Source organism: Ailuropoda melanoleuca, chromosome 1 (genome assembly GCF_002007445.2).
Source record: "Ailuropoda melanoleuca isolate Jingjing chromosome 1, ASM200744v2, whole genome shotgun sequence".
Classification (NCBI taxonomy): domain Eukaryota; kingdom Metazoa; phylum Chordata; class Mammalia; order Carnivora; family Ursidae; genus Ailuropoda; species Ailuropoda melanoleuca.
In genome coordinates this window covers 191,780,133-191,850,741 of record NC_048218.1, presented here as the reverse complement: position 1 = coordinate 191,850,741, position 70,609 = coordinate 191,780,133, and the positions used below count along the sequence as shown (strand labels likewise).

Here is a 70,609-nt window from a genome sequence, read left to right as displayed (position 1 = left end):
GGCAAGTTATTCAGGTTGTTTGCTTATCTACAGAATATGAAGACAATAGATCCTTCCTCAAAGGTTTATGGAGAAAAGAAAATAAGATAATGCTTCAGACCTGGCACAAAGTAAGTACTCAGCAAACCTTAGCTACGACCTGAGACGGATTTGATGCACGAAGAAAATGTCTCTAAGGACTGAGTCTCAGATAGAAATCTGGAAAGTTCCAGGCTCGCTGACTTTCCGTGGACCGAGGAGTCCCACGTTGTTTTTGCACCTCAGTTCCCAAGTAACACCTTGCCACCTTGGTGGATTTTCGTTTCAAAAGCAGAGNTTTTTTTTTTTTTTTTGAGGTGTTTTTTTTTTTTTTTGAAGTTATCTCTGCGCCCCATGTGGGGCTTGAACTCATGACCTCGAGATCAAGAGTGGCAGGTTCCACTGACTTAGCCGGTCAGGAGCCCCACAGTCTGGTCTTCTGACCGTGTAGGTGGAGTTTGCTGTTAAAAAGGCCGCGTGAGGGGCGCCTGGGTGGCTCAGTCAGTTGAGCGTGGCCTCAGGGTCCTGGGATGGAGCCTGGTGTCCGGCTGCCTGCTCAGTGGGAATTCTGCTTGTCCCTCTGCCTCTTCCCTTCTCCCTGCTTGCACGCTCTCTCCTCTCTCTCTCAAATAAATAAATAAAATCTTAAAAAACAAAAAAATACAAAACAGAACAAAAAAGTCCCCTTGAGTCATCAGAAAGGGAAGGGGGGTGTTCTTTGTGAGGGATGGTTCCCAGGGACACTTCCTCACTACTTTTCGGCCCAAGCCCTCTTCTACAGAGTCTGGCCAGTTTTACCCAGGACGCTCAGGTTCTGGGTAGACTCGGAGGCAAGAACTCAGTGGATACAGGGACTGCTGGACCCTCCCTGAGGGCTGAAGGAATCTGTGAGAGTCCCTCTCGGGTGTCTCCGTAGGAGGGAGGGAAGGAAGGGAGCTGTCTCATTCAGAATGGACTAGGTGCCTCCCCGCCTTAGGTCTTGACCCTCATGTCCTCCTACATCCTTCACTATCTCTGGGGTGAGGGGGCGGTTACAGGACTTCTCAAAAAGCAGTATGGGGAAGATGTCCATAAATTATCTCTCAAGATTTGGAGGTTTAAAAAAGCAATGACCTTGAGGTGCTTCATGAGATAACACAGAGTGTTCATTCCTGGGGTTCAAAGGATTTGCCACAGCCAGTATGAGATACCAACCTGTCCAAAGGCTAGGAGAGACTGAGAAAATAACTCAGAAGAAGGGAGCAGGAGAAATAACTACAGAGAGGATTATATTTTTCTTTTTTCTTTTTTTAAGATTTTATTTTTAAGTAATCTCCACACCCAACATGGGGCTTGAACCCACAGCCCTGAGACCAAAGGCACATGCTTTACTGACTGAGCCAGCCAGGCACCCCAGAGTGTTATATTTTTTAAAGCTCATCAAAAATTTTTGCCTCCAAGCTAGTCTTTTTCTTCTTTTTTTCTTTTTCTTCCTTATTATTATTATTTTTTTAAGTAAGCTCTCTACCCCACATGGGGCTTGAACTTACAACCCTGAGATCAAGAGTCACATGCTCCACCAACTGAGCCAGCCAGATGCCCTTTGCTTCCAGGGTTTTGAATTATGTCTGAAAAGGAGTTAGGGTAGATATATATATATATTTTAAGATTTTATGTATTTATTTGACAGAGAGAGACAGCCAGCAAGAGAGGGAACACAAGCAGGGGGAGTGGGAGAGGAAGAAGCAGGCTCCCAGCAGAGCAAGGAGCCTGATGCGGGGCTCGATCCCAGCACCCTGGGATCATGACCTGAGCTAAAGGCAGACACTTAACAACTGAGCCACCCAGGCACCCCTAGGGTAGATATTTTTTACCCCATTTAGCAGATTAGGAAACTAACACTTGGAGAGTTTCCTGACATCATAAGCTAGTTGATGGTAGAACAAAGAATAGAAATACAATTCCTAGGCCCTGGGGATGTAAAAGTGAGCACAGAGGAAAGGCCGGTGGCCTCATGGAGCTCTGAGTGCGGCGGGAAGGCCAGAACTGCATACACAGAGGGAAAAAAAAAAATCTAGAAATGCACCAACCATCCCTGCGATGAAGGAACAGAAGGAGTCAGGAGAGAACCCCTTCCTTACACTCTAAGGCTTTCTGAACCTGGGATTTTATTCAAGCCTCTTGGCTCCATGATTTTCAGGATTCCTTCCAATCTGAGCATTCAGGAATTCCCAGGTGGCCTCCATGAGAATCTGTGATTGTGGGAGGCAGGGAGGTTCCATTCTGTCTTCGGTGCCCATAGCCAGCCCTGTGTAGACTTGCCCTCTCTGGGCTCTGGGCTCTCCACTGTCTCCCTACTTCCCAGAGGCAGATCACCGAGTGTGTAAATGTTATCAACAAGCCCTGGTGACAGGGGAAGGACAATGCCCCAGAGGTGAATGAAGTCATGGGAACCTCCGGCACTGCTTCCAGCCCTGTCCCGTGTCCATCTTTCACCCATATCTGGGCCAGCTTGTTTACCTTCACGGGTCTGCAGCCCTGTGCCTGTGGGTCCTCGCGGGGTCACAGTGTGTATTACTCATTCCGTGGCAAGAAGGACGCTTGGACTAGCTACTTTTCTTGGAGACCTAAGGCCAAGAAGCAGAAGTAATATCCACTGGGTATAAACCTGGGTTTTGTGAATCAAGTGACCAGAGAGAGTGACTAAAAACCATTAGAAATCCCAGCCAAGATCCTTGAGCATGAAAGGGAGGAACCGGGCACAGCAGTTTAAAACACTGTGGGGGGCAGGGGTGTGTGTGCAGTAATTCTGATTTTTGCAGATGGAGTGAGTAGCCCTGAGATGTGATTCAGTGAAAAGTTCTTGCTGTATTTCACTTAAATGCGAGCAAGGTCTACAGCTCTGGGAATAATGAAGTCTCAGTGACTGAAATCTGTAGTCAGTCCATGTCAATTTTTGAGTGGGGTGGCCTTCTTTGGGGGTGCGGGGAAGTACGGGTTTTGAAAAGCGTAGGAGGGGTTGTGTGGGTGAACAATCATCTCCCGAATTGAGAGACACTGGTACTCTGCTGCATGTGCATTGTATATTCTAGATTGCCCCGGGGGTAGACATTTCATCTTAACCATGTTTATGAAACACAGCAGGCAAAATTATAGTAAAGTGAATATCACCATTCATTCATGCATTTATTCACTCTCTGAATAGTAAAGGTTCAGTGTGGTTTTAGGAGTCAGGCTGCCAGATTGGAATCCTGACTCCACTACTTAATAACTGGGTGATCTTAGGCCAGTTACTTAATTTCCATAAACACCTCGGTTTCCTAATCAGTTAAAAACAAATGAGGCTCATGGACTTAAAACACCTCGCTCGGCCCTAGCACTTGGGGTAAGATCAGCTGTCTCCAGGCGCTCTTCACATCGTTTTTATTATTAAGCGCCACTATTCAACCATGCTAACTATGGAAGGGACATACAAATAAATAAAGTGAGGTTCTTGCCCTCAAAGGACTTGTGGTTCGCAAGTGTCTATAACTCAAAAAAAAACATTCAAAGTCAGTGAATGAAGGCATCAACTCAAGGCAATGGGAACCCAGAGGAGGTGTGATCATGACCTCAGAGGTGGAGGTCAGACCAGAATAGGGCTGCAGGACATGGGAGCCTTCCCACCTGGGACACATAGAAATTCCAGGCACAAGGAGAAACAAAGGCAAAGACTGGAAGGTGAAAATGAGCGTCACAGTTGAATCTGAAGAGCCTTGTCCCTCTCAGTGGGAGAAGAAGGTGGCAAGTTTCGTTGGGACCGGACTGTGGACAACTTGAATGCTGTGTCTGGGATTTTGTTCACCAGGAAGCAGACAGGAGTGTGGGCAGGTGAGGGACAGGATCCCACCTGATTCTGAGGATAACACCCTGGTGGCAGATGGAGGGAAGACAGGAGAGGAAGGAGGGGAAGGTGCAAGATGCAGAGCTGGGAGATGCAGAGCTGGGAGCTGCCGAGGGTGCCCAGGGTCCAAAGGACACAGCTCTTTCTTCAAGGAGCTCAGGGCTCACCAGGAAAACTAGACATGTGCAGGTCAATACCCAGAGAGGAAGGCCACATAGCAGAGCTCCATCTGCCTTCAGGTGGATGCCAGGGGAATAAAGATTTTGATTTCTCATCTGCAAAATGGGGTGATGGTAATATATTTCCTTCTCCAGGTTGTATGAGGATTATATCATTTTATTATTTATTTATTTATTTATTTATTTTTAAAGATTTTATTGATTTATTTGAGAGAGAGAGAGAATGTGTGAGCAAGAGAGAGCACACGTGGGGTAGGGGGAGAGGCAGAGGCAGAGGGAGAAGCAGGCTCCCCCCTGAGCAGGCAGATTAAGTCATTTTAGGAGAGTAAAGTGTTTAGCACTTGCCCAGAATACAGGCATGGCTCCACCATACTATTCAAGCCCTGCTCTGGCCCTGGTCAGCCTCCAGGGCGGAAGAAGCTGGCTGCATGCTGTTTTTATCCCGCAGGGGAAGAGGCAGGAGGGGATGGTCAGAAGCTCCACGGGGGATGAGATTGGAAAGCAGATTGGGGCCAACGGGAACATGTCACGAGTCAGGAAGACAGCTGAAGCTGATGATGCCTTGGGCTTCTTTTAGTCCAGCTTAATTGGGAATTGACTCCGATCTCCCTCCCTGGTTCCACCTCCCCAGCTCATCCTCTTTTGTTCCTGCCATAGGACCTGAGGCTTTTTGAGTTGAGAGAGCAACAGCCCAGGACACAGATGCATGAATGCAGATAATCTTGACAGGGTCGCAGGAGGCCAGGTTACAGTAGTGGCCCAAGTGCTACTCTGATCCTGGAGCCAGCCCTGCTTACTAGNGTCTATGTCCATAATGAAGATCTAGATAGCATTTTTTGCCCTTGCTGCTGTGTCCTCATAAAGCCTTAGGCTAGGTATTTCAAGGGTTTACGTGTAACTTCCCAGTTAAATCATAAAAAATTTTTTTAAATTTATTTAAGTAATCTCTGCACCCAATGTGCGGCTTGAACTCACCCCCCGAGATCAAGAGTCATGCACTTCAGACTGAGCCAGTCAGGCGCCCCTAGATCATAAATCCCTAGAAGTCTGAGATCATCTCTTTCACGCAGTCTCGATCCTCCAGGACCTGAACTAAGCCCGCTGCTCACCCTGGCCCTCAGAATCGCTTGTGAGAGAATCCACCACCTTGGCGTGACCGTTTTTTTCTTTCAGGAAACTTCTTTAGGAGCTGGGAGCCAGCAGTGGATGTAAGGTAATACCCTCTCTCTAAAGCAAGGGCAGGGCTGGGGGGACAGGCTCAGGTGCCACCATTTTCTTAAAATTAATTTATTATTTCTTTAGTGATCTCTACACCCAGTGCAGGGCCAGAACTCACCACGCCGACATCACAAGTCGCCTGCCGTCCTGACCTAGCCAGCCAGGTGCCCCTCAGGCGCCCCCATTTATCGTGGTTTGGCAAGAGTTCCAATGTCATGTGAATCGAGTTCCACAGGGGAGAAAACCTCAATATATAGGCTTGCAGATGGGGTGTCTCTGAGCCAGCCTTGAAGAAGAGTGGGAAAGGTTTTCACTTGAAGCGTGCATTTCTAGACAGCTCCAGCCAAATGGTCTGCCCCGAAATAGGTGGATGCCTCTGGGCAAGTTATTCAGGTTGTTTGCTTATCTACAGAATATGAAGACAATAGATCCTTCCTCAAAGGTTTATGGAGAAAAGAAAATAAGATAATGCTTCAGACCTGGCACAAAGTAAGTACTCAGCAAACCTTAGCTACGACCTGAGACGGATTTGATGCACGAAGAAAATGTCTCTAAGGACTGAGTCTCAGATAGAAATCTGGAAAGTTCCAGGCTCGCTGACTTTCCGTGGACCGAGGAGTCCCACGTTGTTTTTGCACCTCAGTTCCCAAGTAACACCTTGCCACCTTGGTGGATTTTCGTTTCAAAAGCAGAGACAAAAACACTGAGAGCCCCTGGAGGAAAATGAGGAGGCTGAGCTTGGGGCTTGGGGGTGTGGGGGCACCGGGCAGAAAAGCAGGCCGCGGAGGAGCCTAGGTCTATGTACATGGCAGCAGGGGAACGCAGATGCAACAGCTTACAGAGACAATCTGGTCTTTTTTTTTTTTTTTGAGGTGTTTTTTTTTTTTTTTGAAGTTATCTCTGCGCCCCATGTGGGGCTTGAACTCATGACCTCGAGATCAAGAGTGGCAGGTTCCACTGACTTAGCCGGTCAGGAGCCCCACAGTCTGGTCTTCTGACCGTGTAGGTGGAGTTTGCTGTTAAAAAGGCCGCGTGAGGGGCGCCTGGGTGGCTCAGTCAGTTGAGCGTGGCCTCAGGGTCCTGGGATGGAGCCTGGTGTCCGGCTGCCTGCTCAGTGGGAATTCTGCTTGTCCCTCTGCCTCTTCCCTTCTCCCTGCTTGCACGCTCTCTCCTCTCTCTCTCAAATAAATAAATAAAATCTTAAAAAACAAAAAAATACAAAACAGAACAAAAAAGTCCCCTTGAGTCATCAGAAAGGGAAGGGGGGTGTTCTTTGTGAGGGATGGTTCCCAGGGACACTTCCTCACTACTTTTCGGCCCAAGCCCTCTTCTACAGAGTCTGGCCAGTTTTACCCAGGACGCTCAGGTTCTGGGTAGACTCGGAGGCAAGAACTCAGTGGATACAGGGACTGCTGGACCCTCCCTGAGGGCTGAAGGAATCTGTGAGAGTCCCTCTCGGGTGTCTCCGTAGGAGGGAGGGAAGGAAGGGAGCTGTCTCATTCAGAATGGACTAGGTGCCTCCCCGCCTTAGGTCTTGACCCTCATGTCCTCCTACATCCTTCACTATCTCTGGGGTGAGGGGGCGGTTACAGGACTTCTCAAAAAGCAGTATGGGGAAGATGTCCATAAATTATCTCTCAAGATTTGGAGGTTTAAAAAAGCAATGACCTTGAGGTGCTTCATGAGATAACACAGAGTGTTCATTCCTGGGGTTCAAAGGATTTGCCACAGCCAGTATGAGATACCAACCTGTCCAAAGGCTAGGAGAGACTGAGAAAATAACTCAGAAGAAGGGAGCAGGAGAAATAACTACAGAGAGGATTATATTTTTCTTTTTTCTTTTTTTAAGATTTTATTTTTAAGTAATCTCCACACCCAACATGGGGCTTGAACCCACAGCCCTGAGACCAAAGGCACATGCTTTACTGACTGAGCCAGCCAGGCACCCCAGAGTGTTATATTTTTTAAAGCTCATCAAAAATTTTTGCCTCCAAGCTAGTCTTTTTCTTCTTTTTTTCTTTTTCTTCCTTATTATTATTATTTTTTTAAGTAAGCTCTCTACCCCACATGGGGCTTGAACTTACAACCCTGAGATCAAGAGTCACATGCTCCACCAACTGAGCCAGCCAGATGCCCTTTGCTTCCAGGGTTTTGAATTATGTCTGAAAAGGAGTTAGGGTAGATATATATATATATTTTAAGATTTTATGTATTTATTTGACAGAGAGAGACAGCCAGCAAGAGAGGGAACACAAGCAGGGGGAGTGGGAGAGGAAGAAGCAGGCTCCCAGCAGAGCAAGGAGCCTGATGCGGGGCTCGATCCCAGCACCCTGGGATCATGACCTGAGCTAAAGGCAGACACTTAACAACTGAGCCACCCAGGCACCCCTAGGGTAGATATTTTTTACCCCATTTAGCAGATTAGGAAACTAACACTTGGAGAGTTTCCTGACATCATAAGCTAGTTGATGGTAGAACAAAGAATAGAAATACAATTCCTAGGCCCTGGGGATGTAAAAGTGAGCACAGAGGAAAGGCCGGTGGCCTCATGGAGCTCTGAGTGCGGCGGGAAGGCCAGAACTGCATACACAGAGGGAAAAAAAAAAATCTAGAAATGCACCAACCATCCCTGCGATGAAGGAACAGAAGGAGTCAGGAGAGAACCCCTTCCTTACACTCTAAGGCTTTCTGAACCTGGGATTTTATTCAAGCCTCTTGGCTCCATGATTTTCAGGATTCCTTCCAATCTGAGCATTCAGGAATTCCCAGGTGGCCTCCATGAGAATCTGTGATTGTGGGAGGCAGGGAGGTTCCATTCTGTCTTCGGTGCCCATAGCCAGCCCTGTGTAGACTTGCCCTCTCTGGGCTCTGGGCTCTCCACTGTCTCCCTACTTCCCAGAGGCAGATCACCGAGTGTGTAAATGTTATCAACAAGCCCTGGTGACAGGGGAAGGACAATGCCCCAGAGGTGAATGAAGTCATGGGAACCTCCGGCACTGCTTCCAGCCCTGTCCCGTGTCCATCTTTCACCCATATCTGGGCCAGCTTGTTTACCTTCACGGGTCTGCAGCCCTGTGCCTGTGGGTCCTCGCGGGGTCACAGTGTGTATTACTCATTCCGTGGCAAGAAGGACGCTTGGACTAGCTACTTTTCTTGGAGACCTAAGGCCAAGAAGCAGAAGTAATATCCACTGGGTATAAACCTGGGTTTTGTGAATCAAGTGACCAGAGAGAGTGACTAAAAACCATTAGAAATCCCAGCCAAGATCCTTGAGCATGAAAGGGAGGAACCGGGCACAGCAGTTTAAAACACTGTGGGGGGCAGGGGTGTGTGTGCAGTAATTCTGATTTTTGCAGATGGAGTGAGTAGCCCTGAGATGTGATTCAGTGAAAAGTTCTTGCTGTATTTCACTTAAATGCGAGCAAGGTCTACAGCTCTGGGAATAATGAAGTCTCAGTGACTGAAATCTGTAGTCAGTCCATGTCAATTTTTGAGTGGGGTGGCCTTCTTTGGGGGTGCGGGGAAGTACGGGTTTTGAAAAGCGTAGGAGGGGTTGTGTGGGTGAACAATCATCTCCCGAATTGAGAGACACTGGTACTCTGCTGCATGTGCATTGTATATTCTAGATTGCCCCGGGGGTAGACATTTCATCTTAACCATGTTTATGAAACACAGCAGGCAAAATTATAGTAAAGTGAATATCACCATTCATTCATGCATTTATTCACTCTCTGAATAGTAAAGGTTCAGTGTGGTTTTAGGAGTCAGGCTGCCAGATTGGAATCCTGACTCCACTACTTAATAACTGGGTGATCTTAGGCCAGTTACTTAATTTCCATAAACACCTCGGTTTCCTAATCAGTTAAAAACAAATGAGGCTCATGGACTTAAAACACCTCGCTCGGCCCTAGCACTTGGGGTAAGATCAGCTGTCTCCAGGCGCTCTTCACATCGTTTTTATTATTAAGCGCCACTATTCAACCATGCTAACTATGGAAGGGACATACAAATAAATAAAGTGAGGTTCTTGCCCTCAAAGGACTTGTGGTTCGCAAGTGTCTATAACTCAAAAAAAAACATTCAAAGTCAGTGAATGAAGGCATCAACTCAAGGCAATGGGAACCCAGAGGAGGTGTGATCATGACCTCAGAGGTGGAGGTCAGACCAGAATAGGGCTGCAGGACATGGGAGCCTTCCCACCTGGGACACATAGAAATTCCAGGCACAAGGAGAAACAAAGGCAAAGACTGGAAGGTGAAAATGAGCGTCACAGTTGAATCTGAAGAGCCTTGTCCCTCTCAGTGGGAGAAGAAGGTGGCAAGTTTCGTTGGGACCGGACTGTGGACAACTTGAATGCTGTGTCTGGGATTTTGTTCACCAGGAAGCAGACAGGAGTGTGGGCAGGTGAGGGACAGGATCCCACCTGATTCTGAGGATAACACCCTGGTGGCAGATGGAGGGAAGACAGGAGAGGAAGGAGGGGAAGGTGCAAGATGCAGAGCTGGGAGATGCAGAGCTGGGAGCTGCCGAGGGTGCCCAGGGTCCAAAGGACACAGCTCTTTCTTCAAGGAGCTCAGGGCTCACCAGGAAAACTAGACATGTGCAGGTCAATACCCAGAGAGGAAGGCCACATAGCAGAGCTCCATCTGCCTTCAGGTGGATGCCAGGGGAATAAAGATTTTGATTTCTCATCTGCAAAATGGGGTGATGGTAATATATTTCCTTCTCCAGGTTGTATGAGGATTATATCATTTTATTATTTATTTATTTATTTATTTATTTTTAAAGATTTTATTGATTTATTTGAGAGAGAGAGAGAATGTGTGAGCAAGAGAGAGCACACGTGGGGTAGGGGGAGAGGCAGAGGCAGAGGGAGAAGCAGGCTCCCCCCTGAGCAGGCAGATTAAGTCATTTTAGGAGAGTAAAGTGTTTAGCACTTGCCCAGAATACAGGCATGGCTCCACCATACTATTCAAGCCCTGCTCTGGCCCTGGTCAGCCTCCAGGGCGGAAGAAGCTGGCTGCATGCTGTTTTTATCCCGCAGGGGAAGAGGCAGGAGGGGATGGTCAGAAGCTCCACGGGGGATGAGATTGGAAAGCAGATTGGGGCCAACGGGAACATGTCACGAGTCAGGAAGACAGCTGAAGCTGATGATGCCTTGGGCTTCTTTTAGTCCAGCTTAATTGGGAATTGACTCCGATCTCCCTCCCTGGTTCCACCTCCCCAGCTCATCCTCTTTTGTTCCTGCCATAGGACCTGAGGCTTTTTGAGTTGAGAGAGCAACAGCCCAGGACACAGATGCATGAATGCAGATAATCTTGACAGGGTCGCAGGAGGCCAGGTTACAGTAGTGGCCCAAGTGCTACTCTGATCCTGGAGCCAGCCCTGCTTACTAGCTGTGCGAGTGGGGACAGGTCAGCCCAACTCTCCTGGCCTTTTCTTCCCGTGTGATGCGGCTGCTGGTGGGCTTGAACACCCACTGGGCCCCAGGCTCTCTCTGAATCTGAGGTGTTTGGGAATTCAGGGGATCACAGTTAGGTGCATGGCTACAACTCCTGCCTGCACCTCAGTGGCTCTTCAATCTCGATTTCTAGTCCTTTCTCAGGTCTGAGCTTCAGCGTCAGATGTAACTTCTAGACGTGGCCCTTGAGTGCCCCATGGGTATTCACAGTCCACATGGGTCGCCAACACCTATCTGTTCTGCCTCCCAAGTCCCTCTATAGCGTCGGATCCCTCCTTGTCCCTCCCACCACCTCTGAGCTCAGGCCCTTTGGGGCAGGGACAGATGCACTGGCCTCTCCCAGTGCTGTGACCACCTGCAGTCTTGTGTCTATACTCTGCTTAAGGCAAAATACCTGCAGTTCTCAGCTCCTTTCTCCACCAGCCTGAAATACCTGTCCTTTTGCTCTTCCCCTGGTGAAGTCTCACTCTTCCTGTGAGACCTTCTCTCCTCCTCAGGAGCCTTCCCTGACCTCCCCAGGCCACGCGGAGCCTGTCCTGCTCTGTGCTTCTTCCGTGGCTGCTCATAAACTTACTATAACCTCTATGGCACGTTAGCTGTGCTTGTGTTGAGAGGGCAGGGGCTGGACGGTCATGTTCGCCTGCTCAGCACTGTGCACAGAGCCCTGCATGCTACGCACGTTTGAGCACATGTTGATGAATAATCATATTTATGTGCATGACTTTGGCGAGAGGTGCCCAGCTTGAACCCCAGCTGATATTCACAGAATCATACAATTTGGTAGATACAATCCAATCACTTCTTTATTTAGCCTCCTTCGCGGAGTCAGGTGCCCCTGTACCAGGCACTGAGATTCCAAGATGAATGAAATACAACTCTGGGCCCCCGAGGAACTTGGAGGTCAGGGGTTAGAAAACCAAAGTAAGGGCATCCTTGGCACCTGTGAACAGGTGCTATGGCCTCAGGATGGTAAATGTATGCATTTGTCTCTTACTGGGGGTGTGGTGGCTGAGGTTCCGTCCCATCCCTCAACTGAGATGCTGTGACTGGGGATTAAAGTTATTTCATATGAGGACAAGGAGGGCTTTACCAAACCTGCACTTAAGAATGTGGTCAACAACATCACTGAATTGCAGGTGGAGCCCATAATCATGCCCCCTGACTTTAACAGGAACTATGGGAAAAAGCATTTTAAACTTTGTGCCATAGGCCCCTGTGTAATATCTCCCAGGTGGCATTCATGTTTGCATTCAATATCTCTATCTATATCTGGATCTATATCTGCGATGTGCTAGGCTGTTCTGGGTGGTCTGAAAAAAGTGTCAGTTGAATAAGAAAGACCCCGCATTAAGAAGTTTAAAATCTTCTAGGGGAGCTAACTCACGCATAATATAACCAACGTGTAATAAATCCCAGGAGGATTGTGGAATAGCATTTATAAAGTGCTTTGAGTTTCCACTCTAAGCTCAGGTGATCTGGGCCAGTGAGCTTGCTAGTGGGAACAAGCGCTAAATAGGACCAAGGACACAGGCCAGTTACCTGGGGACAGATCTGCTCACTGACCATAGGTGACCCCCATAAGCCCAGCCAGCTTTGGGGCTTATTCCTGAAAGTCCCATTGTGCATGTGTGTGTGTGGGGGGGGCAGGATGTTGGATACTTGGGAGGGTCCAGAGCATTCTTATTTTGCTAAGTGTTCAGTTATAAAGAACAGGTCCTGTTTCCTAAACCCGGATGTCTGCTCTAATTTTAAATTTTGCATGATCTGGTAATTGGACTGATCCCAAATCCTGGGAATTTAAAACGCCCCAAGTTTTGAAATATACATTCTCCCTTTACAAAACTAACATGTTCCTTTCCAGGTTTCCAGAGAAATTGATTCATCAGAGTGCAAAGCACTGTTTAAATCAGAGAGCATATAATGCAAAGTTTTTAATTCCCAGTTTTTACACTGTACTGCTTGGTTTCAGACAGAGAAACAAGCTTTTGTTGACATGGATATTAGGGGAACAGTACTAAAATACATCAATGATAGTCACACACATCCCACGGTATTTACAGGGAACACCCTCTGTCTTTCCCATATGCGGCATGGAAAACAGGGTCAGAACGATCCTGCAGAAACTTCCCGATGAAAACAGCGTGGTCAGCCGTTCCCAAGGTTGAGCCCAGTTCCGGCAGGAACCCCAGCCAGGGCTCCAGAGCTTCCTTCGCTGCTCCAGAGACGTTGAGCCAATCGGACAGCGCCTGCGTGCAGCCGACATGAGGGGCTCAAGGAGTCCAAGGTCCCTATAACCGGGCTAGGTCCCAGGCACCGTCCTTCTCTCCCCGACGCATCTGAAAGACACTCCAGATTATCACCCCAGGAGTCTCGTGAGCCAGATGCATGCTGCTCCTCCCCTCCCCCGCACCCCCAGCCTCTAGGGTGAATCACCCCTCCCCTTCTAGAGCAGCTTCACCCCACTTCCCCCCGCCCAGGCGCCGCCGCTGCGTCTCCTCTGCAGGGGCTCCGGGAACTTCGTTTTCCTCCCCACATCCCCACCGACAGCTTTTGCAAAAACAAAACAACATAAAACAACAACAAAAAAGGGGATTCTTCTTTGTTCTTTCACGGGGTTAACTCGGTTTGTGGAATTCAACTCCCACCCCCATCCTAAGTAGGCAGATTTCTCTCACTGTCACATCAAGTGCCAGCCGCTTCATCCTGTGTTCTGGTCCTGGGTTAAGTGCTCGTCGCGTACTGTTTTAGTTAAATCTCATAGCAAGCCCCTGAGATCGGTGATGTGGTCCTTATATTACAGATGCGAAAAACTGAGGTACCGAGAGTAACTTGCCAGAGTCTTAGCTACTACTTAGGTGGGCACAAACGAATTTGGAACCCAAACGGGTTTGCCCCCAGAGCCCTAAATCTTTATTGTTCTTTATACAGCAAGAATAAGGATAGTAGCTGACACTTGTTGAGCAATTAGTATTTGCCAGGCACTGGGTGCAAACTATTTCTCCAAACTACTCTCGGAGACAGGTATGCCACTTACCAGTTCCTGGGTCTTGAGCGAATTTCTTAACCTCTTTTTGACTCAATTCCCTGTCTGCAAAATGAGGCTAAAAATAGAGCTGTTGTGAAGAGTAAATGAAATAATATCGGTAAAGCCCTGAGAACACAGACGGGCACGTATTCTTCCCTCAAAAAGTCCTATTCTTTTTTTAAACCATCACCTGCATTTCACAGGTGAGGAACCTAGGCTTGGAAAGATGAAGCAACGAATTAGTCCAGACTGCCCAGCGCACACTCTGCAGCGCAGACCTGCTCGCAAGGGGTGCGGAAGGCTGGCCCGCCGGCAGGTGAGTTGCACCTGGCAGTCGGGGGACGTGCTTCTCTGGAGTTGCAGCACAACGCGCCGCAGCCCGGAGGCCTCGAAAGATCCTTAGCGAACACAGAAGGCTGGGGGTCGCCTTGCTCCGGATTTGGGCGTGCGAGGGCCCTGGCGGGGTCGGGGGTGCCTCCGGATCCCTACCGAAGCACTGCGGGCGACACCTGTGCGCTGGGGCGGGCTCACCAGCGGGCCGGGGAGCGGTCCGGCGTCGGGAGCCCCCCGGCCGCCCCGCGCGCACACACACACACTCACCACCCCGCCCGCCCGGGGGCTGCTCGCCCGGATCCCGCGGCCAGCCCGCGTTCCCCCGCCCGCTGCGCTCCAGGGCGGAGTTTCCTCCTCTGCTCATTGTTCCCGGCCCAGTGCCCGCCCCGCCCCGCCCGGCCCCTCAACAGCCTCCCGCGCGCTCCTGGGGGAGGAGGAGGGGGCGGGGGCCCGGGCTGGGCCCAGCCGCGCAGACACCGCCCGCGCCGCAGCCACCCGCCGCTCCTCCGCCGACTGGCGCCGCGCCTCAGCCCAGCTCTGCCGCAGCGGCCGCGAGGAAGGGCCGCCGGAGCGCGACTCGGGAACCCCGGGTCACCGCCCGGCCGCCGGAGCCACAGCCAGGCCTCCCTGAGCGGCGCCCACGCTCTCGCCGTTCAGACGCTCGGACCCGCAGCCACCTGCTCCAGGCCCGAGGCCAGGACACGATGCGCTCCGCGCTGGCGCTCTCCGCGCTGCTGCTGCTGCTGCTGCCGCCGAGGTCGCTCTCCGATGGAGGTGAGTGGTGGCCCGGGCTCCGCTGCGACCCCACCGTGCCGGTGCGCCCCCGGCCGGGCCGCACCTCGTGGCGGGACCCCGAGCAGCTCCTGCGCGCGCCTCCGGTTGGGGCCACACGCGGAGCCCTGACCTTGAACCGTACGCTCCGTTTCCAAACCAGAGAACACTGCAGGTGCCGGGCCCGCGCGCGAGTTGTCCCCGGTCTCCATGCCGATGGAGCGGGAGGTTGATTGTGGTGGGGCAAACAGTGGCGCGCCGGCCATGAATGGGTTTGCGGCCAAAGCGAGCGGGGAGCTGGGGCACCGCGAGGCTCCACGCTTTTCCGGGACCCCCCAAGTCTGGTCACTCTTTTTCTTGGTGTCGGAGGGAATGAGCATCGGTACTACGTAGTCGTTGATTCCAGCAGCACCGCAGGCTGGAAGCTCCGAGGAAGTCCCTGAAGCAGGTGACAAGCCTCTGGTTACGGCTCACGCGGGCGATGTGCTCCACATTTGCAGAGAGGTTTTTCCAAGCAGTGTGTGCGGTTCGGCTCACCTGAGCCTGTGCTGGGGCAGGTAAAAGGGTAGTAAGTGGACCTTCCGCAGTCTCCGAGTCACCTGGCTGTGTTGGAAACCTGTCTCCCATGCTACCAAAGAAACAGTTCCCTTTTCGCACATGGCCTGGAAGGTGAGACCCAGCGCCTCTTGTATAAACTGGAACTTGTCTCATGAAACAAGCTTGGTTGCGCCTTGGAAACAACCCCCATATTTTCTCTGAAGGTGAAATGTTACCCTTTTAGGGGGACAAAGGGGTGACCACAAACGCAGCCAAGCAGGTGTCCCAAGACCTTAAGAACAGCAGGTCAGCCCCGGGAAAGAGATGCATTTCTTTGTGGCCCACCTGAGCACATGTCTGCAAGGAGAAAGAGTGGAGGTGGTGCTCCTACCCTGGGGCCAGGAGGACTTTGGTGACAGCTCAGAGAGGGAAGGGACCCTGCTGGTGGCAGGCCCTGGCATCTGGGGCTGAACTCTTAGGGGCAGGGTAGGATAAAATGGCTGCACAGCCTCTTCTCTGCACCGCATGGAACCTTTGGTGGGAAGGGGCTGGTTCTCCGGGGGCAAGCAGGTGTGAGCATCCCACCGTGGGAGGCCCTGACACTCCAGCAGCTCAGCCTAAAAAGAAAGGGCACTTTCACTGGGCAAAGGTGTGTGGTCCCAGAGGGTATGTTATGGTGTGAAGACTGGTCTGAATGGCTCTGAGGATGACAGTCACCTCGCATTTGCACAACCTGCAGGACTGAGAAGATGCTGGAGTCTAACCCTGCTCTCAGAGCAGCCAGACTTCAGCGTGGGCCTTGACATGCACCTTTTTGGAGAGGGCCTCTTAGCACCACCCAGAAGGGAGGTGGGCTGTGTTGGGAATGATAGGCTAGTTCCCCAGGAAAGCTAGGAGACTAGCTGCCCATGTGCCAGAGCCTAAAGAGACTGAGCTTTGAGGAGAGGCCAGGGGCTGTTCTGCACTAAGAGGTACTCCGGAGCCACCCATGGGAAAAGCTCCAAGCCCAACTCACTGCCGTCTTCAAGGCTGGGACTGCCTTCCCTAGCATCTGGGCATTGCCCAGAAACCACGCCACTTCCAGGAAGCCCTCCTCAAGCCTAGCACGGGGCATGGCATGTGGAAGGAGCTTGAGACATGGGAAATAAGTAAACAACAATGACCAGCACCGCATTTCCATCCCCACCAGCAAGTCTCTTGGCCTTTGCAAGCCCCTAGTGCCCAATCCCTAAAATGCTGTTGTGATATATAATAAGGGGATAAAGGTTAAAGCACAAGGGAGTCTCATTATTATTATTATTATTTGTATACCTTGAGGCAGAAAAGGCTGGAGGGGTGCAGGCGTGATATTCAGTGGCTGAGCTGATTTAAGACCTTTCTATAGGGGTCAGTAAGGATGGTGTAATCCCCCCAAACTGGTGGAATCCTGTGATTCAATTCTAAACAATAAGGGGTTATAGTGGAGTCTCCTTAACAAAGGAAGTACCCCACCCAGGTCTCCTACGGAGCTTACCTTTTAATATAGGCGGATCAGCCTAAAGCACGAGCAGCCTTAAACCCAGGGGCCCGACCGTCCATTAGACAGACCTCTTTTCAGTACTTTTGGTTTGATATTCGTTTGGTTGAACCATGTGGCCAATTGTACCTGTGAGCTCAGTTTCCTTATCTGTAAGAATAAAAGAGAAGAGAGCACCTCTAGTTTCTCGTTATGTAACATGTCTGGGGTTTTCTGCCCTGTGAGCTGCTGGAAGGATGGGCTGACTTGGACTATCGGGCCGATCAAGGCATTCCGTGGGTGAATCCCAGGAAGGGAAAGGTGGCTCGGTGTGGTGGAAAGCACTCAGACCTAGGGCCAGACACACCCGCGAGACTGTAGACAAAATAGCGAACCTCTTGAGCCTGGGTTTCTTCGTCCATAAAATAATGACAAAGCTTCGTCGGAGGTTGCTCTGAGCTGTGGGAGAACGTAGGGAATGAGCGCGACAGTGCGCCGGACTCACGGTCAGAGCCCCGCCAGTCCTCGCTGTGACGATGAATAAAGCATGTGTACTGAGAACTTGCTGGGGCTAAGGCGGCGGAGCAGCAGGGCTGCTGGTGGTTGTGGGTAGCAGTTGATACGTAGTAGCGAAGGCTGAAGCTTTTGAGCCACAGGGTGGGGGTGAAGGAGGCTTGTGCAAAAGAAGTGGTGAGATGTGGGTAGTGGTGAACTAGGCAAAGCTGCCTGAAGGAGGTGGGGGTTTTTACAGGGATTTTAAGATAAAAAGGGTCAGTGTGGGGCACCTGGGCGGCTCAGTCGGTTGAGCATCCAGCTCTTGGTTTGGGCTCAGATCATGATCTCGGGGTCGTGGGATCAAGCCCCGTGTTTGGCTCTGTGCTCCGTGGGGACGGTGCTTGGGATTCTCCCTGTCCCTCTGACCCTCCCTCCTGTGTGCTCTCGCTCTCTCTCTCTCTCAAGTAAATAAATAAATAAATAAAAACAAATAAATAAAGCTTATAAAAGGGTAAGTGTGGGGTGGTGAGACCATTTCATAGGCTGCCTGGGGCTGAATGAATTGCAGGGTGGAGGGGAGACACAGGCTGGGGGTCATGTTGCGGGTTCTTGAGATGGATTGAGCTGTGGGAAGGCTTGGGGAGGAGGTGAGCTTTCAGAGCCTGGAGAGAAAGTTCCATGGGATGAGGTCAGGGGATGGTGGCTATTCCTAGCATGGTGCTGCTTGGGCATGGCTCTGAGGCAAGAGTGAGCAAGCTGTGAGGGTTTAGGGGCAGAGTGGTCTTAGCTGCTGGGAGAAGAGGAGGGGTAGGGGTCACAGAGCTCCCAGGTGGCATCTCAGCCAGAACTTTGGGGTGTGGACCCCCAAGGAGGGGCAGAAGAGGGGGGCTTGGCACTTGTTGGAAGGGGTGTCCTCCGGCAGCCACTAGGGCACAGGCGTGGGGACAGAGGCACCACACCTACCTTTTCCTGAGGCATCCGTGTTTGAAGGGAAAGGAGGGGCTCCTGCTGGGTGGGGTTTGAGACCTCTGCCCTCTGGAAGCTGAGAGAGGAAGCCCCCCCCCCCACCTGGTTGGAATCCCTCTGCAGGGAAGATTAGAGATTTAGTCCTGTCTGTGCTCAGGTATCATCTCTGCTGAGAAGCCTTCTCTGGTTTCTAGATAGAAGCAGATTACGTTTGGGTGTCTCTTCTGGCTGGGAGTCCCTCCAGGGCAGGGGCGGCAGCTGTCTCTACCTCCAGGGCCCCTTGCAGCAATGGACACTGAGCAGTGGCTGGACATTTTATCTGCACTATTCACCTGAGGGGAATCAGCCTAGGCCCTGGTTTCGGGCTTGGGATCCCAGACCAGACCAGTGGCTGTTGTGACAACAGCTCGGCACTTAGCTCAAGGCCCTCCACTCCCCAGGAAAGTGGGAGGAACCCTCTGGACAGCTTACTGCACTTCTTGGGAAGGGGGTCGGGATTTAGGTGGTTCTCTCCTCATAAGAGCTTGCTTCTTCACATCATCCGTGTAGAGGCCCCAGGAGCCCTCTGCAAGCTTGCTGAATGGAAGCTGCATATTGGAGACAGAGGATGGCCCTCTTCTGCCCATCCCCTGCCCATCAGCCCCAGCATGAGCCCCAGCCCCAGCCCGCCTGGAAACTTCCCCACACCTAGAGGCCAGGGAGCTCTATCCTCAGCTCTGGGCTTGCTTCCCATTTGCGCCTGAGGGTATGACGCAGGGCTGGGAGCTCAGTTGGCGGTGTTTCCTGTCCGGTCCCATTCCCAGGAACACAGGTGAAGTTGCTCAGGGTCTCTCCTTGTCATGGGGATGTTAGAAGATCAAGGAGGTTGTGACTCTGGGCCACACAAGCCTCATGACGGTAGGTATTCCCTTGCGGAAAGCCTTCGAGAGAATCTCCACAGAGGATACAAATGCTGTTCCTATTTGCAGTAGTATTTACCGTTAGACCCCTTCAAGTAGACTGTTCAGAATAGAAATCAGTTGGCCAAGGGTGATTTCCACACTGCTTCTAAATAACCCAGAAGGTCATAGAACACAGACTTCTAGAGCTGGGAAGCCTCCTGAAACTCTTTTACACCCACTCATTTTGCAGATGAGAGAATGCAGACCGGGGAGTGGGGTTGCTTGCCCAAGTCCTAGTGACTCCCAGTGACGGCGCCCCAGGACATGTGTGTGCGTGGGTCTGCGGCCGTAGAACTAGACGGCGCCTTTCTGTGCTAATTCTCTCCTGGGCACTGGGGAAATTCATTAAGACCCTTTTAAGAAAGGGTTTCATGATGGTGACAATGCTATACTGTGCCCAGACTCTCCCCATCCCTCCATCTTCAGGGTAAGTTGAGGCTTGGAGCTACTTTATCTCTCGGAGTGAGGCTCTCCAAAGGCTGTCCCTACCATGTCCCAGTGCTGGCTACCATGCTGGTTACTCTATACTTGTCTATCTCCCATTGCCTGGGAGCCCCAGCCGTGACTACAGCCTCCAGCCAGAATCTGGAACACACGGTTGGTAGCAATGCTTGTTGGATGCCTGGTGCACACATTCGGCCCATCCCCATGCCCCCCGCCCCAAGCCCTTGTACTGGCCCTGGGCTGTGGTCCCACCCTGTACCACTCTAGTGATGGCCAGCGCAGACCCCCAGCTTTGCTCAGCCTCCTGGCCACCCATCCTCCCTCTGTCCCCACCCCTTTCCCTGACAAACCACCACCACCCTCTCTTCCTTTGTAGCCTTATCCCCCTCGGGTCAGCCACCTCAAACTTCCCTATGGCCAGGGCACTGGGTGGCACCCTGTCCGCCAATTGTCGTGGCCGGAAGGCTGTGTGCCTCGGCCCAGGGGGAAGAGAATTTTGAGGAATGGCTGACTGAGGCTTGCCAGGCAGCCCCAGGTTGGGATGCTGGGGGCCCTCCCAGAGCCAGGCCCTCAGAGACACATGGGCTGACCAGGAGCCCACAACCATCTCACCTGTACCTTTCAGCATAGAAAGGACAGTGGGGAAGCTAGGCCTGGTGAGGAGGGCACTTTGGACACCTCGGCCCCTTACGTACCTGAAATTCACAGAGCTCTTTCCATGGGGCCCCTTGGTCCCCATCCAGGCTGATTCCCATACTAACTTGCTTTGAACATGCTCGCTGAACCATAGTCTCCAGCCAAGATAGCACGAGGTTGTCTTGGGATAGCTTTTATCTCACAGACCATTCCAGAGAGGGGAAACTGAGGCACAGCACCAAACACTCGTAGTAGGTGACACAACTAGCTTTTCTCCCAAATACCCCCATGCCTCACTCCCTCGTTTCTGTTCCCTGTTTGCTGGAAGGCCACCATCTCAGAGAGGGCATCTGGGCTGCCTCGTATAACACACCCTCACTGCCTTATTCTGCATATTTTCCCCAAAGCACTCATCCCCCGGTATGTACTCATTTCTTTCTTCGTGTGTCTCTCCCCTGAGTAGACAAGTTCCATGAGGGTGAGGTCCTCTGTCCAGTGCCATTGCTGCAACACCTGGAACAGGACCTAGGATATAGTAGATACTTTGTAACTGCTGAATGAATGAATGAAGGAAGAAATGAAGGAACGAATGAATGAATGAACGAATGAGTCAATGGTGGGGCTGGTTTAGAACCCAGAGTCTTACATGCCAGTTCCGTTCTGTCCACGTCCAGAAGAAGAGAGGTAGGTGGCTGGCAGGGCTGGCCCTGGGCCCAGGAGGGATGGATCCCCGGGCATGAAGGGGAGCAGGACTCCTGGAGGCAGGAGTGCCATGGGATGGTGGCTTCTGGGCCTCCCCTACCCAGAGGACCGTCCGTTGAAGGTTAGGGCTGCTGGTGGTTAGAACTTGATTTGGCTGCTCTTAGCCATTACAAAATAGTGGACTGACCAAGACAGAAGTGTTCTCTCTCACATGACAGTCAGAGGGCTGGTACTGTGCGTCTGCCATCTTGAGCATGATGCCTCATGGTCCAAGATGGCTACTGGGGCTTCAGCTGTCAGGAGAAAGAACAAGAGGGCTGTGGCTCCTCTTTTGAGGGTACCTGCCAGAAACCACCCACCTCACTTCCAGTGACATTTGTTGAACAGAACTTGGTCCTGTGGCCACACCTAGCTGCAAGGGAAGCAGGGAAGCATACTTCCCTCTGGGAAGAGTAATTTTTATTTCAGACACCCATATGGCTAGCCCAAAATCAGTGGTTCAGTTATGGAGAAGTCATGGGGGGCATCTGGCAGCTCAGTGGGTTGGGCGTCCAACTCCTGGTTTCGGCTCGGGTCATGATCTCTCGGGGTCGCGGGATCGAGCCCCACATGGGGCTCCATGCTCAGCATGGAGTCTGCTTCTTCCTCTCCTTCCCCTTTTTCCTCCTCCCTGCCGCTCCTCCTCTCCCCTGCTCGTTTTCTCTCTCTTTCTAATAAATAAATAAAATCTTAAAAAAAAAAAGTCACAAAGAATGGATGTTGGAGTAGGTCACTGGCAAATACTACCATAGACTCAGTCCCAGCAAACCGGGGATTTCTCTGCAGCTGCGCCCAGTCCTCATCTTGCCAATCAGATCAACTGCTTCTGCACAAGGGGAACACAAGCACTTGTCCTTCATGGCCTATGGCTGTGCCCCCCTTTGGCTAAGCCAGTTTCAGCTTATCCCTTGTTTGCGGTGGCTCCAGCCTTTTGCTCTGCTGATGGAAGAGTTCCCTGTCACGCACAAGGAAACCTGGCCACCTCCCACTCAGGCCCCTGAGCCTGGAGTTGCACCCGTGAGCCGAGGTGCCCTGGGGACCACCCATGAGCCGGGCCTCCTCCGGGGTTGGCCCTGGGGGACCTGCTTCCCCTCAATGTCCTTGGAATTGGAAAGGAGTATTTATTTCTACACTGGATCCTCCCCTTTCTAGCTCAGCGGGGGCAAGTACAGGGTGGAGGGAGGCACCATCTTAAGAGTTTGGTCCACGGAATCTCATGAGAGCCGCAGCTGGAGGCCAGTGACTTTCAAACCCTGGGGAGGTCCTCTGTGGTGCTGCCTTGGGGGGCCACCGAGAGGTTGGGGTACCCCGAGAGGGGAAATCTAAGAGGAGGTCAATTTAGGGGGGACTCTTCATTCCCCCCCACTTCGGGCAGCTCTGCTTTTATCTGTTCTGAATGGTAGGTCTCCGCAGAATTCCTTTGAGAAAAATTCTGCTGTCAAAGAGAAGAAAAACTGAAATCCTTGGCAGAAGGCCCCAGGCTTTGAAGTTAGAAGCCTGGATTTTAGTCTGAGCTTCGGGCCTCGCCAGCCTTGTGGTTTCACACTCATTCCCAGGCCTCTGTTTCCCTAGCTGTAAACTAGGTTTAATGCCTTCCTCCACGAGTGAGGGGTAAAGACAATCGCATCGGTGTGCCGGACACAGAGGAAGCATCAGGACCTTTCGGTTTTCTTTTCTTTTATTGTCTTTAGCTCTCGCCCCGTGTGAGGCTGATGAAAGGGAGCCAGCCGCCACCCCCTCCCCAGCTGGAGCATCCGGGCCAAACCTTTGCCCGTTTATTCACTGGCCCACGGCCGGGTTGCTCAGGGTGAGCGTGTTGTAGACCACGCTCACAGAGGAGAGTGGGCTCAGCTAAGAGGGGCTGCGGTGGCCGGCACCACCCGCCACACGCACTCCTGGCTCCCACCAGGTGCCTTCTCTCCACGTCTCAGACGCACGGCCCTTCCCTCGAGGCTGCAAGGCAAGGCTTTTCTGAAGCCACCGAGACCCTGATGCTGCCAGCCCCCGGGTCCTGCCCGTCACACTGTGAAGGTGGAGTGTCACATCCTACCACTCTTTTTCTGCTGAGGTCAGTACTCCTCCGGCCGCTCCGGCTCCTCTGCCGCCGCGCAGGCCACAGATCTGAGTATCACCCTGTAAGTAGCTTCCTTCCTCCTACTCCAGACCTACCAGACTCCAGGGCCAGACTCACGGTGGCACCATCCAAGCCAGGCAACAAAGCATGAGGGCATCTCTACACTTTCCCTTCTTCGGGAGGTTGCAAGCCAGCAGCAAGTATAAACCAGGGAACCGAGTATCTCCTCCCAAAGACGAGAAGTGGGAAGAAGATAGGAACCACTCGCAGAGCTGCATTTGGCTTTCTGCACAATCATCCCCCTGGGGGGGGCATTGCCTCAGTTTACCCATATGGTAAATCAGGGCTAGCACCCTATTTTTTTTTGTTTGGTTTTGTTTTTTTACCTTTTTTTTTTTTTTTTTTAAAGATTTTATTTATCTATTCGACAGAGATAGAGAGCCAGCGAGAGAGGGAACACGAGCAGGGGGAATGGGAGAGGAAGAAGCAGGCTCATAGCAGAAGAGCCTGATGTGGGGGCTCGATCCCATAACACCGGGATCACGCCCTGAGCCGAAGGCAGACGCCCAACCGCTGTGCCACCCAGGCGCCCCGATTGTTTTTTTACCTTTTTTTTGGAGGGTGGGGAGGGCTCCACGTTGGAGCCCAACACAGGGCTTGAAGTCATGACCTTGAGATCAAGACCTGAGCTGAGATCAAGAGTTGGACACTTAACTGACTGAGCCCCTCAGGCGCCTTTGTTTTTTTTACTTTTATAACTCGTTAAAATGAGGTGTGTTTCAAACTGTGCCTGAAGAGAACACCAGTAGTCCTTAAGGTATTAACAGGTACGCTCTAAGTAAATGTTTGATAATGAATAGGAAGTTTTTCATGAATAAAACAGAAGCGTGATCCAAAAAGTTTGGAAAAGGCTGCCTGCTCTTCCCTCACTTCTTGGAAAGTCAGTACCTATTATGATCTTAAGTGCTTCCAGATCTTAAAGGCCCCTTACTGCTTTTGCTTACCTCAGCATTCCCCAAACGCAGTCGAATCATGGAAACTTTACTTTTTCTCCTCCATGAACATCTGGTGGGAAATACAGATGTAAAAGTAGAGGGACCACCTGTCCCGGTTTGTCCAGGACAGAGAGGTACCCAGGGGTGTGGGACTCTGTGCTGGAAGCCCCCAGTCCTGCATAAGGAGCTGCACCAGGCACGCAGGACCGGGCGCAGGAGCTCCCTGAAGTGGAAATGTGGCCTTACAGCGCCCTCCTTCCTGCGGGGATCTGCAGGAAGCCACACGGAAGCTTGTGGCCAACAGAAAGGCCACCTGTGCCAGTCTGTAGGGACAGGTTTCTCTCCAGGCCCGCGGCCCCGCGTGGGTACTTAACAACGCTGTTGCTTCTCAGACGGAGGGTGAAGGCATTATTAAGCAACCGGTGGGTGTGCGTGGTTTTGGCATTTGATCTTTCCACTCCGATGGGGGCACACGTGGCTTGCCGGGTGATTCTGGCGGCTCTTTCCCTGTGGTGCTCCGTCCTGCCCCTGCTGCTCTGAGTCCCTGTTCCTGACAGCATTGCGACTTCTGTTGTAAATTCAGTCTGAGGTTGTCATCCTGCCCGCCCCCCACCCCCGGGGGCTTGGAGAAGGGGGCCCCAGAGGATGTTCCCTCAGCTCACGTGAGATGGTGGTGCTTGGGGCTTTGCCCTCAGCCCTGGTTACACGCAGATCTCATCCACCTTCAGGCTGTCGTTCTTCTGGGCGTCAGGAAGCCGAAGGGTGGAAAGGGGGTGCCTCTTGTTTGGTGGAGTCACAAGCTTGCCCGTGCTCTCCAACGGTCACAGAGGGCATCCCCGCAGGGGCGGGGCGGGGAGCACCGGGTCCCCTTGCTCAGGCGGATGTAGCCCCGCACCCCAGCCCTAGGGGGCGCTGCTGAGCAGCCTGCGCTTGCACGCAGCAGCCCTGTGCGGTCAGCGCAGTCCCCAGCACACGCCTTCTCCCGGCCAGGAAGGAGGGGTCCCCACACAGAGCTGCTTCTCACCCCGAGGTTCTCCTGGCTCCCGTTGCTCAGCGCCCACAGGGGGCCGAGGCACTAGAGAGCTCGTGGCGTCGACAGCTGGCTCCCGGGGAGAGGCAGGGTGGGAGCCTGTCCACTGGCTCTCAGTCTCCCCACGGCATCCCCGGGGAGGTTGCACTTGGCTGGAAAAACACTGTGGCTTTACTCCCAGGCCCCGGGGAGAATCTGGAAGTCTGGTCCTGACCACACACTATCACATCTCTGAGTTGCCTGGGTACTCTGGGGCAGTCACGTCAGCACACCAGCTCCGGCGGCCCTTGGGACCTCCTGTGAGGCCCTGGTGTGCATAAGCACTTACGTGTGCATCTGTGTGTGGGGCTGACGGCAGGCGTGGCGCACGTACCAGGAGGGTCCTGTGTGGTGGGTGCTGAATAAAGAGCAGGCAAAATAAGAAAACGGGTTTGCAAGAGGAAGGGGCTCCATCCACCTGGGGCCGGAGTCCTTGTGGGCCTCAGTGTTCTCATCTGTGGATGAGGGGCTGGCCCAGGAGGTCTTGAGGACCCTCCTGTTTAGTATTTCCCAGTGATCTGAAAGGCCTGACTTGCCTGATGATTTTGGTCCCAGAACTGGGAAAATAGCACTGGGTGCAAGCGTGTGGATGTATTCAGGAGGGCCGGAGGAGGGAGAGCTGCGGGGAGCTCCCTGGGGATGGCTGGAGGTGGGTGAGCAAGGGTGTGTGCACAGGTTCATGGCGTCCCGGCAGTGGGGGAGCTGTCAGGGTCTTGCTGGCCTAGGCCCTCCTTCCTCTTCATCTCAGCTGTCTCCGTCCTTATCCAGGGGCAGGAGGGGAAGCAGGGGCTGGAACCAGGAGCATATGTGCCCCGCCAGATACAGAGCCTGTTTTAGGAGCTGGACCACAACCTTCTAGAAACCGAAGAAGGTGGGACCCGTGCCCAGAAGTCTGCCTCTTTCTCCCTCGCTGGGGTGGGATAAAGTGATGTCTCGGTCCCTCAGTTCTGATGTCATGAGTCAGGGGTGTGGAGGACAGTGAGGTCCGCATGGCTTCGAGAGCAGGGGATGTGCTCAGCCGCCAGCCATGGAGGGCTGTGGACGCAGCCACATGGTGGCCCCCACTGCTCAGCAGCTCACTGCCTCTCGGGCCCCTGCTTCCCCGGCTGCTTCCCCAACTGCGGGGTGCACATCAGCTCCTTGCCCGGCAGCATGTTCAGCATGTTATCGTCACTGCAAAAGCGAAGACCAGGCTGTCAGGGAAGATGAGAAAGCAACAGTCTCTGGGGCCAGTGTCTCCGAAGTCCTGGGGCCTTGCGTTAGGCCACACTCCAGAGGACTGCACCCACTTTCCAGGTGGGACATTTGAGGTGAGAGGACGGTGGTAAATTACCCAGTGTTGAGGTAAATCTGGGAGTCTTGAGGTTCCAACTAGCCTCTTTGGTTTGTTGTTGTTATTTTTATTTATTTATTTACTCTTTTGAGGCACGGAGTGAGAGAGTGGAGGAGGCAGAGGGGCAGAGAGAGAGGGAGAGAGAGAATCTTAAGCAGGCTCCACGCCCAGCACAGAGCCCGAAGCAGGGCTCGATCTCACGACCCTGAGCCGAAATCAAGAGTTGGATGCTTAACTGACCGAGCCACCCAGGCGCCCCAGCCCCTTCCATTTTAGGTACGCCTTAGTGCTCTGGGCCCAGGAGTGGCCAGACAAACTTGGCCTTGCCATCTGTACCCACCTTGCATGGTAGCCCGACTGGTAACACAATAGAGGGGAGAAAGAAAGGGGGCATGGGAGCGCGTGAGGCCATGGGATAGGAGGTGCTGCCTCCCCTGCTTCCACCCCTTTTGAAGCCCCAGGTCTGACTTTGGTATCAATCCTGTGTGACCTAAACAAACCCTGATCCCCTTTCGTGACCTCAAAAAGCTTCAGAGGGAAACATGCCATTTTTCTGGAAGTTTCTTCCGAACAGAAGAGCCCTGAAATTCCTCTGTGTGTGTGTGTGTGTGTGTTTGCGCACCCCCACCTTCTGTTCTCCCTCTGATGTCATTAAGCCTCTTCGACTACTTTTTAGGGATGAATTTGCAGCTGTTTGGACACCTGGCTCCAACCAGCCTGGCTTGGGATTCTTGATTCACTTCCCTAGGCGGAGCCCATAGGAAACCAAGCTTCCTTGACTAGCTCTAACATCTCAAACACAGGGGGACAACTTGGCTTTGTTTAAAAGGAACGTGGCTTTTAACTTTCCCCCCACTGCAGGCCTTGGGGGGGGGCAAGAGAGCTAGCCCTCAATTGTTTAGCTATATTCATTTATGTGGTTTGTTTGTTTCTTTTTAAGCAGTACCCCCACCAGACCCCCTACTTTCCACAGGCAAGCAGACCTTCTCTGTCCTTAAACACCAAAGAAGTCTAGATTTTGTGCTTGACAGGGGAGTCATCATGCTTCTTCCCTACTTCTTAGGGCCACGCAGTGAGTCTTGGGTGATGGAGTTTTGGCTTTATTTTCAACTTGCTTTGCAGAGTACGTGGGGTTTCCAATAGGGAGCCAGCTTACTGAACCTTGGCTTAGCTCCCCCGGCGCCAGCACACACGCATTTAGTATGGGGAACATGTACTAACGTGGATTATTCTGCAGCGAGAAGGATGCAGGTGTTATTCCTGGAAGGGGAGAATTCTCTCCAGGGCAGAAAAAAAAAAAGTTTGGAAATTTGAAAGGCTCTGCTTGCTGCCTTAACCTTCAGCTTCCAGCAGGCAGAAACCGGTCATTCCCAGGGAAATTCACAAGCCTCGTAGCACAGAACTTTCTCATTCCGCTCCCAGAGGCAACTGTCCCACCTTCTATGCGGGACTTCCCTCTGGCTTCTGGCCCTTGTTTGTTTTCAGCCCAGAGCGCTACTGGTCCCTGGCGGAGGTCTCCAAGGGCAGTGGAGAAAACCGTACACATCTGGTTATTTTCACGGCTTCGGGACAGGGAAGGTGGCGTGGGAATGACAATGCGCTCCCTCGGAAAAATATTTACCAAGGTTGTTTTCGAACTGACCACTAAGGGAAGAGCTGGATGCCAAGTGTGTGCGTGCTTTGGCGGGAAGCCTGTGTGTGCCCCGGGTTTAGAGAACAGTAGGTGTCCCGGGGGAAGCGATGGGGTCAGTTGCAAAGTTGTGCGGGTGCGTGTGAGCCCTGTGCAGTAGTTCGTTGTCATGGGAGCCCTGACTGATTCTGCTCCTGTCCGCGCCCCCCCAGCCCGTCCCACCTGCTCTGCATGGAGCATGATGATGGGGCTGCCCCAGAGGGTGTGGGAGACACCAGCGGGATCACTCAGAAAGCTCTCAGTTCAGTGTCTGGCCTGTACGATAAGGCCTCCGTAAGTGCTAGATAAAAGCGCGAGTGATGTGATAAGCGGGTTCTGATGGGTGGGTTTGCAGAAAATGCCACTGTGTAAGGAGAGAGGAAGCCCATACTTGTGCCCCATGGTCTCAGGCCTGACGAAGCCCAGCGGGCCCCACAGCACTCTGCCCTGCTTTCCTGGCCTCTCCAGCGCACAGTAGGGTGTCAGCAAGGTTGCCAGCCTGGCTTCCCATCCCACCAGACCTGCCCCTCTGCAGACTTGGAGTATTTCGACATTTCCCCCCAAAGCTTACACATTTTTTTAAGTGTTCATTTTGTTCCAAGATAACTACTTCTCTCTCCCTGGAGTGACAAGGAGACCAAGGCCCCAGAGGCCTCAGACTCAACACAGTATCTGGGTCTCATAGCAGAGCTCACTCTTCCTGTTGTGGGGTTTCATGTACATCGCACATGGGGTCCCATGAAAGACAGGCCAAAGGGCACTCTGTCTCGTCCCCAGGGTGCTGTCCTGTCATCCTGACCTTTGCACGGGAGCCCTTCCTGGCACTGGCGGGCGGGGTGAGCTCCACCGGCTGGGCATCAGCCCTGCCCGCTCGCACTTGGCTAGCAGCTCCCGGGCACGCTGCCTGGTCACACAGATCGGGATTCACATGGTCTGCAGCGGCTGAAGGGATTAGGAGGCCCTGGGAAGGGTATTGTTTTAAGGAGGTTAGACTGTCTTTCCTGTTCAGGAAGAGCCCCATCCCCTCTCCTGGCCTGGCTGGCTGCCCGCACATGAAGCGTGAAACACCTGCCCCAGACCCACAGGGGTCAGCATGTGCGTGCTCCTCTCATGAGGAACAGCCACGGCAGGTGGCTCAGAGGCCAGCTGCAGGCCCAGGACTGGGACCTCTGTGTGGGCAGGGAGAGGAACCAGGCGGGGGCAGCTGGGCCTTGGGCAGAGGCAGGGCTGCAGTCTCTGGTGGCACAGTTGACTGAATTCCAGGCTCTCCTCTTACCTCTCTGCCTTCAGCCACAGAATTAGAATAATGAGTAATCCAAAGAATGTATTTAGAAGCTTCCTGCTGAGGATCTCGGTCCTGTGCAGGGTGGGGGTGGGGGCCTGTGCAGGGTGGGGGTGGGGTTCCACCTTCTGACCCCCACTTGGAGAGCTTCTGATGAGGGTGGGGTGCGGGTGTGCCGTCATTAGGAGAGACTGCCGAGGTCATTGGAGCCACCCCTCTGTGAATCGTATGCAGACTAAGGCCTCCTGAGGCCGGTCTTCTAGGGAAGGAGAGAGCAGAACTGCCCTAGAGCCCCTGAAAGCCAGATAGGAGTGATGGCTAGCCAGCGCGGGCGTGAGACTGGGATGCCCAAGCTGAGTGGAGTGGCCCACACGGGGAGGGCCGGAGAGTCCGTCTGGGCGGGGCATGTGGGCATGGGATGGGGAGGCTCAGGACCCGGGGCACGGGGCCAGCCCTGCTGGTGCCTCTCCTTCCCCACACATGGTGGGACTTGCGGCAACAGCCCTGTCCACGTGGCCCCATCTCCGCACGCTGCTGCTTGAGTGCAGACAGATGTTGCCGAAGGCATGAACTGCAGCGAGCTCGTGCCAAGCGGCCCTGTGCTGTGAGCCACCCTAATGCCCACCAGCAGTGGAGTGGGTGAGTACATCGTGGGATGTCCCCGCGCCGGAGCAGTCCACGGCTGCAGGCCACGAGAAGGAGGAATCGTGCAAATAAATTGCCCAGGGCAAGAAGCCGGACGCAGACGTCCATTGATAGTGACACAAAACTGGTCCATGATATTTAAGTCAGAAGAGGGCTTACCCTTGGGGATGGACAGTGGCTGGAAGGGAACAAGCCGGCTTCCAGGATTGGGCATCCCGTTCTGCGATCTGGGGCCAGGGAGGGGGTGCTCCATCAACACCTGTGATGTGTGCAGTTCTCTGAATGTATATAATTCTTCACTGAAACACTGTTAAGATAAAGGAGGAGGAGCTGTTCTCTGAGGGGCTCCTGACCCAACTCAGCAGCCCAAACCCCAGGCCCCAGACAGTGCAGGGGGGCGGCCCAGGGAGAGAGGCTCTGCGGACCAGGAGCAGCCAGCCCCGAGGAGAAGAGGAAGGGAACCAAGTTAGGTGCCCTGACCTGTGTGTCTGCTGGCTGCCTTCTGCCCTGGCCATTCCTGTGGGGCTCAGAGGGAGCCCAGCGCTAGGTGGCCAGGAACACAGCAAGCACCTGCTGGGGGTGGGTGCTGTGCGGGCTCCGGGTGCGAGGGAACCCTGCCAGGGCAGGGCTTGCTCTTAGATCTTTTTCATTTATTCTTTCTCTTTTGTTTTTTTTTTTTTTTTTTTTTAAAGATCCTATTTATTCATTCGACAGAGATACAGCCAGCGAGAGAGGGAAACACAAGCAGGGGGAGTGGGAGAGGAAGAAGCAGGCTCATAGCGGAGGAGCCTGATGTGGGGCTCGATCCCACAACGCCGGGATCACGCCCTGAGCCGAAGGCAGATGCTTAACCGCTGTGCCACCCAGGCGCCCCTCTCTTTTGTTTTTTGAGTAGGCAGCAATTTAGGGGTTTCTCTTGGTAGCATGAGTTGCAAATGCTTTTTGCCAGCCTGCCATCATGTGGTTTGGGTTCTAATAGTCGGCTGGTACAAGTGGCTCTTATCGGCTTCTTTCGGGAAATCACAGCCTTGTGTCCACAGCTGGAAAAAATCCTCGGCGCCCAACGTCAGACCCAGGAGGCTCCCGTATGTCAGGGGTCCGCAAAGTGCAGCTCAGCGCCGGTGTGTGTGACTGCAGTTGTCCTGGGACACAGCCACACCCGTGTGCTCACAGGCAGCCCGTGCTTGCCTTTCCGGCCACAGTGAGCTTGAGTAGCTGTGGAGAGAAAGCCTGCTAATAACCCGTTACACATTACTGTGTCACAGTGTCATTACTCTGCAAGCGGAGAGCGAGGCCCAAGAGATTTAAGTGTGGCCCCTGGTCTTCCTTGGTGCCACAGCGGGCCCTGGAAGGAAAGCTGGTCCTCGGTCTGACTGTGCACCAAGCCCCCCGACCCCTTACTTTCTGTGGCGTCGAACAGGTTACCTCTTCTCACCTCGGTTTATTCACAGAAACCGCTGGAGTTTTTCAGCATTAGGTGTCGATGCCGCATAAAAGGCCCCGGCCCACAGTGGGTGGCCAGTACATTTTAATGCATGAGTTCCCCCCTTCTTCCAGGGGCAGACCCCCCACCAGACTCTTTCCATCTGTGCCCACACCCCTCAGGGCGGGATGGGGAAGGAGGCAGAAGGGATGTAGCTTTGGTTCACTGAGGAGGAGACCCAGGCCTGGGAGAGATGGGCACACCCTGCATCTCCCCGCTGGTCCCCTGCCCACTGGTGCCAGAGCCCAGCTGGCCCAAAGGGAGTCTTAGGCTGCCTGGCCTTTCCCTGTCTGTCTGTCTGGGGTTGCTGTCAGAGCAGAACTGGAGGCTGCCAGCAGAAAAGCCCCTTCCTCCCTCGCCCCTGCTCGCACTCTCCCCCGTGCTTGTCTGAGGAGGTGAGGAAACACCTCCCAGAGCTGGGCCCCTTCCAGGCCTCAGGCTCTTCTTCCTTCCGCAGGAAGATTCCAGGTACCCTTTCCTCTTGTCCAGGCCACCCTGATGCTGTCACCTAAGGGCGCAGGCAGCACTGGGAAGCCTAGGAAGAGACCCGGTGGGTCTGAGGACGCCTTGTGTCCACCCTCCCCTGTGTCGAGGCCTTAGAGGGGTGAGCACCCCCAGAGGGTAACAGCGTGGCTCTGTAACAGGGAGTTGTGGCACGGGCATGACTCCAGGCTCCCTTGCTAAAGGGCACTTTCTATGTGCGCTCGCTGCTCTAAGTACTTAAAGGGATTTAGTTACTATTATTATGCTCTTCTTCACTTTGGACAGATGGAAAAACCGAGCAGCAGAGTTAGACACTTGCCTGGTGCACAACCAGTGTGTGGGGGAAACGGGGGCTTGGATCCAGGTGGTCGGGCTCCTAAGTGCGTGCTCTCAAGCACCCTGTACTGTTTTCGTGGGGGGGAAGGGAGAGGGGTCACAGTGGGACTGAGCCGGGCTGTGTGTAGGCAGGAGCTGGATACCTTCGAGCTCTGGACCGCACTCCTGGTGTAGGGGACGGGAAAGAAGGGAGAACTGCTAGCTTGGGGAAGAAGAGGTGGGATGAAGTCCTCTGGCCGTGGTGCCTTCCCCTGCAGGGAGGAGTATACCCAAGTGAAGCCTGCCTTTCTCCATTGCGGAGAGACACCCACGCTGGACAGTGGCAGCCCTCTCCTGCCCAGGGAAACAGCCAGACAGGGCCCCACCCTGAGAGCGAGTGTCGGGCAGCCCAGCTGAAACAAGCTGATAAGGGCAGAACAATTCTAGATTTGAAGAATGCCCGGAATTATCTCCCCTGAGGGGGCAGCCCTGGGCCCCTCTGGGAGAGCCAGTGCCGAGGAGCCAGGCCTGATAACCCTTTGGGGTACTGTCCTGTTGTCTAGAGGCACCAAGAAGACAGGCTCATAGTGGGGCCGACAGAACCATGGGGACCCTGGGGGAGGGGCAGGGAGGGTGGACCAGGACCTATGGCCGCACGTCTGCCTGACCACTCAGCCACAGTGAGCTGGTGAGGGCAGCCGGGACCCTGCCCTTCCCTAGACAGTTGGAGCAGCCCTTCCTGCCATTTCTAGTCTCATTACTAACTTCCACCCCCAGCCCCTTGTCTTAGTGTGGGCTGCTACAAGTGAGCTCAGGAGGCCTCAGCAACAGACATTTATTCCTCTCAGTTCTGGAGGCTGGGAAGTCCAAGATCAGGGTGGCAGCAGGGCTGGGTTGTGGTAAGGGCCCTTTTCCTGGCTTCTAGATGGCCACCTTTTATGTCCTTCCATGGCAAAGAGAGGCGAAGCTCTGGTCTTCCTCTCGCAAGGACACTCTTCCCACCCTCATGACCTCATCTAACCCTAATTGCCTCCCAGAGGCCTCCCAATACCATCCCATTGGGAGGTAGGGCTTCAACCGATGACTTTGGTTGGGGGAAACAGCCAGTCAGGCCATAGCACCCCTTATGCCAGGGAAGCTGACCAGATGCATTTTGGGGGCCCTCAGCCCAAGCAGCAGGCTGTTTGGAGGGGTATAGAGAACAGCCACAGAGGTCACTATCCCGGTTTTTCAGATGGGGACCTGTGGCAGGCCAAAAAATACCATCCTACCTGCTCCCACCCCTCCAACCCCTGCAAAGAAAAAAAAAAAAAAAAGACACTTAGGATCCTCAAACCTGTGATTATCACCTTATTTGGACAAAGGGTCTCTGCAGCTGTAATTAAGCTTAGGATCTCGAGGTGAGATGACCTGGTGGGCCCTAAATCCAATGGCAGTTTTCCTTGTAAGAGACACAGAGGAGAGGCGACAGGAGTGTGACCAGGAGGCAGAGATCGGCCCTAGAGGCTCAAGAGGCAGGGAAGGGTCTCCCTTGGAGCCTCCAGAGGGAGGGCAGGCCTGCCATACCTTGGCCTCTAGAACTGTGAAAGAATACATTTCACTTGTTTTAAGCCACCCAATTTGTGGGGATTTGCTATGGCAGCCAGAGGAAACTAACACAGGATCCAAGGCACAGAGAGGGTCTGGGCTTCCCTAGTGCCCAGTGCAGACCTGGGGAGAAGGCTGAAGCTGGTTGGTACCGGGCGAGAGGAGTCAGCCTCCCTCTTCCCCTCCCCGGGCTCCCAGCTCAGAGCTCTGACCTTCCCCAGCTGCTGTCCTCCGCCCACAAGCCCCTTGCTGATGCTCTTCACACAGGTCAGGCTTCCACACCTTCCCCACCCTCACCAACTCTTGTTTGGGACCTTCAGGTGGAGGGGGTGGTGTCGGGACCGGCTTTCTTAAACCCACAGGGACAAGCATTTATAAGGGATGGGTATAGGACAGATGAGCAGAACATCAGAGCAAACAGCATCCAACGATAGGACCCACGTTGGGGCAGAGGGCAGAATCCAGAAGGACCTCTTGGGGAAAGTCAGTGAGTGCCGAGCTAAGTAGCAGGCAGGGAGGTGGCAGGGAAGGATGACCAGACAAGGCTGAGGAAGGGGACTTGTGAAGACCTGCATGGAATGAGGGGTACACGGAAGCACAGAGGAGGGGACATAACATGGGACACCAAGGAGAGCAAGGGAGTGAATGTGGGGCAGAGACAGGGCATCTGAGTTTGGGGCCTGCATCCTCCCAAAGCTCCCCATTTGGCCCACATGGCTGTAATTCGCAGCTACCACCCAGGAGCCTGGCAGTTAGCGGACCAATCCCACATGGGCTGCAGGATTTGGGTCTGAGAGAGGTGGGCTCTAGCAGGCCAGGAGGGGCTCAGACTTCAACCAGGCTGCACGTGGGGTAGCATCAGGCTCCTGGGAGGGGAGAGGGTCAGGAAACAAGTGGCACAAACTGGAAAGTGAGTTTTGAGGTCAGTCTGTTCTTGGAAAGGGACGCCCAGAGCAAGGCCTCCGAAAGGGCTGTCGTCACAGCAAAAGCAGGCTTACCTATGTCATGCCTCGGAAAGTGCTTCTACCTTAGAAATCTCGTCCTTTTAGCGCATGTGCTTCTGGGGGGGCCGAGGCCTTGGGAGATCAGAGGCAGAGCCAGCACCAGAAAGCTCAGATCTCTGGATTCCCAGTCTGTGTGCTTTCCTTTATCACACCAATCCGGGAAGACCCCAGCTGATCCCACCTGGTTTCTGCCATTTTATCCCCACCCCCATCCCCCAGCTTTTTCGGTGTTATTTCCCTGGAGATAAGTGTAGTTGGGGGTGATGAGCTGGGGGTAACAAAGGAAGGAGGGGTGGACACTGGTGTCCAGGCCTGGCCGTCCCTCCCAGCTCACTGCCTTCCTGCCCTCCCTCCACACGCCCTCTTCCTGGGGCATTCTTTCCAGTTTCCTTTCCCGCTATTAATAGCCGCCAGTCACCCCAGGTCTGTCAGTAGCCAGGAATGGGAGGAAGCAGGCCCTCGCCAAAGGCTGAGAGCAGTGTTCTCCTCTCCCCAGGGGAGAAGACAGGCCAAGCTTCTCCTCCCACTGCCCCTCTGCTGACAGGCGTGCAAAGGAATGGCGCCTTGCTGGTGCATCCCCCAGCACCCGTTCGGGTCTTTCAGGACCGGATTCACGGTCTCTCCTGGTTGCTGTTACCTCTGACCTCTTTGAAAGCTCCCCCACCCCCCACTGCGGACTTTCACTCCTTCCTCTCCTTCTCAATTCTGGGTGACCTCAGTACCCAGTTGTATAAACAATGAGATACCTTTTCCCATCTTTACTTCATTTGGTCACCTGTTTCACACCCTGAACGTGACCACCGCCCCAAACTGCACCACCTCTGAAATCTAAGCATTGCATTCTTTGATCACTGTTTCTCTACCTTCCAAATCCTTTGTTCAAGGACACCCGGACCTAATGCTTGAACCTAATCCAGCCGGTCTAGTGACCCATCCTTTCCTCGTGGCCTGTCGGCCCCCATCTGTCCTTATCCCTCCAGTACTCACTCTCCACCACAGTAACCCCGACCTCCCAAATACCAAGTCCCTTGCACCCTGTCCCGCGGGCGTACTCACCTAGCAAACCCCATTCCCACATGAACTCTGCCTCCACTTTTTCCATGTGCACGCCCAAGCAGGACACTGCTGGGGTAAAACCACATGCCGGCTGATTGGATTAATTTTCAATTCGTGATTCCAGGCCTCCGTTTGGCACCAAATACTATCTGGCATTCATCCTTTCCTTCTTTAGTACCGTGGTTCCCAAATGCAGTCCTCTGACCAGCAGCAGCAGAATCATCTGGGAACTGGCTAGACATGCAAATTCTTCTTTTTTTAAAGATTTTATTCATTTATTTGAGAGAGAGAGACAGCACAGCACGAGCTGGAGGTGGGGGAGGAGCAGAGGGAGAAGCAGAGTCCCCCCCTGAGCAGGGAGCCCGACATGGGGCTCTATCCCAGACCGACCCAGGCTCCCCTAGACATGTAAATTCTCTTGCTCTGTCCTAGACCTGCTGAATCAAAAACCCTGGCTCTGGGGTCTGCACTTGGGGTTTTAACAAGCACTCCAGGTGATTCTGATAAGTTCAAGAACCATTTTCTAGCAGGCTCACTTTCCCCCTTTCAAAATGAGCATTTCCTACTTTTCCCTTGCACATGATTTCATCTATAACAGCACGGCTTGATGGAGAACACTGAATCTTCCTGCTACCAAAATGACAAATGTACTTAACGCCTGTACCCATCCTCTTCCCGTTTCAAAGGCGGAAAGTGTCTGCCCGTCTGATGAAGGTCAGGTCCTCCACGGGGCGGGGGGTGGTGGAGAATGACGATTCACACACCTGTATCCTCTTCTGTATCTTCAGGTTCCAAGAGACGTTACAGAGGGAACCAAACAGCATTCTCAGCCTTTCCTACCTTCGAAAAGAATAACAAAACTTGCTTTACTATTCCAGCCCCCTCCAGTGATTTCTCTGCTCCTTTACCTACCTAATGTTTGATATTATCTACACACAAGCGCACTTCCCTTCAATCAGCCCTAGTTAGGTTTCCATCTACCCTGCTCCCCGTTGAAAGGGCAAGTTGGGACTGCCAGGTGGGGCTCTTCATTCAACACCATGGGGAGAGAGCGGAAGCCCCCGTGGCATCCCCCCCTTTCCTTCTAGAAGTAGCCGTTGTCCTAAATTAGTACTAAATTATCTGTAGAATCTTAATATTTTCTATATTTCTATCTCTAAAAATGTACTGTTTCACTTTGCCAGTTTTTTGAGCCCTATTACAATATCATATGGGGCGCCTGGGTGGCTCAGTCGGTTAAGCATCCGCCTTCGGCTCAGGTCATGATCTCAGGGTCCTGGGATCGAGTCCCACATTGGGCTCCCTGCTCAGCAGGGAGCCTCTTCTTCCTCTGCCCCTGCCTGCCATTCCCCCTGCTTGTGCTCTCTCTCTGTCAAATAAATAAATAATCATATAAATCATATTAAGTATTCCTATTCTTTTAGTTAGTATTTTTTTTTAAGGTTTGTGTGTGTGTGTGTGTCTGTGTGTGTGTGTGGTCTCTACACCCAATATGAGGCTTGGACTTAGAGCCCCGAGATCAAGAGTTGCATGTTCTTCCAGGCACCTCTGTTTAGAATTTTTAGATTAATTCCTGTAAATACAGGTATTATACTATGTAACGTATATAACATAATACACAATTCATTGATTTTCAGTGCTGTGTCGTATTCCAGCATATGAATATACCTGAATATACCATCTGGGCAAACCGTGGGCAAACATTGATACCTGTATGGGGCCAATGTAGCAATCCTGTCAGGGGCATTCTTTCTTTCTTTCTTTTTTTTTCTTTTTCTTCTTTTTTTAGAATTTATTTATTTATTTGACAGAGAGCCAGCCAGCGAGAGAGGGAACACAAGCAGGGGGAGTGGGAGAAGAAGAAGCAGGCTCCTAGTGGAGGAGCCTGATGTAGGGCTCGATCCCATAACGCCAAGATCACGCCATGAGCCGAAGGCAGACGCTTAATGACTGCGCCACCCAGGCACCTGTCAGGAGCGTTCTTATGAACACATCCTGATCATACACGGCTCCCTAGGATAAATGCCGAGTGGTACAACTGGAAGTTGTAGATTGAGAGATACGTTCACGTTTCACTTCGGAACACCATACTATTTTCCAGCATGTTTGTACCAGTTTATATACAGTATTCTTGCTGCCACTTGTTATTGTCTGACTTTACAAAATTTTGCCAATCTAGTGATGAAATAATTCTTACTTCATTTTGCCTTTCCCCAATTACATATTTTTAGACGTTCATGGGCTTTTTATGCTGCTTTTTAAATAAGATTTTTACTTATTTATTTGAGAGAGAGAGATCGAGAGAGAGAGCACGAGGGGGGTGGAGGGGCAGAGGGAGAAGCAGACTCCCCATGGAGCAGGGAGCCCCATGTGGGGCTTGATCCCAGGACCCCACGACCCAAGCTGAAGCCAGAAGCTTAAGCGACTGAGCCACCTGGGCACCCCTTGTGCTACTTTTTATGTAAAATACCAATTTAGTTGTTTGTCTTTTTTTTCTGTTGGGTTATTGTTTTCTTATATACAGAAGTTTTTAAGAAATATATTTTAGGGGCGCCTCAGTCGTGCAGGAGGTTAAGCATCAGACCCTCGGTTTTGGCTCAGGTCATGATCTCAGGGTCCTGGGGACGGATTCATGGGCCTCTGGCTCCCTGCTTAGTGGGGAGTCTGTTTAAGATTCTCTTCTCCCTCTGCCCCTCCCCCATTTTCTCTGTAAAAAATGAAGTCTTAAAAAAGAGATATTTTAGATACTAATCTTTTATGATTATATATGTTGTAACTATTTTCTGATTCTTTTTCATTTTCCTTTTGGTTTCTTTTTTATTATTTTTATTTTTATTATTTTTTTTTAAAGATTTTCTAATTTCTTTATTCGACAGAGATAGAGTCAGCCAGCGAGAGAGGGAACACAAGCAGGGGGAGTGGGAGAGGAAGAAGCAGGCTCATAGAGGAAGAGCCTGATGTGGGGCTCGATCCCATAACGCCGGGATCACGCCCTGAGCCGAAGGCAGACGCTTAACTGCTGTGCCACCCAGGTGCCCCTGGTTTCTTTTTAAAAAGCTTTTCAAGTAATTTTAGATTTGCCAGAAAGTTCCAAGGATGATGCAGAGAGTTTCATATACCTTTCCTTCAGCTTTGCCTAATATTACCATCTTACATAACCATGGTACATTTATCACAACTGACAAATTAGCACTGGTACAATACTATTAACTCAACTACAGATCTTATTCCCCTTTTACCATTATTTCCCCTGATGGTCTTTTTTGTTCCAGAATACATTGCATTCCGTCAGCATGTCTCACTAGTCTCTTCCAATCGGTGGCAGTTTTTCTGTCTTTCCTTATTGTTTATAATCTTGCTGGTTGTTAAGAGTACTAGCCAGATATTTTGTAGAATGGCCCTTCAATTTAGGTGTGTCTGCTGGGTTGTTTTGTTTTGTTTTTTTCATGATTAGACTGGGGTTTTGTGTTATTTATTTTTTATGGAAGTAGAGTTGACATACAACCGTGTATTAGTTTAGGTGAGCACCACAGCGATTCAACAATGATACACTCTAGGAAATGCATGTTAGGTTGCTCCCTAGGTCTTGTGGACTTGACCCACTTCTTTTTTAAGTACTTCTTTACTTTCTGGCATTACAAGATGTCCCAGACTCATCTTGCATTTTCCCTACATCAGCACTAGAATCAAGCCATTTCTCCAAGGAGCCCTGGTTCATGTTTTTGGAGAATGGTCGGGGATCCTTCATAACTGCTGGCGTGTTGAGGCTTCTAGACCCTCTCAGTGGAGAATTAAGAAATATATGTTTGTGTCCTCACCTGTGTGTGCACACATCTGTCTGTATATTTCTTTATCTGTATGCGTGTGTTAACACATGAGTTCGTACTGACATCTGTCACTAATCAAACTTCCCAGGTTCATGTAGCTTCCTCCCCACCTGCCTTGCCTATTTGCAACTTCTTTCTCTGACAGTGAGAAACCTGGTTTATGTTAGTCATCATTTATTTTCATATTTACCAACCTTGGTATACACAGAGTAGATTTATTTTATTTTATTTGTCAGAGAGAGAGAGCACAAGCAGGGGGAGCAGCAGGCAGAGGCAGAGGGAGAAGCAGGCTCCCCGCCGAGCAGGGAGCCTGATGTGGGGCTCGATCCCAGGACCCTGGTTTCATGACCTGAGCCGAAGGCAGACTCTTATCCGACTGAGCCACCCCGGCGTCCCCGTAGATTTTTAATTGACAACCCACACTCTTCTGAGGAAGAAATTGATCCCGTTGAGTACACTGTTTGTTTTGTCTTAAGCTTTACAGTACCCAGTCGATAAACTATTTTTCAGTGACTTTGGTCCACTGTGTTCCCCATCCCTCCAGTAAGGTTATTTTATACATTTGCAACATAGTTAAATTTATTTTCATAGACTCCATTGCATCCTAGGATTTCCTGAACATCTCAGTTTTTTTTTTTTCCCCCTAAATGTGTGCTAAGTTAATTCTTTGGGGTATTCAATTCTTTGGGTTTCAGCAAATACAGTCTTGTATCCATGACCACAGTGCCATATATATAAAAAACAGTTCCAGGGGTGCCTGGCTGGCTAGGTCAGTGGAGCACACCACTCTTGATCTCAGGGCTGTAAGTTCAAGCCCCACATTGGGTATTACTTAATTACTTAAGATTACTTAAAAAAAAAAAAAAGTCTAAAACAACAACAACAGTTTCATTGTCCTAAGTCAGTTCTTCTCCTTTCCCTCAACCACTGACCTGTTTTCTATTCCTACAGTTTTGCCTTTTCCATAATATCCTATAAATGACCTCAAACACTTCTAGCCTTCTGGCTTCTTTCACTTAAAATATCTTTCAGATTCATCCCTGTAATATGAATCAATAGATCCTTTTTATTGCTAAGTCATCATTGTATGGATGTATGACAGTTTGTTTTCTCCATTCCTTTGCTGAAGGATATCTTGGTTGTTTCCAGTTTGATGATGAATAAAGCTGTGATAAACATTTGCATATAGGTTTTTGAGTGACCTCAAGTTTCCAGCCCTTTGGGGGTAAATACTAAGAATGCACTTGCTGGGTCGTATGGTGATTGTATGCCTAACTAAGAGAAAGTGCTGCACTGTTTGCCAAGGTGGCGGTCCTGTTTTGCACTCTTGCTAGCAATGTATAAGAGTTCCTGTTTAACATTTGGCCTTGTCACCTTGTTTTTAGCCCTGTAATAGGTGCGTAATGGTATTGCACGCTAGCTCTAATTTGCATTCGCCTAATGACATTGAACATCTTTTCATATGCTTATTTGCCATCTGTATATCTTCTTTGGTAATTTTTCCTTCTAGATCTTTTGCACATTAAAAAAAATGAGTTATATTTTATTGTTGAGTTTAAGTTATATAAGAGATGTTCCCCCCCTTATTGAACTGGCTAGGACTTCTAGTACAATGTTAAATAGGAGTGGTGACAGAGGACATTCTTGCCTTGTTCCCCAATTTAAGGGCGAAGCATTCAGTCTCTCCATGTGAAGTATATTAGCTATTGGCTTAATTTGAAGATACCACTTATTAGGTTAGGAGAATTCCCTTCTATTCCTAGTTTGCTCAGATTTTTTAAAAAACATAAATGAATGATGAATTTTGTCAAGTGATTTTTCTGCATATATTGAGATGATCAGATGGTTTTTCATTTTGTTGATAATATGGTGAATTGCATTGATTGCTTTTCAAGTACTGAATTAGCCATTAGATGAACCTTGCTTGATCATGACGTATTATCCTTTTTTATATATCGCTGTGTTTGATTAGTCATTAGGGAAATACNTTAATATGGTGAATTGCATTGATTGCTTTTCAAGTACTGAATTAGCCATTAGATGAACCTTGCTTGATCATGATGTATTATCCTTTTTTATATATCGCTGTGTTTGATTAGTCATTAGGGAAATAAAATTAAAACCACAACGAGTTATCACTTCATGCCCAGTAAAATGGCTGTAATGAAAAAGACAGATGATAACAGTTGTTGGTGAGGAGTGGAGAAATTGGCCCTCGTACACTGCTCGTGGGCACGTAATATGGTGCAGTCACTTTTGAAAACAGTTTGGCAGTTCCTCAATGCTAAATACAGAGTTACCATATGATCTAGAAATTCCACTCCGAAGCATATATCCAAGAGAAACGAAAACATATGTCTACAGAGAAACTTGTACACAAATGTCCGTAGTAGCATTCTTCAAAGAGCCAAAAGTTGAAACAACCCACACGTTCATCAACTGATAAACGAATAAACAAAATGTGGTATGTCCATACACTGGAGTATCACTCAGTGGTCAAAAGAAACACAGAACTGACACCTGCTTTAACATGGGTCAAACTAAACTGGAAAAAGCGTCACGAGAGACTCTTCATCGTATGATTCTGCTTCTGTGACACATCCAGACCTGGCACATGGCTTTTCTTCTGCTGTGTCTTCAGTGTGAGGATTTGTGTTACTCTAGTCGGGAGTTGGGCTGCGTTTAAAACTTGTTGCACCACAGGCTGCAAGTGCCCCTAGTAATACCTGTTTGTCTCCCCATTTGGCTGTAAGTCTTCCCTTTTTGCTGCTCTGCAGAGTCTGTCTTTCACAATTCCTTCCAGCTGTATTCAACTTATTTTTTTAAAATTTTATTTATTTGAGAGCGAGCGAGAGAGAGAGCAAGAGAGAACATGAGCTGGAGAAGAGGCAAAGGGAGAGGGAGAAGCAGACTACCTGCTGAGTGGGGAGCCCAACGCGGGGCTGGATCCCAGGACCCTGGGATCATGACCTGAGCCAAAGGCAGATGCTTGGGGCGCCTGGGTGGCTCAGTCGTTAAGCGTCTGCCTTCGGCTCAGGGCGTGATCCCGGAGTCCTGGGATGGAGCCCCACATCAGGCTCCTCCACTGGGAGCCTGCTTCTTCCTCCCCCCCCCCAACACCGCCTATGTTCCCTCTCTTGCTGGCTGTCTCTCTCTGTCAAATAAATAAATAAAATCTTAAAAAAAAAAAAAAGGCAGATGCTTAACCGACTAGGCCACCCAGGCGCCCCTATTCAACTTATTTTTACTTTACACTTGATATTGCTAGCACTTTGGGTTAGTGGTAGGGAGGACATTCTCTGATGTTTTGCTTGAACGTGATTCTTACAAAAGGCGCTGGAACCTGGGGCTTGAGGGTGTGGTCGTCATTGGTGCCTGTGCCTCTTTCTAGAAGTTATGCTGGACTTAGCACGTATCCCTGCCCTCCCCAGGGGTAAAGAGCTTTTTTATTTTTCCTGTTCCCTTTTCCAGCTGCAATGGGGTTCCATCAGTGCCCTCAGGCTGTAATTTTTTGCCTTTCTCCTGCACTTTAATGCTTCTGTTTCCTAGAAGAAATAGGAGAGATGAATCTGGGCAGGCTGTCATTCGTGGCTATCATTTTCCTTCCCCAACTTTGGTGGGTTTCCACCAGTGTTCCTCAGGCTACAGATTTTGTTGACCTTCACCGGAAAGTAAGGCTTTTTTCCCCTGGGGGCTTGGGCCTATACGGAGTTTCAGCAGTGACTACTGTTTTCTTCCCCTAGTCAGCTCCACGGGGGAACTTTCTCAGGGTTCTCCCCAGGCTTCCTCATGAGGCCTTGGTGGGGTTCCTGGGGGGAGAAAGCCTACACAGGGTGGGGACCTTCCTGTGTCTGCTGCTCCCCGGGCTTCGCACTAGCCCATACTAAGCCGTTAGCAACCATTAATTTTCTTACTGAACTCTGTCCCATGCACACAAATGCTTGGGTCCCATTTCTCCCTGCAGTTGCCTTTCTCCACTTTTCAGAAGAGTTGTTTGCCTACAACCTTAGTTCTCCGGTGGTTCAAGAAAAGTCATTAATTTTCTGTTTCTCTAGCTTTTTCTTGCTGTAAGGGTGGGAGAAGTGTTCATTCTGGCTCTCTGTGCTTGTTGACTGAAACTGGAAGTCCTGGGGTTCTTTTTTTTTTTTTTTTAAAGACTTTATTCATTTGACACAGAGAGGGAGAGGGAGAGAGGGAGCTCATGAGCCAGGGGTAGAGGGAGAAGCAGACTCCTAACTGAGCAGGGAGCCCGACATGGGGCTCGATCCAGGAACCCTGGGATCATGACCTGAGCTGAAGGTGGAGGCTTCACCAACCAAGCCACCCACGCGCCCCCTGGGATTCTTTTGATGCACACAGATTCTTCATTTTGATGAAGCCAAATTTATCAGTCTTTTTCTTTGGTGTGTACTTTCTGTTTTGTTGACTGACCACTGTGTATGACCTAGTTCTTTTAACAGACACACGTATTAAGGCAGAACAGACCATGCTATAGAGAAGTTCATGTAAGAGCCTAGAATTATTTGGTCCTTGAATCCAGGCTTAGATTTCCTATATGCGAAAAGTGTTAACTACCAATTTGACTTCTTTATGCATATAGGACAAATTATTATGTCTATTTCTTCTTGAGTCATTCTGGTAAGTTGTATTTTCTTAGGAATGTGTCCATCTAATTTGCTTCAAATTTATCAGCATTTGCTTATATGGGGCGCCTGGGTGGCACAGCGGAAGCATCTGCCTTCGGCTCAGGGCGTGATCCCGGCGTTATGGGATCGAGCCCCACATCAGGATCTTCTGCTATGAGCCTGCTTCTTCCTCTCCCACTCCCCCTGCTTGTGTTCCCTCTCTCGCTGGCTGTCTCTATCTCTGTCGAATAAATAAATAAAATCTTTAAAAAAAATTTATCAGCATTTGCTTATAATAGCCTATGATGTAAGTATCTTTTATTATTTTTATACCTTGTATTTTGTATTTATGTATTCTGGGTTGTTTTTCCCTTTGATCAACCTCACCAAAGTCTTTACTATATTATTAGTTTTTAAAGAAAGTCTGTTTTGGGTGCATCTGGCTGGATTAGTTAGAGCATCCAACTCTTGATCTTGGAGTCATGAGTTTGAGCCCCACGTTCGGTGTAGAGATTACTTAAGAAACATGAGTAATAAAAAAATAATAAATTTCCTATATTTAAAAAGACAGAATACTTTTTGACTTTGTTGATATTTGCTATTGTCTTTTGTTTTACATTTCACTAATTTCTGCCTTTATTGTTTCATTCCTCTTATTTTTTGGGGGGGGGTTATTTTGCATCTTTCCATTATGAAATTGAAGAGTATATACAGGACCAGATCTGAGCAGGTCCTAAGGAAGGATACACTGTAAATTGCAATGTGGCTCATGCCCTCAGCATGCCTATTCCTGCCATACTGCTACTTTTCCCTCAACTCATCCCCAAAGGTCCCAAAGAGATTAGTTCCCTGTGATCGGTTGTCTGAGGAGTGAATAAAGCCAAGTTCTGTTTATGTATATAATATGCTGGAGCCAGGCAAGAGTGGACTGATGTGGGATAACAGCCCTGTTTATGGGAGACACTGAAGTATAGTAGGAAGGAAAGAAAGTTATTTCAATGGGCAGAACTTTGAATAGTATATTTCATGGTCAGTTTTGTTTGTTTGTCTGTTNTAGGAAGGAAAGAAAGTTATTTCAATGGGCAGAACTTTGAATAGTATATTTCATGGTCAGTTTTGTTTGTTTGTCTGTTTGTTTGTTTTTAGGTGAGGATCTGACCAGATTCACAGGCAGTAGCTAATGATTTTTAGATAGAAGGTTAGGAACTTAGAAGAAACAAGAATAGAGAATCATTGCAAGGAAGTTTATGGAGGAGGTATATGGATGGACCTCTTGGGATAGATCTGGAATGCAAGGATTTTTATCTCAGTCTTTAAACTTTTTTTTTTTTTAAGATTTTAGTTGAGAGAGAGAGACAGCACGAGTGGGAGAGGGGGGAGTGGCAAAGGGACAAAGAGAAGCTGAGCAGGGAGCCCGATGTGGGGCTCAATCCCAGGACCCAAAGATCATGACCTGAGCCAGAGGCAGACGCTTACCAACTGAGCCACCCAGGCACCCATTTTTATCTCACTCTTGATAATCGGATAGACAAGATACTCATTTTGCCTGTTAGTTATGTTTTTCCTCCATTCACCTACCTGATTGCTCTGTGGGCTCATGAACAAGTGGCCATGATGCAGGGAGGCTAAAATGGACACGTTCTGGATCTGAATGTGTCTTCCCACCTGCCATGTTCTGTTGGCAATATTCACTGTCATGATATTCCACAGAGCATAGGGTTTCACCAAGAAACTCACAGGCAAAGTAAGTGTAGCATTAATCTTGTAAGATTTACTCATCTTACTAGGAATCGTACGTACTGCTACATAGCGAAGCAGGGAGGAATACGGTTGGAAGCCAGAGGATACCTGTGGTGCCTCCTAGCACTCTTCCTGACAGCATCCTTAAAGCCTTAGATCTCAGAAATGAAATCCAGTATCCAGTACTAATAGTGTCAGTGGTGCACACTGAATAACCCATGCTGCATGGTGGTAGAAATGATGTCCTCACCACACAAGTGCAGGAGACGGGTCCTGGATNTTACTCATCTTACTAGGAATCGTACGTACTGCTACATAGCGAAGCAGGGAGGAATACGGTTGGAAGCCAGAGGATACCTGTGGTGCCTCCTAGCACTCTTCCTGACAGCATCCTTAAAGCCTTAGATCTCAGAAATGAAATCCAGTATCCAGTACTAATAGTGTCAGTGGTGCACACTGAATAACCCATGCTCCATGGTGGTAGAAATGATGTCCTCACCACACAAGTGCAGGAGACGGGTCCTGAATATGGTTGGTTTCTTCTTTCTTTCCTTCTTTCTTTTCTTTCTTTCCTTTCTTTCTTTCCTTTCTTTCTTTTCTTTCCTTGNCTTTCTTTCTTTCTTTCTTTCTCTCTCTCTCTCTCTCTCTTTCTTTCTTCTTTCTTTCTTTCTTTCTTTCTCTCTCTCTCTCTCTTTCTCTCTTTCTTTCTCTCTCTCTTTCTCTCTTTCTCTTTCTCTCTTTCTCTTTCTCTCTTTCTCTCTCTCTCTCTCTTCCTTCCTTCCTTCCTTCCTTCCTTCCTTTCTTTCTTTCTTTTTCTTTCTTTCTTTCTTTCTTTCTTTCTTTCTTTCTTTCTTTCTTTCTTTTCTTTTCTTTCTTTTCTTGATTTTATTTATTTATTTGACAGAGATAGAGACAGCCGGGGAGAGGNGCACTCTTCCTGACAGCATCCTTAAAGCCTTAGATCTCAGAAATGAAATCCAGTATCCAGTACTAATAGTGTCAGTGGTGCACACTGAATAACCCATGCTCCATGGTGGTAGAAATGATGTCCTCACCACACAAGTGCAGGAGACGGGTCCTGAATATGGTTGGTTTCTTCTTTCTTTCCTTCTTTCTTTTCTTTCTTTCCTTTCTTTCTTTCCTTTCTTTCTTTTCTTTCCTTGATTTTATTTATTTATTTGACAGAGATAGAGACAGCCAGAGAGAGGGGGAACACAAGCAGGGGGAGTGGGAGAGGAAGAAGCAGGCTCATAGCAGAGGAGCCTGATGTGGGGCTCGATCCCAGAACGCCAGGATCACACCCTGAGCCGAAGGCAGACGCTTAACCGCTGTGCCACCCAGGCGCCCCCTGGGTATGGTTTCTGATGTAAGCCTGAATATATTTTTTTAAGATTTTATTTATTTGAGAGAGAGAGAGAGACAGAGATAGCGAGAGAGCACAAGTGGGGAGGAGAGGGAGAAGCAGGCTCCCTGCTGAGCAGGGTGCCCAACTCGGGGCTCCATCCCAGGACCCCAGGATTATGACTTGAGCTGAAGGCAGACGCTTCACCGACTGAGCCACCCAGGTGCCTCTAAGCCTGATTCTTTAGCCGTCTTAAGTGATTCTGTTAGCAAAATGGTTATCTGGTTTTTTTTTGTTTTTGTTTTTAACTGGCTGCTTGGAGTTTATTTTCCACTTGGTGGAAGGCACATAGTTACAGGGTGTCAGGAAGGCTTGCATGTGGCTTGGATAGTAAAGAGTAAGGACTGGGGTTCTGTCAATTTCCTTTTTGGTGTTTTGCTGTTTTGATATAAAAGAGCCCAACTGCAAACAAACAAACGAACCCGACCAGCCTGCCTAGTCTACAGGGAGGGGACTGGAGGGGAGGGGCTCCAATGAGCCTAGTGCCTCCTGAAGCCTAGTGGCTGGTGGCAACTCAGGATTGGGGCCCAGTGTTGGCTTTGCCAGGCTGGCCACCGGGCTGCTTCCTCATGGCTTCCGGAGCCAAGTCACAGGTGGTCATGCTGCTGGAGGCCTGGGGAGATTCCAAGCATTCTGGGGACTCTAGCACTGTGGCCATGAATGGGAGAGTGACTTCCCGAACAAGCAGCTTGCCTACCAGTGACCGGGTAGGCCTTGGGGAAACGGGGGTGGTGAGAGATGGCTTCCCCAGGATCCTCTGTACTTCCGCAGGAGCTGTTACTGGAAGGGAACCCAGGCGGCGCCAGTAATAGCTGCAGGCGGCTACGAGCGAGCCGCTGGAGGACGTGGCTGCCTTGCTGTTGTTTGTGGGCTGGCAGAAATCTCGGCGGTGACCCCTCCCAGGCCTCAAGTGTGGTCACGGGTGGTGGGAACAGGGACGCTAGGCACAGAGCCCATTTGCAAAGGAGACCATAGAAAGCCTCGACCAAGGTGCACACAGGGTTCCAGTTTCTGCTGAATGCAGACGGAGTTGATTTCTAAGGTTTGAAGCTAAGAACCCTGGTTTTTATAGTGAAATAAGTGGGGGTGGGGGAGCAGATTAGGAGACTGAATAGTGTCCTCCCCGAAAGATATGTTCAAGTCCTAATCCCCAGTATTCAGTACGAGCGAATGGGGCTTTTTTTGGAAATAGGGACTTTGCAAGTATCATCAAGTTAAGATCATACTGGCTTAAGTCATATTGGATCAGGGTGAACCCTAAATCCAAAGATTAGTGTCCTTATAAAAGGGGAGACACATAGGGAAGAAGGCCATGTGATGATGAGCCAGAAATTGAAGGGATATAACTGCAAGGCAAGGAATAGCAAAGATTGCCATAAAGAAGCAAAGAAAGATTCTTCCCGATTGTCTTCAGAGGAAGCATGGCCCTGCTGATTTTGGATTTCTAGACTCTAGAACCATGAGAGAATACATTTATGTTGTTTTAAGCCACCCAGGTTTTGGTCATTTCATACAGCAGCCTTGGAAACAAATACATACTTCATTCAGGGTACCCTGAGTCTGTGGAAAGATTCAGTTCTGGGAATAGGATGAGTGGCTGGCTGTGTTCTCTACTGTGGTGATTTGACACAGGTCACAGTTTGCTGAGCCTCGAGATGGGATGTTCGTGGCCTGCCCCCAAAGAACACATGATTATTAGCTCCTGTCCAAAATTCCTTTTGCCATCCATTATGGTATTATACCCACCTTTTCCCCTAGAAATGGAATTCTACCCTTGTCTCTACTGCTACCCAAAGAAGCTGGTGTGCACCCCACTGAAATCAGCATTATCTCCTACGAGTGCACCTGGCCAATGAAGAACAGCCACAACGATCTCTTAGAATGTGCTACTAGTCTCCTCAACAATATCCCTAATTTAATCAAATCCAAGATACTATCAATGATAAGATGAACTATTACTTTATGAACCACTTAGAAAAAGATCACTGTCCAAGTGTGACCTACAGTAACTTATAAAACATCCTCATTTCACAGACATGAAAAGATGTGCATATTAGAACTCATGAAATACAGGGTTTCTCAAAGCCTTGGTGAAGCAGGTGTCATTTGAGCTCTTCTAAGGAAAAAAGTGAGTGAGCAGATTATATGTGATAAAGCATTCTTTTTTTTTTTTTAAGATTCATTTATTTATTTATTTGAAAAAGAGTGAGAGTGCACACCTGCGAGCTGGCAGGGGAGGGGCAGAGAGAGGGAGAGAGAATCTGAAGCAGACTCCATGCCCAGTGCAGAGCGCAGTGTGGGGCTCAATCCCACAACCACAAGGACATGACGTGAGCCGAAACCAAGAGTCGGACGCTTAACCAACTGAGCCACCCAGGCGCCCCCGTGATAGGCTGTTCTAACACTTCTCTCTCGCTAAGATTTTGGATTTCTTCTTACTCATTATTCCAGGGAATTTTTGGCAAACTTAACTTTAATGTAGGCTACCATTGAGTCCATGTTTCAGTTCACCAACTAGGGAAATGATTAGAACCACTACTTCTAGCTGCTTAACTCAGCATATTGAATCCAAAATCTCTGGTATGCATACCCATATTGATAAAGTCAGCCTGACGTGATTACACATCCTTGGTCTAGCACACTCATATTGTGTAACCATCCATATTTGCTAGAGTTGTTCTAGATATTTCTGTGTGTAAGCCTTCTCCTGGGGCAGACTCTCTATTTGCCTTTCTGGGGCATACTGGATTCTATTGTTATAGGTTTGGAAAAAGTGAAGAGTTGAAGAGATGATGAGGGGATGTGGCTTTCTGTGTCAGTGAGCTCAGGTGAGCCTGTTAAGAGTTTTCAAGCAAGGTAGGAACAGGAGAACAGCAGTTGAGGATACTGGCAAGTGAGCTCCATTGCACATTGGGACTTCTGGATACTCGGATTCCTCTGCGTCCTCTCATGGGTCACCATTCCAATTCCCAAAGTCCTTTTTCATATAAGAGACCCAGTGAAGTTATGAATTAAACTAACACGGTAATTTGGCAACTCATGGGATCAACCTTTTACATTTGTCTTTTGGTCTTCTCTGTTCTTCAACTGCAAACAGTACGAGATTCCTTTGTACTGGTTTTCAGTCTGTGCTTTGATAGGAGTCTCAGAAAGTCTCTGGTTTTCAGTCTGTGCTTTGATAGGAGGATTTAGGAGTTAGAATTTATTCTCTCTTTTTTTTTAAAGTAAGATCTACATCCACCCTAAGGCTTGAACTCACAACCCCAAGACCAAGAGTTGCACGCTCTACTGACTGAGCTATCCAGGCACCCCTGTTATTCTTGTTCTTTAAGCCAGTTTTCACTGGTAGTGATTTTTGTCTCTTCCAGGGGATATTTGGCAACATATAAAGACATTTTTGGTTGTCACAACTGGGGAGAGATATGTATTTATGTTACTTGCATCTAGTGAACAGAGACCAGGGATATTGTTAAATATCCTATAATGCATAGGACAACCTCCTATAACAAATAAATACCCTAGCCAAAAAAAAAAGTCAGTAGTTCTAGGGTTTAAGATACCTGTTTTGGGGCGCCTGGGTGGCTCAGTCGGTTAAGCATCTGCCTTTGACTCAGGTCATGAACCCAGGGTCCTGGGATCGAGCCCCTCATCAGGCTCCATGCTTAGTGGGGAGCCTGCTTCTCCCTCTGCCTGCCCCTCCCCCTGCTTGTGCTCTCTCACTATCTTCCTGTCAAAATAAATAAATCTTAAAAAAAAAAAAAAAGAAACCCTGTTTTATGGTATTCACCACAGTAAGCTATTCACCACCCTATTCCCCATCCCCTAATTCCTCAAATATGCTGGTGTCGCCCCCTCAGCAATCTCCTCTCTTTTGTCAAAAAAGCATTATGACATGATCAATTATAAGAAGCACTACTATTTTATGACTACTAAGAAGGAAAAACCACTGACAAACCATAATGGTACACTGATTTTTAACACGTCCTTTTATGTGTCCTTCGTACACTTCTATGGCGGCGAACACCGAAGCCACTTCATGGGCACTTCATTCTAGATGACAGGTGACAATGTGACTGCTTTTCCACAAGATGCCATAGGGTACTAGACACGTGTCCCTTAATACTTGCAGAATTCTGCCTTTAACCCCCAAAGCCCAAAAACTAATCCTTGAAGTCCCATGGCTTACAACCACTCCTGATACAAATTTCTGCTTTTCAGCAGCAACGTGTGTGTGTGTGCGTGTGTGTGTATGCACATGCATGTGTAAAATATACTAGGTTACTGTGTAGCTTATGGGAGAACTGGGATTGATGGAGACCACATTTAGGGCTACTTTTAATAGCCCCTAAGTTAGGCGATAGACGTGGCCCAAAGGGGCCGGGACCGCTGAGCAGTGCCGGGCAGTAGGTGTGAAGCTTTGGCTGTGGCTACTCCACTCCAGCGTCCCTCCCCCGCTGGTTTTCCTCCCCCGCTGCCTGCACTGGAGCACGACGGCCTCTTCACTCCTGGCTGGGATGGAAGCGTCTAGCTCATGACCGCTTAGCACATGCTTGTGCTCTAGTCACAAGGGAGGCTAGAAAAGGAAATACCTGTCATTCTCAGTATCTGTAATAGGCAAGTAGGAGACAAATCCTGCGCCATCAACGTTTTATTTTGTGGGGAGTTCCCCAACTAGAGAAAAATGGCATAGAATTCTGATTGGCTACAAAGAATGGTAAAGGTCCATTACATCCTTGCCACCACTCTCTCCCTCTGCTCCAAACAGAAAACCATGAACGATCCTGATTCCCCTCTTCTCCTCAGTTCGTTGTGCATCAGTAGTTGATTCTGTCTCCAAAATTTAGTCTTAAAAAGTAAGCTCTACCCCAATATGGGGCTTGAACTTACGCCCCTGAGATCAAGAGTCACACGCTCTACCAGCTGAGCCAGCCAGGTGCCCCCAAATATAATCTCGGCCCATTCTCTCTGTCTCTGTTGTCAAAAACTTTGTACAGCTGACTGCCATCCATTCCATCTGGATTACTGTCCTAGGCGCTTTCTTCCCATTTCCACACGCTCTCCCTTCCAATCCACAGCCCCCAAAGCAGCAAGTGTGTTTCTTTGCAAATCACCCTATAAAACTTCTTTGCTTAAAACCTTCATTGGCTTCTTTTTGCACTTAGAATGAAGTCCAAAATCTTTATTTTGGTTTCTAAGGAGGGTGGTCTTATGTCTCATTTTACCTAGGATATGATTTTTAAGAGAGTCTCCTTTTACTCTCAAAAATGTAGGGTCTGGACAGTGAGTTACTGGCCCTTTACCTGTAAGGCCCTGATTTTCTGAGCCCTGCTCCCTGCCCCCCTCACTCACTAAACTCCATTCACCTGTCTTCTCTTAGCTCTATTCCCTGGTCTGGGGCCTTTGCAGGTTCTGTTCTTCTGCCTGGCACTCATTTCCTCCTGCTCGCCACACAGTTCTTGTTATCCTTCAAGTCTTAGCTGAAAGGGCATCTCTGAGAGGCCTCTCCTCACCTCCCTGTCTAAATAGCCCCCATCCCCCGTTCTGTGTATCGTTTTCTTATTCACTCCTCCCATACAGTCTCCAGAATTTGATGTTTAATTGTTCTGTCCCACTTGTTTAATTCCTCTCTTGCCCACCAGAACATAAGCTCCTGGAGGGTACGGATCATATATGTCTTACTCGCCATTGTACACACTCAACTGTTCCCTTAATAAGTCACTTGTTAAACAAGTGAATACAATTAATAAGGCCTTCCTTCCCTGATCTCCTGCTAAGGTTAAGCTCCCATGCTGAACAGAGTCAAAGCGCTCTGTACTTCTTTTCCTTGGCATGTCTCACAATTGTACTTGAATAGCGGTTTGTGTCATGTCACTGTTGTCAGTTTCTCCTTCTAGATTATACTTCCATGAGAACAGAGGCATGTCTCTCTTGCCGTGCTTACAACAGGGCAATTCAGTGGGCATGAGTCTGCTGAGTCTTCTGCAGGGTCACGTGCCTGGGAGCTGGGGAGAAGGAGGCAGAGGGGATTTTGGTGGCCTGGTTCTGTGGTAGCATATGGAAAACGTGAAGGGCGTGTGCCTGGAGCTGGATGGGGGAGGGGGCAGGGCATTCGCTGCAGGCTTCCACGCGCAGTGGGACAGTGGGATTAGGGGCCTGGTCTTTCTCTCCTGCAGAATTTCTCTTGACGTCCTCTGCTTTGCTTCTTGTCCCGAGAGGTTTCTTGAACTTGAGAAAATCTGGGCACATCGAAGACAGGCCTTCAGCCCAGGCAGATGGCAGTAATGGGAGCAAGGCCTCTAGATCCTGGGGAAGAGCTGTAGAACGTGGGGAGAGAAACACTTCCAGCTAATACCCTAACTCGCTTCTGTGTTGTCTTTGTAAACAGAGGTCCAGCCCAATGTTGTCCCAGCCGACGACACCATAAAACCTGCAAACGCAAGCCAGCCCCTCACAGTGCCATCAGCCAGTGGTGAAGGGCAGATGACTACAGTCAAAACTACACCAACCACAGTCCCAACAACCACTGACAAAAGGGTGACGTCAACCACCGCTGGTGGAAGAGCCCCAGGGGCACCCGTAAGTTCAGGGCCGACCCAGACCAGCGCAGCTGTAGTGCCCGCTGACAAAGATGAGAAGGACTCAGGCAACAGCAGCACAACTACGGGTGGCCCAAAGGTTACTCAAGGTTTAAGCAGCACGACACTCCCACCAACCACTAAATCCATGAAGCCTGGAACCACAGCCCCCCAGCCAGCTGGAGCGGGGGGCAGCCCTGGTGGTACCACCAGCCACACGACCACGAAGGGTGGGGAGCAGACGTCCTCTCCGTCCTCTCCGTCTTCAGATCTGGTTAGAACCTCCAGCCCTACTAGTGGTCCTTCTGCTGTCAGCACCCCAACAAGCCCTCACCAACCAACGGCGAGCCCTGCTACTTCGAAGCCTCCAGGGAGCCCTTCTGAGGGAACAGACAAAATCCCTACAGTGGCTTCAAGTAGTTTAGGCATGAAGACGGGTCCCAGCTCCCCATTACACGGGGCACCTACCACACCAAGTAAGTAATGCTTTTGTTTGTTTGTTGAATTAAGTGAGCTCCACACCCGACATGGGGCTTGAACCCCTCACTCTGAGATCAAGAGTCATGTGCTCCTCTGAGCTAGCCAGGCACCTCAAGGCATGCTTTTTTTTCCCCCCAAGCAAGAAGAAACTTCTTTTTTTTTTTTTTTTAAAGATTTTATTTATTTATTTGACAGAGATAGAGACAGGCAACGAGAGGGAACACAAGCGGGTAGTGGGAGAGGAAGAAGCAGGCTCATAGAAGGAAGAGCCTGATGTGGGGCTCGATCCCATAATGCCGGGACCACGCCCTGAGCCGAAGGCAGACGCTTAAACCGCTGTGCCACCCAGGCGCCCCAAGAAGAAACTTCTGAATGCTTATATTCTATACAGTTGCCAGCTGGAAGATGGAATTCATGCTGAGGGTTGAGTTCTGTGAATACACCACCTTCATTCAGGCCCAGGCTCTCCCTTCAGTGCTGAGCAGAGGCCAACAGTGCTGTGTTATTCTGCTGAGGGGCTGGGGCTCTGGCCTGCCCAGTTGAACACATAAACAAGCCAACAGTGTATTCATGGGTAAGACTTGCATGATTGCAGTGGCGGCACATTAATGCTCCGGAACAGTGCTTCTCAAACTGGCAGTCGCCAGGAGGAGATACATTAGTTTGACACCGTGACCCAGGAATACAAATATAGAACACACGCATAACAACACGTGTTAACTGGTAACAAAAGTTTCACTAACCAGGGCTGATTCTTCCTGTATGTGATAGGCCCTAGTATCTTCTCCTCCATCCCATTTCCTTGGTTCCTTTTTGAAAGTGCTGATCTTAACCCAGTAAATAAATTTAAAAACCCACGGATGGATCGTGGGCCTCACGATCATGACCTGTGGCAGATTATTGAATGAGAGTTTCTCGGGGCGGACCTGAGAGTCTGCATGGCCGAGAACTCCCCAGGTGGTCAGAATGCGTGCTGACATTAAGGGCACCTGCTTCTGCAGGCCGTCTCAACCTGCAGGAAAGGCAAGGGCTGGATACACCTGGATTCAAGTCCCTGAAGTGCCGCTTCTTCACATGTGACCTTGGGCAGATCATCAGGCCCCTCTGAGCCCAGTTTCATCATTTATAAACTAGGGTTATTTATGGTCCCTTGCTCGTCAGGGTGTGGTAAGGACTAAGAAAGTAACCCTGGAGGCACTGAGGACAGTCCCCCTGATGGAGTGAGTGTCCGTTGAGCATTAGTTATTGCTGCTGACGTCACTGTCACTTCTTTTATTGGGTCTCCAACTGGCTTGTCCAGTCCGACCCACCCTGGAATATGGTGCAGGAAATGACTTCATCTGTTTGCCTCTTCTTCCTCATAGCCTGCTTACTCTAGCTTGTGGTCTAGGTGGGGGATAAGGCCAAAGAACCCCCAGGAACTAAGAACAAGAGAGACTGCCCTCCGCTCTCAAAAGTACCACTCATCTTTTCTCAGAGCCTTTGCTTTCCTAATTACAGCATCACCGGTCACGTTACAAGGAAATCCGCAGAAATCCAGCGTGATGCCGGCTGTCACTGGGACCTCTTCCTCCATCACTGGGACCACTTTCCCCACCTCTGGGACCTCTTCCTCCACTACTGGGATTCCCTCTGTTCCTGGGACCACTTTGCCGGAGGCTCCACAGTCTGCAGGCCCTTCGTTGGGACCTGTGGCCACATCTCCTGTCCAGGGACCCGGAAGCCCCAGCACTCAGTTGACTTCGACTGCCCCTCAAGTATCCAACGCCCCTCCTCCTTCCTCGGCTCACAGAGATGACAGGGTACTTCCAGCAGGGGTGGGACAGATAAGAGAGCCCAGGCTCAGATGGAAGGGGCTCTAAGAAGGGTTTCTACTTGTCCCTCCAGCCCAGAGGCCCTGGTAAGGGCTGTTAGGAACCATCACCCATTCACCCCCTCTCCCTGGCTTTGCCAGATTCTGGCTTAGACAGCTGGACAGCCAGTAACACACCTGGCTCTGAAACCCTGTCCAGTCACACCCCCAGCTTGCCAGGAGCTCCTTCCTTTGTGTCGCCCACCCAGGGGGGAGGAAGGGAGGGGTCAGTGATGGGACCCCACCAGGCTCAGCCTGAACCTGAATCCCAGTGGCTTCTTCTTCTAGATAAAGTGCGAATCTCCCGAAAGGCTAACTGACAAGATGCTCGTCCTGAACTTAACAAAAACCAGCCTTTGTGTGAGTACAGTGCCGATCTAGGCTCCGCCCTGATCTACACCCCCAAACTGTGGTTTAGCAGCAGGGTTAGGGAAGGTAGAAGGGAATGGAGTGTTCCTTCTGAAAAAGGACTGAGAAATGTGTTCATTTTCCTGCCCTTGCTTTTCCTGTGGCAAGTGGCCCCTTCCAGCTGATAGAGAACGTGAAGTTCAAACTCCCCTAAGTCCCACCAGCTCCTGCAGAGCCAGAAGTTCCCGGGTCCCCTGGCTTGCACTCTGTAATTATTCACATGTTCTCAGAGTCCAGAGACCTCAATCCTAGTTCAGGCTGCAATTCAGTTAAGTTGATCTCTTTGGGCTTCAGAGGCCCCGGTTGAAAACGAGAGGCTCAGTCAGCCTAACTAACTTGCCCTGTTCTAATAGTCTGTGGTTTTCTGTTTGCTGGTCCATGTATTCACCTGATGGTCTCAGTGGAAGAACAGCATGGAGATAATCTCCCTCTAGGCTGAGGAGTCTGAGCTCCTGAGCATCGGGAGCCATTGCCAAGACTCAGGGGGGTGGTGTGTGGGCGTGCTGGGACGGGAGTATCTGCTTGTGTATGAGGACATTTGCATGAGAGGGAGTGCTGTGTTGGGGGGGGTTGCTGCTGCTACTTCTTCGGGACTGCCAGTCTTTGAGGATTAAGGGTTTCGAGAGTGCAGGTGATGGGTGGCTCACGGCTGCCCTCTACTGGTCAGTGGCTACTTTTGCAACCCCCCCCCCCCCCCGCCCCAGGAAGAACCGAAGGACAGGGTTTCTAGAGGATGGAGAACTTGAGTTAACAGCATTTTAATGCCGCCTGTATTCTTTAACAGTTCTTTTCTTCTGAGTGCCCATTTGCTGGAATTTTCCAAAAGCATACATTTAGACTGGAGTTTTAAAGGGAGCAGTGTTGCCCCGGGCCTGGGCTTATTGGACAAGGCAGGAATCACACCGATGCATGCCCAGCCATTCTCAGGCTCTCTTTTTGGCTAAAACTTGCCAGGCTGTGTGACTGGTTGGGAGGAACATTTTTTCCGTGTGCCATAAAAGAAAGGTTGGAAGCCCTGGAACCTGCCTGGTGTGAGGCAGAGGAATTGGTAAGCTTAGGAAATCCCAGATAGAAACCCCACGATGGCTTGGGGTCCTGCGGTGAGCCATGCCAAGAGTCCTTTTCTTCACCTCAGTACCTTATTTCAAAATCAGGTCAGAGAAACATAGCTTGGCAGGACCAGGTAAAAGCTGTCCACACTTTGCTTCCTCACCCTCAGCCCTAAAGCCACGCCAGCCATGCTCTGTCTGCTAAGAGGTATAAAAGATTCCCCTCCAAGATGTCCCCATGTGCATCTTCAAGATACTCCCATGTTCCCTTGTTCAGTGATGGCCTTCCCTGGCTTCATGGCCAGAGTCTTAAGTCTAGGGAACGGCATGCATGCTTCAGCTTTGAGAAGATCACATTGGGCCGAGAGCTGGGGCTTCCCCTCCTAGGTCTTTGAACTGGGCATCAACACCTGGCAAGTGGCAGGCTGCTGGGCAGTGCCTCCTCAGGCCCTTCTAGGGAGATGATAAGGGCATCAAGTCATGACCCCTGAAGAGCTCTAAGAGAGAAGGGGGCACTCAGGTGAAAGGTACTGTTCAACCATAGATGAGATAAACAGGGTGAAGGGACCAGGGGAAGAGATTTGCAGGAGTCAGAGAACGCAGGGACTGGCCCAGCACAGCACAGAACTCGTGACTCCTGCCAGGCCTGGGAATGGCCCCAGCTGAGGGAAGAGGGAAATAAGATCACACCAGGCAACAGCATTCTCCTGACCTTGGCTCTGAAGGGAGCCCCACAAGCCTAGGCTGCTGTCCTGATCCCTGAGGAATCACTTGTGGTCTCCCCACAATAGGCGGGGAACAGCAGTTCGGATGACAAACTGGTCACACTTCTGTGCCGAGCAGCAAAAGCCACCTTCAACCCAGCTCAAGATAAGTGCCATATACGGCTGGTGCCTATTCAAGACTCCCAGGCAGTGGCAATCAAAGAAATCGCTGTCCAGAGTGAGTTGAGGGTAGGGGCTGCTGAGGTCTAAGTGGGGTGGGAATGGGGCAGGGGTTGACCGCTCAGGAGCCAAGAAGTCGGGTCAGGGCTGGTGCTTCCTAAGAAGGGTCAAGCCACGCCCCCTTCCAGGGCCACCCAAGAGAGACTGAGGTACAGCACGTCCTCCTCTTGGGGCCCAGTCTCCATCCCCTACACATCGCTCTGAGCTGGACCACTAGCAACGTCTCTCCTCCCCACAGCAAACCTCCTGCCCAGGGACGTGTATGAATCGCTGAAAGACAAGTGGGACGAGCTGAAAGAGGTAAATGGACTTCTCCCGTGTGCTGGGGCAGAAGCCCCTTCCTCGAGGTCTGCAGTTCCTCCGCTCTGCAGCATCTCTCGTGGTGGAAGACCCTCTCACTTGCCAGCAGCCGGAAGACAGGGGTTAGAGAGGGGACAGCAGGGTGACACGATAGCCCCCCCCCAAACGCCAAGCAGAAGAGCTCATAACTGGGTGGGAGTGACCCACATTCTGTTTTCTGCCACATCACGTCCTCCTTCCTGGCAGGTGGGAGTCAGTAACATGAAGCTTGGGGACCAAGGGCCACCCGAAGAGACCGAGGACCGGTTCAGCATGCCCCTCATCATCACCATTGTCTGCATGGCATCCTTCCTGCTCCTCGTTGCTGCCCTCTACGGCTGCTGCCACCAGCGCTTCTCCCAGAGGAAGGACCAGGTAAGGACTTCACTCCCCTACCAGATGACTTCACCCCATTACTCCCGTTAGAGGAAAGTGAGTGGGCCATGGATCCTCTCTGACAGGTGGAGACCATCCCTTATAAGAAGGAACTGCGAAGTTACATGGCAAATTGAAGAGGCGTGTGGGGGAAGGGAAGGTCATGGGCTTTGGAGTCAGAAAGACCGGGGACAAGCCCTAGCTCTGCCTCCGATTATCTGTGTGACCTGGAGCATGGCCTGTAATCTCTGAGCCTCTCATCTGCAAGTGGGGATAATGCCCACCTTGCAGAACTTCTTGAAGATTCCCTGAAAGAAATGGGTGTAGGCCTACCTGGCTAACCAAAAGTTCTTTCACACGCCTTATTCGAATTCCCGTCATGCCAGTTCCACCCAGACGTGTAGTTCTCAGCCCCAGTTGTACACTGTGGGGACAGAGAAAAATTCCCGTGCCTGCCTCCTCACACACCAGCTGAAACAGAATTTCTGGATCTGAATATTTGCTAAAAGCTTCCCGGGTGACTCAACTGTGTGGCCCAGGCTGTAGCTCAGAAGGAGACCAGAGAAAGCACCATCTCCAGGTGGCTCCTCTCTCTGGTGGAGGTGGTACAGGTCCTGCTGTACCCATCTTACTTAGGCTTAGGGAGGTCTTCGGCCACCCGGTCTGATGAAAGTCATTTTCTTACAGTCCTTCCTGATTCAGTACAGTGGGGTGAGGCAGGTGCCTGGAGAGTAAGTTTGGGTGGGGGGGAGGAATGGAGGAAAAAGACTGGAGGCTTCTGGAAAACAAAAGTCCATTTCCGCTGGCTTCATGGATTTGCCAATAGGGTAAAGGTCAAGTGAGCTGGGAATTCTAGGGTGCCGGGCAAGTCCTCGTCCCAAAGTAGCCCTGAGGCAGGCCAGTAGCCACACTGCCCTCCAAGAGCGTTTATTGTGTACCCTACCCGAATGGGGCTTCCTGCACTGTAGGGGTACCTGTGTAATATTAAGGCCATGAGCCCTCAAAAATTACCCTTTCTTGGGTCGTCTTCCCTATCCTAGCAACGGCTAACGGAGGAGCTGCAGACAGTGGAGAACGGTTACCATGACAATCCCACACTGGAAGTGATGGAGACCTCATCAGAGATGCAAGAGAAAAAGGTGGTCAACCTTAATGGGGAGCTGGGGGACAGCTGGATCGTCCCTCTGGACAACCTGGCCAAGGATGACCTGGACGAGGAGGAAGACACGCACCTCTAATCAGGTCCGCGGGCAGCCTCTGACAGGACCACAGCGCTCCAGACTGAACCACCTCAAGTGCCATTTGGACAGGGGAAGAAAATCCTTCCCAGCTGAGGGAAAGGTGGGGGAGGGGAGCAGACTTGGAGGTTCCCTCCTCCCAATCCCCACAGGGCCTTAATTTTCCCTTTTCAAACTGAACAAATCATATTCTGTCTAGATTCCTCTTGTAAAACAACCTACTAGTGCCTGAGCTCAGTGCTGCTGGAAGACGAGAGAGAGAGAGCACTCACACGGTCATCTGGTAGAACCCCTTCCTCTCACATCCGAGGTGACGGAGGCCTAACGGGGGAAGGTCCGGCTCACACAGCACCTCGGCGACAGAGGAAGGACGGAAACAGAGATCCCCTCATTCAGTGCGGTGCGCATTCCCACCACGCCCCACTGTTACGATGGCTCGCGCCTCCCCTCAGAGCTGCCCCCAGTGGGGCGAAGCTCACAGTCCATGGACGGGGCAATGGATGGGATGGAAGGGACGGCAGGGCCAGATCCTGTCTCCATGGGATCTGATTCCTTCCAAGTACAGGTCCCCAGCCTCGCCTGCCAGTGTTCCCGACCCCTTTGTGTTTGCCCCACCCTCCACTCAGTTTGAAGCCCCACTGTGTCCCAGGGCCCCTGGGACTCACACTGTTCATTCATGGCCTCGAACCCCTTGTTCTGGATTCTGGCTCCCTCGCATTTGCTTAGGGATCTTGAGACTTAACCCACACAAGACTCCAGTGTGAACGAGATCTGCTTCAGGGATCCATCTGCAGGTGAAAAGGGGAGGCCCTTCACCCCCAGGTTGGGTCCTGGCCCATCACCCAGGGCACTCCTTAAAGAGGCTCCGCAGGAACTGCCCTGGCCTCCCGCTCCCACCGGGGACTGAAATCTGCAGCAGCTATGAAGGCGAAACGCTCCTGTTTTGTTGTTCACTGCTCAGTCAGTGGGGTGAGGACCCAAGTTCGGGGATCCCCCTGAGATCCAGCAAGAAAGAGCAATAGCTGTAGGGCAGACTTTCCTGGGGCCCAGTCCACAGAGAGGTAGGTGTCTTACCAGACAATCGATCTATACAGTTAGGAAGAATAGGCTTTACTCTCTGTTCCATAGGAAACTCAGGGACTTTTCAAGTTGCTGAGAGTTTTTTGTATTTGTTTGTTTTTTAGTCCAGCCCTCTACTGCCACAAGCCAAAGCTCCAATTGTTGGGAGACTTTTCAGTCAACTCATCTCACTGATTCCTGGTTCTCCTGTGCCATAGGGCAAGAAAGGCCTAGAAAGTGCGATGCATTTTAAGGTGCTCTGGAGCAGTCTGGGGGGACCCCGAGGGGTTCCCAATGACCTCTCGCTGTTCTGGCACACAGCTGGGCCTTGCGGTGTCCCCTTCTCTGTATTCCTAGCAGGGCTGCCTACTTCTGCAGTTTCTGGTGGCATCTCAGGGAAACAGTACCAGGAAGGGGTTTTGAGGGAGCTTAGCAGTTAGTTCCCAAGCAGAAGGCACCTGAGGACTGGACAGAGTGAGGTTGAATCTGATTTTCTGGGAAGCCCAAATCCCAGATTTTGTGGAACTTTGCCCACGGTCTCTCTTGCTCCTGGGTGTAAATTTCCTGACACCAACTAGGAGGATGGGCAGAACTGCTTAGCAGAGGGAAAACTGTAATTTCAGGGCAAGAGGTCAGAACCTCAGAACCTGAGGCCCAGGCTGTGCGTCCTGATGCAATAGACAGCCTGCTTTAGGACAGCTTATTTTTTAAAGGAGCTTAGTTGGGGGAAGACCTATGTCCTTCTCTGGCTGCCTTGATTCCTTCTTCATGGCCTCTGGCCTTTGATATCCTCGGGTTTAAGTAGGGCCTCTAGTGAGTTTCCCAAGAGCTAGAGAGATGCTAGACCAACAAGGATCCAGAAGTATTTGCCCTGATTCTCTAGTACTGGGAGGTCGGTAGGGTAGAGAACAATGCCAGTTTGGGTGGAAAAAATAGAGGAAATCTTGTTATACCGGGGAGAGATCTGTTTGCTTCCTTCCTGCCCAACATTTCATTCTTTCCACCCTGTGGTTTTCTGCTGTGGTTTCTGTGGAAGAGGCCAGACTAGATTACTACTCCTTTGCTAATTCTGGGTCATATTTTACCAGCCAGGCCTTTAGACAGAGAGAGCAAGTATGCCTCCACCAACTGACAAAGGCTACAGCCCCATGGCCTCTTGGGCAGAGAGATGATGACTGGCAAGGATTAGATGAAAACTATACTTGGTCAAGAGGAATGACTGTGGGGGCTCTGTCCAAGGAGAACCTTGGGAAGCTTTGGGCTGGTTCAGGTGCTCCTTTTGGTGCATACAGGCTGGGTGACTCTAGCCTTTGAGGGCAACTTCAGAATCCAATACCTTGCCTTGGCTTGCTCTTGCCACTAGACAGCTGTGTCAAGGGCCATACAGTCATGCATCTGCAAAGGTCCTCTTCATCCCACGTCTGCATTGGGTTCTAAATGCTGTCTGGCAAGTCAGATTCTGGCGCTGAGAAGAAAGAAGAGGAACACCAGGAACTCAGCATGACTTTATACAAGTTGTGCCAAAGAGATGATACACATTCGATCAGTGGCAAACTGGTTCTCTAAGCTGCATAGAAGGCCAGAAACCACAAATCCGATGACCGGATGGAAACCCAGTGGGGACGCACGCTGTTCTGTGAATGGGGAGGGAAGCAGCAGTGCCTGTGACGGAGGTACAGAATACGCTTTGCATCTGAGGACAAAATACGGGTGTGATCTAGTCTAGACGCCAGGTTCTCTTTTCCCCTCTTGATAAGGAAAGCAAGCAGAAAGTTTATTTAAACCACTTCTTGAGCTTTAATCTTTTTTGACAATATACTGGAGAAACTTTGAAAAACAAGGCCAAGCTGATACATATATACGTACTTTTTAATATTGTAAATACAACAGCCACATGTTAATCCAGCCCGCACTGCTTTCCGTGAATATACACTGTAAAAACACTTGTTAGTTGAGGTGGCTTTTCTTCTTCTCTGAACAGGAATGTAAACGTCTATTTCACTAGAAATGACACTTTTTAAAAAAAATTTTCACCAGTGAAAAGTGAGATATAAGACAAGCTGACAACAGAGTATTTGTCTCACAGATCAGGCATTTTTATTTTTAAATGTGGCCCTCGACCCCCTCCCCAGCTAAAGTCCTAGCCTACTACTACAGGAAGGCTTGTGGCCAGTATGCACGGGTTGGAAAGGGACGCTCTAGTCCTAGGGAGAGGCTTTGAGAGACCTAGTCCAATCTTTGTTCTGTTTTGTTCTTACAGAAAAAGAAACTGAAGCCCAGAAAGGTAAAAGTGGCTTGGCCAGAGTCACATCGTTAGTGACAGAAACAGGATTAAAACACTGGTGCTCTGGGCCTCAGAATGAATCCGTGAACTGAGGACTGCTAATTAAGGACAGGCACCAGGATGACACAAAGGACAGAATTCCCTTCTCAAATCTTGTCCTGCAGCAAGGCTAGGGAGGGTCTGAGGACAACAATAGGAACCATACTGGTCTACACTTTCTCTGAGTTATTCAGATCTAAGACTTAAATGAATGATACTTTCAAGAAACAATTTTGAATGAGCTTTTATATATGTCTCTTCTGGCAGGACTAAGGATCAAAGGGAACAAACTCCAGGAAGGCAGAGGGGGCAAGAATAAAGTAATGACTTATCTTTCATCGCTGTCACAAGCTGATGGGCTCAGGTTTGGTGAAAACCCCAACACTGAGTGGAAAAGGAGGGGGTGACTATTTGATATCATGTCTCTTGCTATTAGCGAGTGTTGAAGAGTTTGCCCAGGAGACTGTGTTCTTCGTGGACAGGGGTCTGAAGTACACTGGAATTTACTGAGAAACCTGTTTGTAAAGACTATACTTAATTATTGCCATTTTCTTACAAAACTATATTTTGGAAAATTGTATACTGTCAATTAAAGTGCTTTTGTGTAAGCTGGTTCAAGCCCTGCTCAACTTGATTGACTGGCTTACGTTCTTCACTTGTGCGCGAGGCTCACGGCTGAAGCACCCGAGGACGTGAGGCGCACCCTCTGCTCTCACGCTGGGGATGCCGAGGGCCAAAGAGAGGGAGCTGAAAGGAAGAAATGATGGGTATTAAGGAGGGCACGTGTTGTAACCAGCACTGGGTGTTCTAGGCAAATAATCAATCATGGAATACTACATCAAAAACTAATGATGTAACATTTAAAAAAAAGGGGAAGAAACGGTTCTTGGCAGTTGTAGTGATCATAGCTGAATTTTCCCTCACACTTTTTTTTTTAAAGATTTTATTTATTTGGCGGAGAGAGAGACCGCCAGTGAGAGAGGGAACACAAGCAGGGGGAGTGGGAGAGGAAGCAGGCTCCCAGTGGAGGAGCCCGATGCGGGGCTCGATCCCAGGACTTGGATCATGCCCTGAGNCAGGGGGAGTGGGAGAGGAAGAAGCAGGCTCCCAGCAGAGGAGCCTGATGCGGGGCTCGATCCCAGGACTTGGATCATGCCCTGAGCCAAAGGCAGACGCTTAACGACTGAGCCACCCAGGGGCCCCTCCCTCACACTTTTATCAGTGTTCTACCTGCTTCCTTTCCTCCACTTCTGCCTCAGATACAATTATGAGTCACCCACCACTCAAGATCCTGGAGCTCTGGTCACGTGTGACAACTCTGGCGTCGAGACAAAACAAAAACACACAAAAAGAGGTTCTGTTCTGGCCGTTACTGCTCACAAAAGGCTCTGTCACAAGAAGCCTCTCCTTGTCCCATGTCTGGAGATGTGGGTGAAGATGGAGGAAGTTCAGGAAAGGAAGCACTCAATGATTCCGCTTCTCTTCCTCTCCTAGGGTGGTCTGAGCTCCCTGTCTGCTCCTCACTGGGAGGGGAAACTGTCACTCCCAGCTCGCTGAACTGCAGAAGGGAGACCATCCGATGAATCCGGGTCCAGGTTCAGACCGCTATGCAGCAGCCTCTACTACGGGCCTGGTACCTTACAGTTCACAAAACATTTTTACATATCTTGTGTAGGAATGGGCACTTCTCTACCAACAGGGAATTAGGTAGAGATGAAGAATTCTCTGTGAGGACACCGCTATTTCAGTGGCGGTGTGAGGCCTGGAAGCTGTATCGTTTCTCTTCGGTCTTACATTCTTTCCTCAATACATTAATGCAGGAGTTCCAACAACAAAGTACATTTCTAGAACGCGACCACTATTATAATAGAATTTTCTCCCCCCTCCTCGGCCCAATAGAATTTTCCTTTTATATGGGAGTTCTGAAAGGCAGGGAACACCCTTAACGGTGGGCCAGAGTAGGGCCAGGGGTGTTCTGAGGTTAACTTCAAGAGTGTGCCAAGAATACAGAAAAAAGCACAAGCACCAAACTCAGGCAGGCCCCTTGGCCATGCTTGAGGCACACTGTTCTAAGAAGAGAATGGCTCACAGTTTATCTCTGGCCACCAATTAGACCTGAGGCTCCGTTCTTTTCCCAAATAGGTCATTCACCCTGTTCCCTGCCCTGCCAACCCAGAAGCATTCAGTAGTCCTTTTCAGTTTGTTAGGCCTCTGTCACTCACACTTCCCCCATCCTGCAAGCTCAGTCCTAAATCACACATTTCTTCTGTACCCTAAGGGAAAAAAGTAAAAAATAGGCTTGGCTATTATAATTAACACAAGTGATAGATACTGAGATAGTATTTTTCAAAGACCTTGGCATTTTACAGATTACAAAAATCAACACGATCCTAAGCAAACAGGATCTGCTACCAACATGTATTTGTCAGACGGAGAAAGCGAGGCAGAGGAACTTGAGGCTGCCCAGGGCTACAAAGAAGTCCCTGGTGGATCTGGAAATAACCCTAGGGTTCCTGCCTCTGCCCTGAGTCACCCCTCCTCTGGCTCAAGCTCAGACGGCGGCTGTAACGATGTGTGCTGTACATGTCACCCAGTGTCCTCATCTCCCCGCTTGGGATGTGCCAACTATTAAAACTTCCTAGCACAGCAGTGGACAGGCCGCCTCAACCTATGGCTTTCCTCTCTTCCCTGTAGTAAGAACGTTTCGGGGAAGGACATAACTGCCTTTGCTTTTCCTAGGTGAGGGCCCAGAGTGGGGGACAGTCCCCTGTGAACATGAGAAAAGTTTCAGAGTAAGAGTGATAGGATGTTTCAGGCATCATGTTCTACCGTCCCACCTTCCCTATACATCAGAAAACTACATTTCTCCTCTTCCTTTTCTTCTGCCAAGACACTAAAAGGCAAAAGAAGATGTGGCATCTGTGGTGCTAAGGGAAAGAAGAAATGTAGCCAACTAGTATTTACATCCAAGCCGGGACTAACACAGGCTTCAGGATAGCCATCGGTTTGCCTTTCTACTCCTAGTGGTTTTAAAAAAACAAAACAAAACTGCCTTCATTAACAGGGAAAATATTTTTTCAATTTCCATGGACTCTGTGGTTGACTTCTCTAAGCAGGTCAGTATGGGCACACACTGCCGTTTCCCTGTCGGAGCTGGATGACCTCCTTGGGTAAGCAGAGGCTCTTAAGAGTAGCACTTCCAAGCCCAGGACCTACTCACCTACCTCCACACTCACTTGGCGGGCAAGCAGCTGTCATCTCAACTGTTCAACACAAAGCCCTCTTTGCTTATTTGCTGTCTTTCTGCCAGAAGACAAAATATATGAAGGGAGAGGAGGTGGTGTCCCACATTTTGATCCTTTTGAGTTAATTCTCTGGAGGATTAACCAAGGAAAGGCCAATTTCTTACCTTATCACTGCGCATCATGTTTTCCTGTTTTGAAAACAAAAATGTTACTTATGAGCCATGCTCAAAGCACACTCTAGAAATGAAAGCTACGCAGTAAGAGGGATTGTTTGATTTATAAATTGAGAAAACATAATTCCCATTTTGAATAAAATCAGTTGACAACTAACTCACTGCAGAATGCAGGATCACAAAGCTAATACGCATGTAAACGAGACCAGGAGATGAAAAGGGTCAAGAGGAGGTCCTGTCGAGTCAATCTGGGGAAAGCTCACACAACTCCCCCCTAACAACTCATGATCTTTGTTCGGCCTATCTGAAGCTTCTTTTTTCAAAGGTTCAGTCCTTAAAGTTTCTTTCCCCTATATTAGGTACAGGGATCCAGAGTTTTTCAAAACTTTGCAACAGTTCCAACTCTCTTTACTATCTTTTCTACAATTAATTTTCTTCTAGTTCCTAACTTATACAGGTATGTCCCCCTTAAAGAAAACCTGGGAAACACCAGTCCAAATTTACAAAACAGATCAAATACAGCTGGACATCAACGGTAGATAAAAGATACCATCTTATGAAATAATTTACCAGTGTTCTTTAAAAATGGAAACTTCTCCAGGAAACTTTGTGAGATCCATCAGAACTTCTTTATTTCTGCCCCATCTCAAAGGAAAACACCACAGGGCCCTTCTACAGCGCGTATCATTTTCCACCTTCGGAACCTGAATAAAACTCACCTTTTTGAGGGAAAAATACAACAAATGCAAAGTATAAAGTATGAAAACATTTTAAAAGTTGACTTCAAAAGTAGTTTCAGCAAACACGAGACATCTTGTAGTGTCCATATATAACTTTTTATTAAGAAAATGAACAAAATACATTCTTTCTCCATATGTACATTACATACAACATAATTCTACAATTGCAATCGTTCAGCAGATCACTCGTTTATTTATTCACAAAGCAGTGTTAACACATTCACCAAACCTGGGATCAGAAAATTACTTGTACTAAAAGAAAAAGAGAGAGAGAGAGAGAAAGAGAAAGACAGGAAGAAAGAAAGAAGGAAAAGGAAAAACCTAAAAAGTCCACACAGACTGGGCGAAAGTAAGATAAACCAGAGAGGATCATGAGGGGAATGGGGAAGATGGCAGCACACACCTGACACCGTCCAACAATGACCTGGAACACCACTGATGTGAGAAGAGAGCTGATGCCCCCAACGCATTTCTGTTAAAAAGCTCAAACTAGCTCACGCCTGCTACTCCAGAGTTCCCTCATGATTTCCATTTCTGATTTAGGTCCTTTAGGATAAAGCCCTAAGCCATGTTGCCACAAAAGAGGAGGGTAAAGGAAAGAGTAGAACCTCGAAAGGCTGCAGTTTTCTGCTTTACACACTAAGAAAAGGAGTCTCATATGAAATACAAAACTGAATCTTAGCTGCTGAGCAGAGAAATACATTTTTTTGGAGAGACATTTATTCAAGCATGGTCAGGGAACTCTTGTTTCTAGGATTCCTTACTTACATCTATGTTCCTCTGTTTGGTTTTTGCTTTGTTTTTCTCTGCTTTTCCTTTGGCCTTTGAAAAGCACCTCATTCTTTTTGGGTGTGGGTTTACTTATGGTCATATTAAAAAGTCCACCTAAACAGAAAGCTCTCCACAGGTATGAATATGCTCCAAACATCATAAAAATCTGCATAAATGGTGCGTAAAGAGCTTAAACATTCAGATGAGTTTTAGAGATGATATTTCCAGGAAGCTGAACAAGGCAGCTCCCTATAGCTTCTGGGCAATACTTTATATCCAGAGTTCAGGCTTAAACGATACATATCAAGAAAATTACTTTCAGACTTTCAGTCTGGGAAGGAGCAGTGCTTAAAGGGATCTAAGTAAGGGCAGGGATGCACGCTCGCACCCTGGTCTTCCTCACGTGTAGTAAAACACAATGAGAATGGCTGCGGCCATTTTTTTTTTTTAACTTTTTCTGGGCTTTACCATGTGGGGTACCAGAAGAAAGTCAGGAAAAACAAAATGAATAAGTCTCATCAGTTAGTTAATGAATAGTGGTTTTCCTTCTTTACACTTAGTAATTTCCTAAATTTCTATGATAAACATTTCTTATATCACAAACATCAGTAAGTGTTATTATCTAAAAATCTCGTAAAAGAAATGTAACACTCTCCAACTTTCAGGTGAGCCGGCTGCTATCGCTAGGTTTCCAGTCTAGGTGATCTAACAAAGAGAAGAAACTGACCACAGTGTTAATAAGCAAACCTGGGAAGATAGGCTCTTGGGTATGGATGGAGCTGTATCTTTCTTCCTACTCTAATCTCCAATCCAACTTCAGTTTTGAGGCTCTATCTCTAATTTGAAGGGATCTTAATTTCTGGCCACTGAATATAAAAGAAGTAAAAGAGTTGACTTAAAAAAAAATGTTAACATCTTTCCCAAGCTGCTTATGTATAAATATGCCATTTTGGAAAGACGGAATAATGTTTGTCACCAAGACCAAGACAAGAAAAGGAGATCCTCATCTTAGCTATTCTATACTCATTTTTCTGAGGCTGCAGACTGAACTGTACAGAGTGTTTGAAGTGGTGACAGGGAAGGAATCTCTTTAAAAACATTATTTATATATATATATATATATATATACACACACACAAAAGATTATTGTGTGTGTGTGTGTGTATATGTGTGTGTGTGTGTATATATATCCATAAGGAAATTTGCTCATAGGAAAATGTCACGTTATTTTGCAATTTTGAAATTGAGCTGCAGGCTATACATAAAGGAAAATTAATACTATATCACATAATTTATTCATTCATAAGACATTTTGCACAAGTCAAAA

At 49.9% G+C, this 70,609-nt stretch overlaps 1 protein-coding gene and 1 pseudogene across 1 annotated transcript; one reads left to right on the top strand and one right to left on the bottom strand.

Moving 5' to 3' along the window:
* The first annotated feature begins 14,550 nt into the window (after positions 1 to 14,550).
* On the top strand, positions 14,551 to 64,987 carry PODXL (podocalyxin like). Its single transcript, XM_019804467.2, has 8 exons — positions 14,551 to 14,870; positions 54,097 to 54,762; positions 56,267 to 56,568; positions 56,907 to 56,978; positions 58,867 to 59,017; positions 59,258 to 59,319; positions 59,566 to 59,733; positions 60,774 to 64,987. Exons 1-8 carry the CDS (start codon positions 14,801 to 14,803, stop codon positions 60,969 to 60,971), a joined length of 1,689 nt encoding a protein of 562 aa, XP_019660026.1. The 5' UTR covers positions 14,551 to 14,800; the 3' UTR covers positions 60,972 to 64,987.
* LOC117796023 lies at positions 48,104 to 53,397 on the bottom strand (annotated as a pseudogene).
* Positions 64,988 to 70,609: the final 5,622 nt, after the last annotated feature.

Coding starts and splice junctions, on each gene's coding strand:
- PODXL (XM_019804467.2), top strand. CDS start 14,801: ATGCGCTCCGCGCTGGCGCTCTCCGCGCTGCTGCTGCTGCTGCTGCCG. Junction 59,018..59,257: donor CAAAGAAATCGCTGTCCAGA/GTGAGTTGAGGG, acceptor TCCTCCCCACAG/CAAACCTCCTGCCCAGGGAC. Junction 59,734..60,773: donor TCTCCCAGAGGAAGGACCAG/GTAAGGACTTCA, acceptor TCCCTATCCTAG/CAACGGCTAACGGAGGAGCT.